We start from the raw sequence: 72,089 nt of genomic DNA on the forward strand, positions 1-72,089 counted from the left end.
CAAATTTATTGTTAACTTGCCTTTATGGCTAACCAAGCATCTACAAACCCCCTTTAGCCCACCAACTTTGACTATAGTTAGCCAATCTTCTTTCTTCTTTTGCAATAAAGAGTTATAATGAGAGATCTCTCCTCCCCATCCAACTAAAATTTCTCAATGATTTCATCAATTATTAAAAAATTATTAATGTATGGGTTCTAAATATTCAAGTAGTGAACCCGGTAACTTTACTAGTAGATTTGGGATAATTAGATAGGGAAGTGCCTCTATATTCATAGGCAAATGGATAGGTCCATAGGAAATACAATAATGCCACATCTCGTTTTCTATCTTAATCTATCTTCCAATCTAGTTGCTACATGTAGCTTCTCCAAAGGTCCATCAATCTCTTGACAGTGTCATCCCTTTTTTTTTTGTTGGTACCTAGAGAAGTTATTTGTCCTCCCAATTGATAGATTCTTGCTGCCCTTTAGGTAACCCCACATCATATGGTACATCTAAAGATGATAGGCCAAGGCTCATTGGTCTCAAGGTGAGGCAAGAGCTTTTAAAATATCATGCTTGCTTTATCTTCAAAATTTTCTAGCCACATTCCCCTACTAGATATGGGAGAAACAATTATAGTAGAGAAGAGGGAGGGTGGCTCGAGCAAAGGAAGAGAAAAGACATTGTGGCATGGACCACCTTCCTTCACGCCACCTTGATCATGTAGTAATTGTGGTTGATTTGGCCATGAAGCTACATATTGCAAAGCTCCGCATAGGCCCCTTGGCCCTAATTTCACCTACTAGTAGTCTACCATCATAATTATGTTAAGAAACCACATAGGCCTCAATCTCGCACACTAACCACGGTTGATTTTGCTATGAATCTACATACTACAAAGCCCCACGTAGACTCCTCGGCCCTATATTACCTATCAATAGTTTAATTGTGGCCATGAAGTTGCATACTCTAGAGCCCCATGTAAGCCCCTTGGCCCTAATTTTACCTATTAGTAAATTAACTGTGGCATGAATTAAGTTAAGCAACCCCCCTTACCCCACAATTAGCATTGTTAGCCCCTCAAAACACATAATGGTCCCACCACAGGCTAAGATTAACCCCTAGGGGATCCCTAGACATTGCATGCCAATTGTTGTGCATTGGCCCAATGACGCCCCTATCCACTTCATTCAGGAATGAGTGGAAGAAAAAAGCATGGATTTGAATAGAGACCCCATTGCTAGTTGGAAAGATGGGTAATTAAGCCATGTTTCCTCGATGTGTCCATAAAAACAAGAGCAAGTTAAGAGAAGCAAAGTTGACTAACACTACTACAATCATGGAGGAAATGCAATCTTCACAAACCTAAATGCCTTGAGACCAACTCTAAGGACCTATTTATTTTAGAAAGACATGTTAAGTGCCACAAAAAACATGCATCTTGTTGTGAAGTAGTGACGGTGGTCTCTCAACTTTGATAGATTTGGATAGTTGGACAAGCTTGTAAGTTACCTATTTGGGTAGTAGTAAATTAGTGCATCAACACTTTGTGGGTTTGAGAAGATGCAAGCTAGATTGTAATCACATTGTAGGTTTTTTTTTTCAAACAGAAAGTAGCTTAAAATCTCATCAAACTCTCGTTTCGGGTTATCTAGCCACTGTAAGCCTCAGGCATAGTGACAACTTCACAATGTTTTGCTAGCTCCAAGTTTCTTGAATCATCTAGCCACTCCTTGTAATTCGAGAAACTTTGAGCTGGCAAAACATCATGAAGTTGCCACTATGCATGAGGCTTACAGTGGCTACGACGTGTACTAGGTTGTTAGTAGAGACAAGTCGATTTGCACCAAATGCTAGAATGTGATAGACTTGCAAAATAGGCCATGTTTATCAACATAGTGATAAGCTTGCAAAACATCAATCGCACCTTGTGATGAGATGCATTGGTGCTTCGATACCTTCCAATGGATTAGTTCTTCACAAGATTGAGGGTTTTATAAGATTGTCCAATATTTGCATTTTTGATACGTCATTGTGTGTTTCAACATTTTGATGTTTTTCTAATTTACTCTTTGGATCAACATTTTTTCTCATTTGTGGGTAGACATATTGTTTAGAGTTTGGGATAGCAAGCACTTAAATGTTTATGCTTCACTGATGCTTATTCATTGAGATTTTTTTTCCTAACATGATGTATTGATGCTCGGGGATGCTCTAAGGATTGATTAGAGATTATTTTGCTCAACCAACCATTGGAAGGTTCTTTGTTGTCATCAATGCAATCTATGCTTTCATGCCATTGGAAGGTTCTTTGTTGTCATTAGTACAATCTATGCTTTGATGCCATCAGGAAATGCTGTTGGATCATATGTATGCTTGACATTGCTGGTCATGTATGGATGTGCTCTTCTTTGAGCCTTGAGCTTTGCTTTTAAGCTATTTTACATTCATATTTAGCAAAGGTTGCATAGTCAGTGATATACTATCTAGGGGTTTGGATACTTATGTTATTTATATACTCCTAGATGAATTATTTGGTATCTTTGGCCTTCCAGCGGTTATCAGATACATTTATTGAGCTTGTTTCGCTCTTGGATGATCTGGTTTGCTTTTAGTGGGAGTACATTTATATTTTATTATAGAGCTTGGATTTTAGAGATCGTGAGATCTCTCATATATGCTCATTGGTTTATTGAGATGTTGTATTTGTAGTTATTAATCACTCTATGTTGATCTCCATTTGATTTTTTTTGTTACGTGATACTTCCTCCTATTAGATGGGTTGTTAGCTATGGATATGTGCTTTGTTATATGTATTGAGCTTCGTTGTTCATGAGCAGTGAGTTGGTTGTAGCTTGGTAGATCTCACTGTGGAAAAACAGAGTTTGCAGCAATGGAATGTGTGCACAAGAGGAAGGAGAGAGCTCAAAGTACAAGAACAACATCTTGCTTACTAAGTTGCTTAGAAGTACAACTTGGGTAAGCTCTCCCTTGATTGATAGTGACCCATAGGATGTTTATATAGCCTCTACGAGGCTAGGGTTAGGGTTTCCCCTGCCCCTAGGGCTATTCACACCCATCTGCCCTCATACTCCCTTGCTTATAGTGGGTTCCTATACCTTGCTTAAAGATGAGAGAGAGAGAGAGACATGGAAAACTCCATATCCATGAGCCTTCACGCTCTCATTGTGTTTTCTTCATTATGCAGAATAACACTAAACCACACAATACAATGTAAAGTAAACTAGACTGACTAGGCTTACTAACTCTATTCAAGTCACTGACTAACTACTAACCCGACTTATTTAATGTAGTCACATGGAGACAACTGTACATAGTAGTTGTCACAGATGTCGGTTACACACCAAGACAAACTGAGGGTGAAGCTTGATTTCTAACACTCCCCCTCAAGCTCAAACCAAAAACTCAAACCATCTGCATCACTCCAAGTAGCTGTCTAAAGTGAATGAACTTATCTTTACCAAGTGATTTGGTAAAGATGTCTGCTACCTGGTCTTTAGTCTTCACATTCTCCAAGTCAATCTGATCTGCTAAAACCATTTCCCTGATGAAATGGTAGTGAACCTCAATGTGTTTCGATATTGCATGATAAATAGGATTACTTGCTAACATGACATTGCTTAAATTATCACAGTACAACCTTACTTTGCTGTCCAAGTGTATTCCCAAGTCATTCAGCAACTTCTGTAACCACATAGCTTCACAGGCCACTAAGGCCGCACCACGATACTCTGCTTCCATACTGGACAGTGCAATTGTAGGCTGTTTCTTACTCTGCCCAACTGATCATGCTACTACCCAATCCAAATGCATAGCCACTGGTTGACCTCCTTTCATAAGTGCAACCAGCCCAACCAGCATCAGTATACCCCATCAAGTCAAGGGGTTTCCCATATGCATAAAACAGCCCATGATCTGTGGTACTCTTTACATATCTCAGAATTCTCCCCACTGCATCCAAGTGTGGTTTGCGAGGCTTCTGCATGAACTGACTGATCAGCCCCACAACATAACTAAAGTTAGGTCTAGTGATCGTGAGATAGATCAAGCTGCCTACCATCTGTCTGTACATGGTAACATTCTCAATCTCTGTTCCAACATCAATCTGCAGCTTGACATTCTGCTCTAAAGGCGTATCCATAGGCTTCCAATCAGCCATACCATATTTCTGTAACATGTCTTGAGCATTCTGCTTCTATAGCAGCCATATGCCTTGAGGTCTAGAGACAACCTCAATCCCCAAAAAATATTTCAGCTCTCCTAGGTCCTTGACCTTAAACTCAGCCTGTAAACATATATTTACTTTAACAATCCCACTTTCATCCTCTCCTGTAATGATTAAGTCATCAACATAGACAACTAGGAATACATAACCACAATCTGTCTTCTTCACAAACAAACTATGATTAGCATCACCCAATCGGAAACCATGTTGCTGCAAATAACTACTGATGCGAGCATTCCATGCTCTGGGTGCCTGTTTCAGCCCATATAATGCGTTTTTCAGCCGACATACATGTGCTGAAAATTCTGGATGCACATAGCCTTCAGGCTGTTCCATGTAAACTTCTTCCTGTAACTCTCCATTCAGAAAGGCATTCTTTACATCCATCTGCCATAGTTTCCAGCCTCTAGTTGCTGTCAAAGCAATCATAGTTCTAACTGTAGCCATCTTTGCTACAGGGCTGAAAGTCTCCTCATAATCAAGACCATACTGTTGTGCATACCCTTTTGCAACTAGCCTGGCCTTGTATCTTTCCAATGATCCATCTGATTTACATTTTACCTTATACACCCACTTGCAGTCAATAGGTGTTTTGCCCTTAAGCAACTGTATCAAATCCCATTTGCCATTTTCAGCCAAAGCTGAATATTTCTCATCCATAGCAGCACACCAATCCTTATCTGCAACTGCCTCATCAAACTTACTTGGTTCTCTAAAACCTATTACTTTCATCATATAAGCTTAATGATGGGTTGAATATCCAGTAAGTGTATCTATCAACAAGTCGTCTGACCCTCTCTGATCTCCTGAGCTATGGCTCACTATGAGCTTGCCTCTCATGAGGCAGCACATAATGACTCTGCCTAGTACCTGGCATCATAACAGATGGGATCCCCGATTCACTGTCTAAGCTGTCACTGCTAGATGACTCATAACCTGCAGTGAGTGAACCTGTTACATCTTCAAAAGCCTTTTCTTTTCCCTTATTTGTTCTCCCCCTCACTGACATATCTGTGTCAGTGGATGCAGTAGTGTGACTACGCAATCGTCTTGTCCAAGGACTCACTGTAGATGATACATCACCTGTTGGACCACTCATGGAAGTACTCTCTGCAGGAGTATTTTCAGCACGACTCATATTGGGTGAGCCATCAGTAGGCACTACAATAGGATTCCCATACTAGGATGCTAACTCATCAAATACCACATCTCTACTTATGAGCGTCTCATGCGTAGAAGGTACATAACAATTATAATCTTTCCATTCCTGTGCATATCCCACAAACACACTCTTCACTGCCTTAGGATCCAATTTCTTCCTCTTTTCATCTGGTATATGCACATATGCAATGCTGCCAAATACCTTCAAGTGCAAAATATCATGTTTATGACCATACAGCCTCTCATATGGAGTGACATCATGAATCCCTACTGTAGGGGTTCGATTCAGTACATAAACAACAGTCATCACTGCTTCAGCCCAATAACCATTTGGCATACATTTCTCATTCAGCATAGCTCTAGCTGATTCCATCAGGACCCTGTTTTTCCTCTCTGCAATACCGTTTTGCTGCGGTGTATAGCTGCAAGTAAGCTGTCTTCTGATCCCATATTTAGCAAGATACCTATCAAAGTAATTAGAGACATATTCACCTCTTCCATCTCATCTCAAATAGGATATGTAGCAGCCCAACTCATTTTCTGCATGCTTCTTGAAGTCTTTGAATGCATCAAACACATTATCTTTATGCTTCAAAACATAAAGCCAAGTGTACTTGCTGAAATCATCAATAAACGAGACATAATACCATGCACCTCCAAATGAAGCATTATGTGAAGGACCCCAAACATCAAAGTGCACCAACTGTAAAGGCCTAGTGCTATTTTTTACATGTCTCATGAAAGGAAACTGTGCCTGCTTCCCAAACTGACATGCAGAGCATACATGACCAAAGTTATTATACTTGAATTTAGGTAATCCAAGTACTACTTCCTTTTGCTACATAGATTTCAGCTTTTGTACATTGACATGTCCAATCCGCTTGTGCCAAATCTCTACATCCCGAATGGCACTCTCATCATGAGCAAACATGGCTGCCTTAAGTCCCAGAATGGTCGCATCCAATGTAAACATCTTGCCATCCCTTCTGCCCTTGGCAATTAACTTGCAGCCATTTCCATACTCCTCAATGAAACATCCATCTTTGTTAAATCTCACTTGTAGATTCTGTTCTGCCATTTGACCCACAGACAAAAGATTCTTTGTTATGGTCGGTACATGTAATACATCATGTAGGCCTTTCTTCTTACCATCAGGCATCATGAGAGGAACAATCCCTTTATGCTTTATGTCATGTTGGGTGTCATCCCCAGTACATACATGACCATGTGTACCTACAACCATCTCATCAAACCACTCTCCATGCGGTGTCATGTGGTTTGACGCTCCAGAATCAATGTACCATCTATCATCTCTATTATGTCTCGATGCATTTTTGGATACATGCTGCATGGCAAAGAGTCTATCAACTTGCTCATCATGAGCACCACTGGAAGATGCATAGTGCCCATGCTGTATGCCCTTTGCCTTCATATCTCCGTGCTTCTTGTAGCAATCCTTTGCAATGTGCCCATACCTGCCACAATAATGGGAATCCTTGTCCCTGTTGGACTGATCAGATGACTGCCATGAACCAGATCCACCACCTCTACCTCGAGGTGATCTCCCCCTGCCTCTAAACCCGCCAAATCCATGCTGGCCTTGTGTATTTGCACCATGCCAATTACCATGCCGCTGCTGTCCATAAGCATTACGAGTGTCACCACGACCTCGAAATGAACCACGACCTCTAAATCCTCTGCCACGCTAGCTAGAGTATAACACATTGTCTCTACTCTGAGATACATTGGAAACTGTATTCAAACCAAGTTTGACCTCCTCATGCAGCAACAAAGCAACTAACTCTTCCCAAGTAGGGGGCTCTTCTCTAACAGAAATGGATGTGTCAAAAGCTTTGTACTCTTTCCCTAATCCATTCAAGGCAACAGCAATCATATCATCTTCTGATACACTTGATCCAATGGTAGCAAGTTTATCAGCTATGGTCTTAATCTCCGTGGTATACACCTAGATGCTCCTGCCATTTCTAGACATGTTGTTGAGCTGCTGTTTCAACTGGATCTTTCGTGCATGTGTCATGGCTCCATAATTTTTCATCAGTATGTCCCAAGCATCCTTATGAGTCTCACATCCAGTGATTTGAATTACCATAGCATCAGATATACATAGAGAAAACCAATGCAGCACCTTGCATGCTCTCTCATTCCATCTCCTATAAGCTCTTTTCTGTTCATTAGTTGGATTCGTTGCAGGCAACTCAGGAGCAGCCTCATCTCCTGTACATAGGTCCCAATAACCCCTACCAACTAGAAAGTTCTTCATTCTAAATTTCCATAATGCAAAGTTCTTGTTGTCTAACTTCTCTCCAACTATCTGAGTGATATTATCAGTCCCATGTGCATTAGCCATGATGCAATAAACTGTCTGTCAGATGTTTAACTACCTGCAAACCAATAAGTATGACTGGCCCACAACAGTTTATGACAGTTTTCTGCAACTAATTGCAATAAAAAACCAGGGTATTTCAGCCCACTAATAACCCAAAAAAGTCCCAAAACAAATGGTCTAACCCGTAGGTAAAACAATCAATACATATGCTATGTATTTGCTTCAGTTTAAACTCCTGCAACCTCGCTACCAGGGACCAAAGATGCAGTCTAAAAACTATAGACTGTGTATAACCAGCAACAATTTCAAGTCCAAAAACAACATGCATACATGTCATACATGTCCCAAAACTTCCCAGATAGCTGCTAGTACATGTGTCAAGCCATACATAGTCATAGAAGCACAAAACAGTGCATAACCAACAAGTACAAGTGTCAACTAATTTGGTTGCAGATTGCAGTCAACCAAAAATCAGCATAACAAGCTTTAAGCAGCTCCAAAATGTCTTCAAATCATGTCATACATTTGCTCCAGTGTGACAGGGTCAATACATGACTATGCAGGTAACTCTAGGCATCCTGCCTTCAATGAGCCAAGTCATACATTGCATTTACAGTCTATATTCAGCCAAGAAGATGAACTTGCATTTGCTGCAGCTCCAAAACTTCAGCCTTTAGTAATATCCAAAGCTCTCTTTGATCCTCTAAGAACTCAGCATACATATGTCACCTCATGTAGATGACGAGTGCCCAAGGTAGCATGTAATGCTTCAGTGGAAAGTGATGCTTGTTGTCCACTATTTAATGATAGTTTCCAGCCTGTCGATGGCTTTCAGATCTGAGTGTTCTGAGCAAAAAATCTCAGCTCCAATACATTAGATCCAATGTATACATGCTTTGACATATTCTTGTGCTTTAATAATGCCTTTTGAGTGTAACACAAGGCTCCTGTATATCAATAATGACCGAATGCACGCTGTCCATTCATTTTCACAACAGTTCAAAACTGATTACAGGTCTGTGTCTGATTACTCCAGCTCATAATAGAGCTCCCACACAAGCATTTGCTTATTGTACTCTTCAAGTACCTTCAAGAGTGAGCATTCATGCTTTATGGGTCTTGTTCATGTGCCCCATTTGATGTTTCACATGTTGCAGTCCATTCTGCCCTACAGGTGCAGTTCACACAGAATGAGCAGGGGTTGCTGCTATGCACGATGACTAATATGAGTCTATACAAGGCTTGCATAGGCTCAATAAGGCCTTTCAAATGCTCCAGCAGGATCACCAATAACCTCTTGATCAGTGGCTAGTCTCCTTCAACAATGCATACCTCTGTGTGACCAAATGGTAAAAATGACAATCAGTCCTCTTCTTTTTCCACCCCTTCAGGTCAGTCTTGAAGTCATCTTCTGCAATGCTCTACTCCACAGAGCCCAGTCTTATGGGTGCTCTGATACCATGTTTAAAGATGAGAGAGAGAGAAGGAAAACTCCATATCCATGATCCTTCAAGCTCTCATTGTGTTTTCTTCATTATGCAGATAACACTAAACCACACAATACAATGTAAAGTAAACTAGACTTACTAGACTTACTAACTCTAGTCAAGTCACTGACTAACTACTAACCCGACTTATTTAATCTAGTCACATGGAGACAGCTGTACACAGTAGTTGTCACAGATGTCGGCTACACACCAAGACAAACTGATGGGTGGAGCTTGATTTCTAACATGCCTATCTTCTAACACCCCCTCTCAATGCCAAGGTGGCATTGGATTACAAGGCATGTAAGATGTCCCCCCTTCTTGGGATGCCTTTATAAATCAGGCTTACAAGAGTGTTTTAGGTAGATGATTTAAAGAGTCAAAACAGTCGATCTTCAGATGGATTGGAGGCATAGTTGGCCACCAATTCTTTGGGTATATCAGGAGTGTTGGGGCATTTACTAGTGATATGCCATGTCTTCTTGCATTTGTTACATTTCATCTTCTCAGAATACTTCTTCCAACTGTTGTTTACAAGATGTCCTTTTTTCTTACAGAAATAACATCTAGTGAGAGCTGTATGTACCAATACTTGATCACGAGAAGTTGAAGATGCCTGATTGTTGCTGCTTTCTTTGTGGTTCCTCTTTTCTTCATCCAAACTGGATTGAATGGTACTTGTCAATGTAGGATCTGGAATGTTGGTGAGAGTGGTTACAAGAGTAGGAAACACCTGTTTTACAGCTTTTAGGAGAATAACAATAGCATCTTCTTCATGTATTGGAGCTTGTACAGAGGCAAGCTGTGTCATAAGTCCCTTCATGTGAGAGATGAATTTTCCCAAATCTTCTTCTGATTTATATTCTAAGCTAAAGAATTCAATTTTAAGGAAGATTTTAGTATTTTTACCAGTGACTCCATAGAGCTTTTCAAGCTCATCCCATTTTTCTTTAGCAGTGTTTAGTTGATCAACATGATGAATCAGGGACTCATCTAAGTGTAACATTATGATTGCTTGAGCACATTGGTCATCCTCTATATCAACCAGATTTGCAAAGTTTACAACTCTAGTGCCTTGAATGAGAGGCCAATACCCTCTCTCCATCATTTTGTATTTTATAAGTACTTGCCATGGGTGGAAATCTTTGCCATCAAACTTTCGAATTTGAGGACACATCAGCATATGTTGTGGTCAGTGGGAAGGTCTTACCACTTGTTAGGACAAGGGCAGTGTCTAGTCCCTTACAAAATTTCCACTGAATGCGGAAGCAAATCAGACAATTTGAAATCAAAGTTGCAATGAAGGGAAAAGCTGAAAATCATACAAATGTAATATTTCAAAGTATGACTATGGTGGTCCTTTCTTATGTGCAATCTTCTTCCAAGGTTTAATAGTCTTTTTAGGTTTTAATGAAGTAAACCTAGACTGGACTTCAGGCTCCTCGTTGTGGTATGGCTTAGTGGATGAAGCTTGTGTTGGACAAGGTTGGTCTATGATCTCAATGCTTGTTACTGATGATTCCGAGGAGAGTACAATGACACTCATCCTTTTGATTTCATTGACTAGTGTACTTGAAACAAAGTCACTCAAGATATGCAATACACTTCTAGTGTATGCTGGTCTGTGTGTTTATAATTGTATACATAACCTTACAACAATATACGAAGAGGAATAACACTCACTAGATTTTAGTAAATACCCAGCAACAAGCAAATGATTAGATGATTAATGATTAGTGTTTAGAAACACTAATGTCAAGCTTAATGAAATGCTTGAATGAAACCCGGTTGGAAGTCGGCTTCCCGATGCACTTAGTGATGTCCATTGAGCATGTCCAAGAGCTTTTAGATTTGGAATAAGCTTCAGAGAATATGCTTCAGTGATTAGAATCACTGTTAATAAAGCTCAGAGTGAAAAAAGTGAAAAATGCCAAGCTTAGAGCTTGATGGCTATGGCTGCCACAAGGTACACAGTTACGGTTTGGCAGAGATCTCTCTCCGTGGAAGGAATTTCCAGAAGCCCTCTTGTGGGAAGATGGCCCACTAGGGGGGCTAACAAAGCCCCAAGGTAGCTGGCATTATTGTACCCTACACCAGACGAGCTTCAACTCGAACCAGTCACTTGCGAAATCTGCGCCGCTAGATCTGGAAAACACGCAATGCCAGCTCCCACGTCGACTAATGTCCGCCTCTGTTGTGCCAGGCTGAGTCACCTAGGGTAGACAAGAAGTCCCTAGAAGAAATCAGAAGGAGATATGGCCTCCTTTGTCCTCCCCAATTCCTCCAATGGAGGTAGGTTGCAGGCAGCTATGGAGGAAAGAAGGATAAGATGAAAGAGATGAAAGCTCATGTGCACTTAGTGATAGCTGAGGCTAAGGGAAGTTGAGGAGATTAGAGATGGCTCTAATACCATGTGGAAAAACAGAGTTGCATCAATGGAATGTGTGCATAAGAGGAAGGAGAGAGCTCAAAGTACAAGAACAATATCATCTTGCTTACTAAGTTGCTTAGAAGTACAACTTGGGTACACTCTCCCTTGATTAATAGTGACCCATAGGCTATTTATATAGCCTCTGCCAGGCTAGGGTTAGGGTTTCCCCTGCCCCTAGGGCTATTCACACCCATCTGCCCTCATACTCCCTTGCTTATAGTGGGTTCCTATGCCTATCTTCTAACACTCACTATTGCTTGGAGATATTTTATGCATAGTTAGCTTATGCACTTGGTTATCTTTTGGTTTGAAATGCATCTACATATGTGATCCTTTTGGTTCTCTAACAATATTTGATACTTAAGAGTTGTATGCTCTTTATTGGTCACTATTAGTTGTATTGTAAGCCCAGTTATTATCCAAACTTTTTTGGTAGTGGGAGCATTTTTATCTTAGATATTTGTCTATAATGAACTTCTTATTAATTGCAAATTTATGGATAACATTGCTATAATTCATATTTGAGTTATTTTATTGAGGTTAGACACTGGTCTTGGGCACTTTAGTACTATTTTGTGAACAATAGTACATTGCTTTGTGCTCCTCCTTTTGCATTTACATTTGACTCAATTTTGGGGTCATTTTACTAAAACTACAATAGCTTGTACTCTTTTTATTTTGCAATCATTATGCCAAGTGCTTCTATGTGCTTTTGGGGATAGCACTATCTTTAGTATGAACAAGTTGGATGGAAATAATTTCAACTATTGAAAGACATAAAATTTGGCAAGTCTTAGTCCAAAAGAACTAGGCTATGCCATTGAAATGCAAAATCATAAAGCCCAAAGACTTTGAGATTGATGTTTGGGAGGAGCTTGATGAGTTAAGTAAGTCCACAACTATTGGTGGTGCATGGTAGTTATGGGAAAGGATATGTGATTGTAATAAGCAAAGCTCGACTTCACAATTATACTAGCTCAAGAAGGTTGTGGATCTTCATATGAAGGAAGGCACTCCTATGTCTACTCATTTGAAGAAGTTCCATTCTATTTGCAGGCAGCTTACATTACAAGTGATTATCTTTGATGACAATATTAAGTCCATGTTCTTGCTTGTCACTCTCCTTCAGTCATGGGATACATTCCGTACTGCCATTAGCACTAATGCTCTTGAGGATGGCTTCAAATGCTCAAATGTAGAGGGAGCTTTACTCATTGAAGAGATTAATAGGAAGAATGGCAATGCATCTTGCAACTCTCACACTCTCACAATCAAAGGTAGGAATATACTAGAGGCAGTTATGACTATCGTAGTAGAGACCCAAAGCATAATAGGTCTAAGTCTAGATATTGTGGGTAGGATCACAATAAATCTCACAATTCTAAGTCTTTACTTACATGTCATTATTACAAGTAGTAGGAACATATACATCCATAATGCAGTAAGATGCACCATGATAGCCGTGAATGCAAACTAATGCTAAATCATCTGATAGTCAATGCATCCCTAAATCCACTATCAAGATTGAAGAGATCAATGTATTGGAGTACACTTCAAATGATCACATATTGGTTGCTTCTTCACTTGGCATGAGAGATGATCATGTATGTGATATTATTGGCTTTAGTGATGTTCGCTTTGTAGTTTTCTATAGGTATTTCTTTTGTTTTTGCATGAGGTATGTCATGTCTCAACTTTGATGAAAAGCCTTATCTTTGTTGGATAGTTGGATGATGTTGATTATTGTGTCTCTTTTGGATTCTAATTGGAAAATGACTCATGGAAATCTCATTTTTAGTAGATATGCCAAGATTGGTAGTCTTTATCCCTTGCTTATTTTTGGATGTACTAATCCCATCACACTGATCTTCCCTGTGTATCTCTATGGTATCATTCGCCATGGACACGCCACTTAAAGGAATAAAAGTTTTGACTCATTTGCAGTATCTCCCACCTTTGGATAATATTGCTTTGATTCTTACAATCATTGCCTATATGGCAAGCACACTAGTAATGCTAATAAGAAGTCTAGCACTATGCACATGCAATATCCATTGGCTCTTAGTCATTTTGATGTTTGTGGTCCCGTGCCTTGTCAGTCTTTGGGTGTTGCCGTGTCACATTTATTGATGAGTTTTCATATAAAGTCTAGGCCTATCCCATGAACCAAAAATCCAATGTTTTAGCTATCCTACAATGTTATGGATTTGTGTCTCTAGATGAAGAAGACATATGATAGTAGCCTTATTATTTTGGTACTCTATGTTGATGATATGTTGATTGCCAAGGGTGCTCATGATGAGCTACATGCTTTAAAAGCTAAACTCAAGAATATCTTTGAGATAAAGGACATAAGGCATGCTTCTCATATACTTGGTATGCATATTACACATAATTACTTTGAGGGACTTCTCTACTTGTTGCAGAAGTACATTCACATGAACCTTGAGTAGTTTCATGTATATGATGGTAAACCCATTAGCACCCCTTTACTTTCTCTTGTGAACGTTAGTTAGGTAGATTATTGCTACTTTGATGATCAGGGAGCCAAGATGGTCAAGAATTTGTATGTATGTGCCATGGGCAACTTGATGTATACCGTGATCACTACTAGACCTAATATAACATTTGTAATGTGAGTTGTGGCCTATTACATGGTGACACGTGGCTAGTGACATTGAGATGCCATGAAGTGTTGAGGTGGCAGGCTCCACATATGCAAATATTAACAATAGACCACCTAGTTAGATAGGTCCACACATCTACACTTAACACTTAGTGGTTATTATGATATATTGACTTACCACTTATTATATTTGGTTAGTATACCTACTTACAGTTGGCATAGTTATAATGCCAGTCGATTAGTATAGTCTATTATGCATTGTTTGACTTAGTAAGGTAACTTTGATTTAGATTGTATTTTATCTATACTTTATGTACATTGTATTGTGTGTGGTACACAGAAGAAAAACCAATAAAGAAATGCTCTTTGATCGGTATGAGATTTAGTGAGCAAACAAAATTGTATATATTCTATAGATGAGCTTGCTTTTTCACTATGTTTTTGGCTATTTGAGATTATTTCGGGTCCCATTTTAGCTTCACAACGTTGTAATCAATAGTTTCAAGGTATACAGTGATTTCGACTATGTCAATTTTCTAGTCCATATGTTACAACTTTTTAATCTATAAGTTTTGAGGTGTTTGTCAATAAGCAAACATAAGATTTATATATAAACGAGTTATAAATTGTTATGTATTATTGAGCAATCAGTGAAAAAGGCAGCTTGATGTATTGTTGTGCATATTTTGTGAAGCATTGCAAAAGCTTTACTTGCTATGTAGTACTTAGTTGTGTCATAATGGTTGAGAACAATGGAAATATAATTATTGAGAAGCTAGACAATAACAACTAACCATCGTGGAAGTTTTGTGTGATAAACTTCCTTATCAGAAAAGGTCTCTTTGAGTTTGTTTTAGGTGAAGAAAAGGGTAGATGGTTCTATTAGGAGCTATAAGGGTAAGCTGGTTGGAGAAGATTATGCACATACATATGGCATAGATTATGAAGACACATTCAATCCAATTGCTAGGATGTCAATCGTCAGCTATGTGATTGCTTTGGTGATAGCCAAAGGTTGGAGTTTATAGCAAATGGATGTGAATACTTCATTCTTGCATTGTGATTTGCAAGAAGAGGTAATGGAGCAACTGACAAGTTATGAAGACTTAGAGTATCCCACATATGTGTGTAGGCTAAAGAAGGCACTTTATGGATTGGAACAAGCACTTGAATTATGGTCTGACAAGATTGGAGAGTATCTTGTTAACATTGGCTTTTATGTTTCAAATACATATCACTCACTTTATATGAGGAAGGATGATACAAGTTTGTCATTGCTAATGTCAAGAGCCTTTTGAAATAAAAGTTTGAGATAAAGGATTTGGGTGAGCTAAGATACTTCTTTTGTATTGATGTAATCACATGTGCTAATGATATATGGTTGTCTCAAAGGTAGTGTGGCTTGGACATGTTAGCCAACTATGGTATGATGGCATCTAAGCCTCTTTGAGTACCATTGGAGCAAAATGTAAAATTGAGTATTGGTGTTGGGGATGAGATAGAAGACCCTACCATGTTCAAGAATATAGTAGGGAGTTTTATATGTATGACTATTATAAGGCTGACTTGAGCTATGCTATTGGACTTGTGACTCAATTTATGCAGGTACCTGGGAAGCCTCGTTTGGATGCAATCAAATGCATATTGACATATGCAAAGCCCACCTTGCATTATGGGATTTTTTATAAGGTAGGTAAGGATGTATAGATGTTTGAGTGCAGAGATGCACATTGGACTAGTAGCAAGTCCAATAGAAGATATACAGTAGTTATTTGGAATAGCAAAAAGCCACCAACAATTGCTTTATCACGTACAGAGGTTGAGTATAGAGGTATTGTTATGGCAATATATGAAGCGGTATGGTTGCAAAGTTATTAGGTGATTTGGATATGCAAGGAGATGGTCCAGTTGTCATTCACTATGGCAACATGAGCAATATATAGTTAGTTGAAAACCCAATGCTCTATGTTAGAACAAAACACATTGAGGTAAATTACCATTTTATGAGAGAGAAGATACTTACAAGAGAGATTTACTTGGTATATGTCAACATACAAGATCAAGTAGTCGACCTTTTCACAAAGGCAATAGTTGTAGAGAAGCTTTGAAAAATTTGAAGCTTGCTTGGAGATACAAATATGCAATTGAGCTTGAGGGGAGCATTGAGATACCAAGCTTAACACGTATAAACATTGATAGTGGACCACTTGGTTGGATAAGTTTGCATGTCTACACTTAGCATGTCAATGGTCATTATGATCCTCACACAACCCCTAACTTACCACGTATTATATTTGGTTAGTTACACCTCCTTATCCGTTGGCATATTTTAGTGCAAATAGGTTATTATAGTCAATTATGCACAATTTGACTTAGTAGGTCACTTTCCTTTATATTGTATATTATCTATACCTTGTGTACATTGCATTGTGTGGAAGAAAGAAGAAAAACTAGCAAGAAAACACTTTAGCATGCATCTCTCTTCTTGTGTTCTTGAGAGAGCTTCCTCTTGAGTGTATTTGTGTGTGTTTGGCATAGTAGCTTAAGCAAGTCCCCCCTACCACACGATTTGTGACATGAAGGATATCATGAGATACCTTGAGGGCACTATGGACTTATGTCTTTGCTACGGTAGCTAGGATACTAGAGTTGTGGGTTATGTTGACTCAAATTATGTAGGACATGGAGATAGTAGAAAGTCCACCTTTAGCTATGTCTTCACCTCTTTTGGGCGTGATGTTTCTTAGATTTCTAGGATGTAAAAATGCATTGCCTTGTCTACTATATCGAGGCTAGGTACATTACAAGGATTGAGGCTTGCAAGGAGAGCTTATGATTAGGTCGTCTTATTGCATACCTTGGTATCACTTGTATGACTTCTACCTTGCCTTTACAATTCGATATTTTGTGCGAAGACCAAGCACATTGAGGTGCATTATTACTTCATCGAAGAGGTGATAAAAAATAAGCACATAATAGTGAGAATCCTACGGATTTTCTCACTAAAAGTCTCCCAATGGAATGTTATGCCTTCCTTACAACAATTATGTGGCCTGGGCATAGAATAAGATGACGTCTTTTCTCATCTAGCTGTACTCATATGTGCATATTGTACTTTTCTCCTTATTCTTGGCACGTTCACATTTAAGTGGGAGGTTGTTGGGGGTTCAGGGTCACGCATGACTAGTTGCTTATATTTACATTGTACTTAGTGTCTGCAAACCTATACAATGTAGGCGGTGACCACCCATCACTATCATCTTTATTTCTTATTCTTTACTGTGATAGAATAATAAAAGGAAGGCATGTCACACATTTCGATAGTTGGAGTTCCCACATGTTGGTCTTGTTCTCTTTAGTTCTGACCTCCATAGCCATTGCTTTTGCTTCCACTTGTGCTCTTCTCTCTCTCTCACTCCTACTCACCCTTTAAACCTTGACTATGTGAAACATACAACAAGGAGAATAGTCCTATATGTGTGTGTATGTGTAATCAAATAAGTGGGAAGACCTCCCATTGTTCCTCCTCCTTCCTCCACCATTAATTGATTGTAATGTAAGCACACACTGTGCTCAAGCTAATAAATAATCATGAGTTTTTGTTGTTGTTTTATAAATGCTCTATATTGATACTAAGTGTCTTATTGTAAAGCTTTGAAGTAAGGCACATGCATGTGCGCGCACGAAGAGCTAAGGTTAGATTAGTTCTCTTTTGTGCATGCACACGCGCGCGCACGCGCACACACACACACACACATGAGCTAAGGTTGATAGAGTTGAACAATAGCACAATGTTTGATTAGTTAAATAAATTGCCCAATTAAAAGTTGTAATTAATCTCTTAGGATCCCAATAAAAAAATGTTTAAGTGCATACCTTTGTAGTGTGAGAAATACAAGCACTATTATAGATCTAACATATCATTTTTACTTTAACATATATAGTAAATAGTGAAAAACACTTATATCATCTATCTGCAAGCATATTTAACAAGTATACCTAACAAATTGTTTGATGTGGGATAATAGAAAATGAGTACTAAAATGGATTGATTATTTAGCTTTAATACATTTTATACACGACTATTTAAGATTCCTTTAGAATATTGAATTATGACTAATGTGTTAGTAATTGTTTTGGCTTTGTTAAGAGAATATACCCTCTTGTTAATGACAAATCTCATAAAATAAAGAGAGAGTGAGAGAGTGAGGGAGGGGGGCAAAAGGGGGAGGAGGGGGAGGGGAAAGGCAAACATAATCTTTCTATAGAGGCCCTAATGACTTGTGCGTGCATGGGTCTTAGCGCGGAGCACTAGTACATAGATATGCATGATCCCTCATGAGCATATCTTTTAGTGCATAACATTTATTCAACCATTTGGTGAGAGAGATTTTTAAAGGTGCGAAGAACACTATACGGGCGAAATTTTATTTCATTGTGCATATTGTTTGTCGAATGATTTTCTATGTTTCTTATTCTTTAGACTTTAGTACATAGATATGCACAATCCCTCATGAGCACACATATTTTAGTATGTAATATTTATTCAATTGTTTAGTGAGAGGGATTTTTAAGGTGCGAAGAAATACCTGAAAAAGTGAAATCTATTCTCCATATTATTTAGAGCTTCACCTTGGGGATCTTGAATCAATGTGAAGGCTTCTAAGCATTTGTGGCACAAGAAGGAGAAGTTTGGTATTCAAGAAATAAACATGTTATTCCTTGAAGGGTGAGTGGGAGTTATATTGATATTCTCCCTATCGACTTGTTTCTCTCTCTCTCTCTCTCAATTGAACATGCACACACACATTTATTCTCTCTCTCTCTCTCTCTCTCTCTCTCTCAATCGAACACACACACACACACACACACACACACACACTCTCTCTCTCTCTCTCTCTCTCTCTCTCTCTCTCTCTCTTTTAATTGAATATGCATACATATAGACACTCTCTCTTTCTTCCTTTTAATTGAAGATAGGATATGACCATGAAAAGGGGAAAGGAGAGTCTTTGAATTTAATGGTTGAATATGTGGATGCAATGTGTACATCTCTAAAAACATCCACAAATGTACATACATTATACAAAAAAGAGTTGAATTTCTTGTTTTATTGAACATATGGGATGAGATAATAATTTCAATGGTTGAGCGTGTTTATGTAATATATACATACTCTAAAGCGAGAGTAAATGCATATATATATATATATATATATATATATATATATATATATATATATATATATAGAGAGAGAGAGAGAGAGAGAGAGAGAGAGAGAGAGAGAGAGAGAGAGAGAGAGAGAGAGAGAGAGAGAGAGAGAGAGCATATACACTTATAAAACACACACTTACAAGAATGTACATATGCACATATGTAGATACACACATCCAAACATGAATATATACATCTAATACGTACACACCTATACATCCAAATATATACACATGTACACATATGAGGTGAAAAAACAAGAGGAAAAAGCAAGGAGAGAAAAAATAAATGATGAGGGAGAGATAGAGGACACACATTATGACACCACATAGAGAGAGAGAGAGAGAGAGAGAGAGAGAGAGAGAGAGAGAGAGAGAGAGAGAGAGAGAGAGAGAGAGAGAGAGAGAGAGAGAGAGAGAGAGAGAGAGAGAGAGAGAGAGAGAGAGAGACACACACACACACACACACAAAGCATAGAAAAAACAAAAACAAAAAATTATGTATGTGTGTGATAATATATATTTACTATTACATTTAATATGTATAATGATGATGATACATATAACATAATTATATGTTAATTCAATAAAACAAGTATTAATATAGTTATTAAAATATTTATGTAATTAAATATATATTCATCATTAGCTATTAAATATTATTATATAAATTATAATTAATCAAATTTATACACACACACAAATACATTAATGCAATTGACTACGTACTTACTATATATAGTATTCATTAATGTATTCTTATTTTAACTAATAATTATTATATTTAATTATTTTTCATGTATTCTTTGTATTAATAATCATTGTAGTGTATGTATTATAATTATTAATATGTATAATGATATCACAATAATATAATTGATTAGGTACTAATCATTACTTATTAACACATCAATTAATTATTAATAAAATATGGATAATATTATTATAATTAATATATTATACGTTTCTAATTATGCAAATATGTTATTAATTATTAATTGAGAGAGAGAGAGAGGGGGGGGGGGGAGGAGAAAGAGGAGGAATTCTCAATATAGTTTATAGGGTATCAAATTTATGTAATATCGTAGGCTTAGTATGTGAGAATAATATGCATGTCACGATAGACCCAGTATGAATAGAAATTACCATTAAATACATTTACTTTTAAGAAACTTTGAAAATTTACCAATGTAAGGGTTCTTTGAAGATATAGTTAGGCTTAATCTTATTAATACTGGACTTCCACTCTATGTACATTAGCAAGTGCCACATTCTCTTATCTTACATTTTAGCGCATTCAATATTATATTAGTCTAAGTTACCAAAGCTTTCGAAGTTTGGATTATGTTTCTTATATCAACTTCTCTATAAACCTTTTTACAGAACGAACATGGGGAAGGAATTAGAGTCCCTAAATTTTATTTCACCTTCCAAATATCCTTAGTTGGTGGATCATTTGTTTTGTTCTTTCTTTCTTCCAGAATCCAGCCTACTCCTGGCTCCTACTTCTTCAGATTTGTGTTTTGGCGCGAACTCATACAATAGATACGCACATGTCGAGCTATTACGATCTGGACGACCTGCTCGCAGAAGAGGAGGTAGGCAGGTAGGTAGGTTGTAGCTGGCTTTTTGCAAAACAGATCTTCTGTTAAAATCCTGCGTTTGCTGTTTTTTTAGACCGTATCGGTCTTATTTCGTGTAGCAGCTGCTGGAGTGGGCATACTGGACCCGAGTTCCGAGGACAACAATGTAAGCGTTCTCATTTTTTTACAGTTCAACAGCTGATTGAGGCATCCAGGCAAGTGGTTAGAGAGTTACCGTGCGCGCACACACACTCAAGTAGAATGACACAGTCTTTTCATGTTCACGCGTGTTTTGCGTGCATCCACAGACAGACAGACAGACAGACATACATTCACCTCAAAAAGTCGAAGGTTTATGAGACTGTTGACGATTATACTTAGTAGCTTAACTGATCGTGAAGCTAAAAACTGCTAAACAAAGTAAACTCTAAAAAATTGCTCTGCTTTCAATACAGCCTTGCTACACCTATGCATAATGGAGCCGATGGTGGCTCCAATCAGTCCCAATCTGAATCAGCAGAGGGTCATATTCCCAAGGACAAGAGTATTTCTAATAAGTGAGTGGCCTTTAGCTACTGCCATTGGTGATTATCCAGCTAGGTGCTGTTGTATTGCCACCCAGGTTTCATGAGGTCTTGTCTCAGATCCTTGCTCAAGCCATGGTCCCCGGGTGCTGAGTGCTCATGTCATGTCTTGAACATGCATTAGAAGCCAACTTGCATGGTATGCAAGGTAGGTGTCTTCATGACACAGCTCACACCTTCTACATCACATTGTACATTTTAGGCCCTCACTCAGATGTCCCTCCCATGTCATGACTTGCTCATAGCACATGGTTTTTGTTTGTTTAACTTGCGCACGGGTAGACTTGGCGCTTGGAGTTGCAAATCACATCATGGGGTTACCTTGGACTCACTCCAACACATCTTGAACTATCTTTGATCTTGGTGACATGACGCATCATGGGTCCATATTCCAATTGTTGTCATGTGCCTCAACTCCTAGGAGTTCTCTTGGCTCACACTTGGAGCAAGGGGTTTGGTTGTTGTGGCTAGGTAGAGAACCTTGCCATGTCAAGGGCAAAGATGGTTGTTGGGGGGGGGGGGGGGGGATGAAGTGCAGGCACAAGTGTCACTCCTCTCATACCTATCTCCCCTTGATCAAATTCAAGTTCGCTTGAATTGAGCTGGTGAGTACTTTGAAGCCGAGGCAACGATTTAAAGAGCCCATTTGCAATATGGACTTCCCTCCCTTGCAAGATTCCCAACTACCATGTAATAGGAAGAGCTTGCCAAGTTAGCTAGATCTTAGCTTGTTAACATTACACATTAAATCTTCATTAGCTCATTAAAAACAACCTCAAAACTTGAGTATTACCAAAGTTACTATGTTCCATAAGCAAACAACCTAACTTTGGGAGGATCCACATCTATATATAGGAGTTTGCTTGGCCATGTAGTTTGTCCCTCTTGTATGGGTTTTCAACCATCATCTCTCCTTTTATTGATTGTCCAACCCATAACGATTGTTGCCATATCATCACTAGCTCTTGACATCCTGTCCATTGTTTTTGCCTACTACCTCCAATTGTTGGCAACCTGATCTAGAGCCACTTGAAAGTTGTGTTTACAGTTTGTGCACACCTCCTTGCTGTCCAACCTCTTCTTGAGCTTCATATAGCTTGTGTTTATTGCAATGTAGGCCCAATCTACATTAGGTTTACTGTTTAGATATTCTCTGACCTCCTACTGTTTTTGGTGATTAGTTACCATTATCATCTACATTAGATTCACCATTAGATGTTACTTGACCTCTTATTGTTTCTAGTGATTAGCTGCCATTATTCTTCATGCGACCTCAGACTAGGAGCCAATCCCACTCTTTGTCAAGAAACAACCCATCATGGATTGGGATGCCAATCCTAGCTCCAAGATTTCAAAACTTGCTAGACTTCGATTGATGTGTCATGTAATACCCCTCTTTGGGTTTTGTGCATGTATACACTTGCATAGATGAGGTTCACTTGCTCCATCTCACCACCCTTTTGTAAGAGTGCAGTGAATGTGGAAGCATATGACCGGATTGAAAGAAAATTCACATGAGAGAGGAGGGAGAGAGAAAAGAGATAGTAGAATGAAGAATTTGCAGTAAACAAATGTTGAAATGAAGAAGGTAGATGTATACATGGGTTGTTGAATGTATCTTTGTGAGCCGATCTCTCACCACCTAAAGAGATAAGTGAAGAATGATTTGGGTAGGTTGCCTATAAATAGGTAAGAGAAATAGCAATATTATAATCAAGTTGGCCAATAAAAATTGGTTGATTGTTGCACAATAGCAATCGCTGAATTAAATAATGCCTATAATGTTGTGCACCAATGTGGGGCTGCTACGTGGCAACCTATGCAACCTACCTAGCGTACTTGATCCTATAAAGTTGGAAATGACATGTAGATTGTCTTGAGTTGCTCCACTTGATAAATAGGAGATGTGCAACTGTGCTAGAGAGTGCTAATTGTACAACAATAACTTGCCAATGCCTATTTACGGGATGAATAAATCTCTAACACCTTTAAGGCTCAGGGAGCTAGAGTGCTGTCGGAGAACGGTTTGAAGAAGAGCCTTGGTAAACAAATTTTCCAACTTGTTCTTTGTCTTGCAGCAAACCCGAATCAATGATCTCATCTAGGATTTCTCCCAAGTGAAATGATACTGTATCTTAATGTGTCTTGACCTAGCATGGAATGCAGGATTTCATGCCAAAGCTATGCAACTCTCATTGTTGCAATGGAGTGTAGTAGGACCTGATTGAGGATAGTTTCTAACAATTGCTGAAGCCACATTGTTTCACATGTGGTAGAAGATGCCGCTCTCTACTTTGCCTTTGTAGATGATAGGGCAATATTGGGTTGCTTCTTGTTACTCCAAGAGATAGTCCTACACCCAAAGTCCAGCAATATCTTGTTGTTGGTCAACATCTCCAACCCAATCTAAATCCATTTAGCCCTGTAGAACCAAGGTTGAATCTCCTATAGCTGCTAGATAATACCTAGGTTGGGGGTCTCCTGTAGAAATGACAAAATCCTCATAGTAGTCTACCAATGAACTAGCTTGGGGTCACTTGTGAACCTTGTGAGAAAGCCTACAAGAAAACACAAATGAATCCAAGTGTTAAGGAGTTATATCGACGACCCAATCAATTGCGTATAGTGGGTAGCATCTGCTGGCAATGAATTTGTATGGGTTGTAGTCTTCTAGTTTGGATTTATGGAAGTAGAAAGAGCCTTACACTCCATCTCAAACATAGTCAGAAGCTCCTACATATACTATTGTTGGGAGATGAAAATCCCCCTTGGAGTTTGCCAAATCTCATGACCTAGAGAGAAGTGGAGAAGGCCCATATCTGTCATCTCGAACATCTTGTGTAGTGTCTCCTTTGTTTGCTTGACCTTTTAGACATGGCCACTTGTCAAGATGAGATCATCCACATAAAGCACGAACAATGCGTATCCTGCAACGGTGGTATGGACATATAATTGGGGAATCGGAAGAGGAATGCCGATATCCTAACTTTCCTTGGAGGAACAAGTCTATCTTCTTGTTCCAAGTGTGGGGAGATTGTTTGAGTAAAGGGCCTTCTTCAACCTGTACACATTGCTGTTTGACGAGGAAAATCTAGGAGGTTGCTCAACATAGATATGCTTTTTCAAATCTCCATTATTCTTCAAATCTCCATTAAGGAATGAAGACTTTATATCAAGTTGATAAGCCGGCCATCTCCTATGGTTGGCTAAGCAAAAAATACAAAACGCTAAATGCTAAACTCATATCTTCATGCTTCAAAAAGTTGTATGGCATTGTTGTGTCTTCAAGAACATGTCAAACAAGTGACTTGGAGACTAGAGAGATAGTAGTAGGGTTTGCGGAGAGAAACATTGTGTGTGAATGGCAAACATTGAATGAGAAGAAAAACTCAAAAACACAAGAACATGATGATGATACATTGAATCATGCTATGAGAAACAAAGTTGATATAGTGGAGCCAAAGCTCAGAAGATGATTGCGTTGTCTTATTTAACTTAGGTGTTAGCACTTGTGGTCTTGTGGGGAATTTACACAGTGAAGGGAGTGAAATGCAATCCTTCGAGTAGTGGGCTATTGAAGTAATCATTGGAAGTTGAAGGATAGTTATCGAGGGAGTGAATCACAATCCTTTGATGCCGTCAGAGATGAGGAAAATGATCACCAGTTGTCGAAGGAGTGAACTACAGTCCTCAAATAGCGAGGAGATGGCCGAGGTAGCAAACACAAATTCGAGTGTGTTGGAACTATCAAATGCATGGAGAGCAGCCTAGATACTGATGCCAGGTGGAATGTGATGATGCCAGATGTGGAGGATCTCCTAGATTGCAAAACACAAATACATGGGGCTAAAGGAGTTGATGCCAGGGAGAGAAAGTTGACGCCAAGTGGAGGAGAACGATCGAGGCTGAAAATGCCAATGTAGACAACACTAGAGATGACGGTAGCAGCCTGATGAGTGACGCTAGGGCGAGAATCCCAAAATGCAGGCATTGTGACGGCCGCTAGGTGGGGAGATGATTTCACTAGTTGTTAGATGGCGCTAGCAAGATGGAGCCTCCAAATGTAGCTACCAAGATATGAGATAGTACAAAACCAATGCAAGTCACTGGTTGTGAAGGCATTGGCACCTGCTCCTCTCCTTCCACTAGAACTAGTTAGGTGATGAATGATCATAATGATGAATGTGGAGGAGAAGCTTGAATAAATAGACAAAAATAATGCCATAAATCATGTTAGGTTGACTAGCATTTAATGTTGGTCAGCCAGTAGTAAATGCTAAAATGACCATCATAAAATGCCAAGAAAAATGCCTAAATAATTAGGACAATATCTTGGTGCCCTAGCCCATCGAATCACATGCACAGACTCAACCATGAATTGACATATTTGCTAACACTCTCTCTCAAATCATGGAGGGTCTGATACAATACAAGATACAATGACAATGTTCCATTGTAGTACATATAACAAGGCTTAGCAGAATAGAACCATGGATACCCAAGCAGTGGGTGTGCAAGCCACCACCAAGGTGCCTCAAAGAGAACCCCTGATGTCGATGTCGATTGTATCAGCACTTGAAAATAGAGAAAAATCATAGCAGCTCTCAATATCTATTAACAATGTCTCACTTTAGCATACAAGACCAGCCTGTAAAAAATGCCTTTGAACATATGTTGACCATGGAGGCCTTTGGCCAGACTACCAAAGTGTCCCCACATGTGAGCTCAAGGCTAGGAGCGAAGCCTACTCTTTGTCAAATAACCAGCTCATCATGAATTGGGAAGTCAATCCTAGCTTTAGGATTTGAACCTGCTAGCTTCGGTCAGTGTGTTAAGGAAAGATCTTTGGAACTTGTGCACTTGTATACTTGTAGAGATGAGGTTCACCTACCCCATGTCACCACCCTCTCATACTCCCTCTCTGGCATTGGAGAGTTGTGAGGGATGATCCCATCACTTGTACTAGCAACTTGGAAGGGAGGCCCCTGCAGCCATCACTCGGGCAACATAGATGGAGCCTAAACGTGGACTTGGGGAAGAGGAAGAATCGCCAAGAGAGTTGTCACCCATCGTCACTGTTCGTGCTTGTTTTTGTTGTAAAGTTGCTAATGTCTTGCAATCGTGTTGGAGGTGTCCCTTCTTGCCACAATAATAGCATTAAGACTTCTGCTTTTGCCGTATGGCACCCCTCTCTAAAATTGGAACATTTGAAGCAACAAGAGAGAGCATCATCACAGAAACTTGAAGTTGAACTCAGCAAGTCTTTAGCATAACATTTGTAGATGAGTAAAGAATAGTTGCATGTTGACCATTAGGAGGAGATTCTGGAGGAGCCATCATGAGGGAGATATAGAGAAGATGAAGAAAGGGAAGGGATCTTTAGAGAGAAAAGCATGCCAAAAATACACTCACAAGGATTGCACGAGTTCCAAGTAGTAAAGAAGCACATAGAGAAAAGATCAATAGTAACTAGAGTGTTGTGATGAAAACACAATTGAATGCACATGAACCCTCTCTAAAGCTGAGCAATGTACCACAAAGTGAGAAGATGGACCAAAAACAACCAGAACCAGCTTGAAAATATAGTTGCCCAGCCATGCACAGTAGCAAACAATCAAAACGCAGGTGCTGATTAGTAAAATGCAGGTAGCAGACACCAAAACATAGGTTTGGAAGGGCCAAGAACAAGTCCTCAGCTCTGAAACAGTGTAAAACAAGAGTAGGAACAATGATCTTGCAAATTGATACCATGTTAGGAGTGGATGCAGTGATGGAAGCGCAAAAATTGCTATAGTAGATTTGTGAACACGAGACAAAGGAAAGTGTTAGAAGACCCCAAGGAAAACGATGAAGCCAGAAGAAGAATAGTTCTCCTCTGTGAGCACGAGTGATCCGTTTCTCCTCCCAACCTCGCCTAGATAAGTGCTGGCCCCTCTCTCCCCGTTTCCTCTGCTAGCCGTCCACTTTTGGTGAGTCCTACTATTCTTGGACTCTCTTACTCTCTAGGTTCCCCTTAACCCCGTTCGGGCGCCCAAGAGCCCGGACGGTCATCCTTGTGCGTGTTCCCCTAGATTTACCTTAATGTCACATTAAATATTTGTGACCTTAACGTAACATTAAATATCACTTTTAATGTCACATTACTGTCACATTGCCTTCCCCTTAAGAATCGGTTTCGTCCTCGAAAACAATACTTGGAAGTCTAACTGTAAATCGGGAAACCTTTTCTTTAAAGTACTTACTCGCTCCCATGTTGAGCTTTCTTCTGAACAATCTTTCCACTTAACCAAACATTCTTGATAAATAGTATTCCTCGTTCGTCTATTACGAACATTTAATATTCTTTTTGGTTCATGTGGATTAGATTGGTCATTGAATAGCTCCTCAATGTCATCGTTTAAGATTAAATTATCCAAATCACCCAGCTTCTTTCTTAATTTATTTACATGAAAAACTGGATGTATTTTACTACCAGCAGGTAGTTGGAGCTTGTAAGCCAATTCTCCCACCTTTTTAAGTATTATGAAAGGACCACAATACCTTGGTGAAAGCTTTGGACATTGTCCCTTTTGCATAGTTTTAGTTTGTTCAAGCACCTTAAGATAGACCAATTCTCCTTCTTCAAAGGAGATGTCTCTTCGGTGAGGATTTGCATATGCTCTAGCTCGATTTTGAGCTTTTTTAATATTTTCTTGAGCAAATTTTAACATACTATTCATATCCTCCAAAAAGTCTTTAGCTACTTGAACCTTTTCCTTATGCAGTCCTACTGCAAAAGGAGCTTTGGGCTGAAACCCATACATTAACATAAATGGACTACATCCAGTGGAAGAGTGCTTGGCACTGTTATATGCAAACTCTGCTATCGGTAAATACTCTTCCCAATTAGTTTGCCTTTTACTTACATATGCCCTAAGCATATCTTCAAGGATTTGGTTAACCCTTTCAGTTTGCCCATTTGTTTGCGGATGATCCGCTGTACTCATGCTAAGTTTAGTATCCAATTTCCTAAATACCGCACGTCAAAAATGGCTATCAAATTTTCTATCCCGATCAGAAACTATATTTACCGGAAAGCCATACAATCGGTATATGTTCTCTACAAACAATCTAGCCAATTCTGGTGTTTTAACATCAGTTGAAGTTGGAATAAACCTAGCCATTTTGGTTAACCTATCCACAATCACCCACACAGAGTCGTGCCCCCTCTGTGTTCTAGGTAAAGCAACAATAAAGTCCATGGAGATACTCTCCCATTTTCCCGAAGGAATCTCTAGTGGATGGAGAAGTCCTCCCATTTTCAATCTTTCAGCTTTATTAACCTGGCATTTATTACATTTGACCACATAGTCAAGGACGTCCTTATTCATTCCAGGCCAATAGAACTGCCTTTTAATAAGACTATAAGTCTTATTAACTCCTGGATGTCCCGCACTAGGGGTATCATGACACTCAAAGAGTATCTGGCGCCTTATTTTTGTATCTTTCGGGACACATACCCTACCTTTGTAGAGTAAATAACCATTATCAATGGTAAAATTCTTCCACTTGAATCGAGTTTGAGCAACCCTTGATGCTCCATTTCCTTCTTGAACATCCTCAGATATTCCTTTCTCAGTAGAAGCACTTTCATTTGGATCCCCATTTTTTATTGCTTCCCATATATTGGAATATGCCGGATCAACCTGACATTTCCCTTTTAAAGATTCAAGCAAGTTGGAAGTAAACTGAGTAAAACTCAATTCATTAATGATGGGCATTCTGCTGAGTGTATCAGCTACCATATTATACTTTCCTTTTCTATATCTTATCTCATAGTCGAACTCTTGGAGGAGTTCGGCTCATCTGGCTTTACGCCCGTGTAAATCCGGTTGATCATTAAGCAACTTAATGCTTTCATGATCCGATAAAATCAAAAGTTTGGCACCGTACAGATAGTGCCTCCATTTCTTCATTGCATGTACAATTGCATACAGCTCCCTCTCATAAACAGAATAATTCTGTTTTGCACGGTCTAATTTCTTGCTTTCAAAAGCAACTGGCCGACCTTCTTGTAATAAGACCGCGCCTATTGCCTTATCACTGGCATCAGCTTCAACCACAAATGGTTTATTGGGATCCACTATTAATAGTACTGGAGCTGTAGCAATAGCTACCTTAAGGTTTTGAAAACTTTCATTTTGGTCTGTTCCCCAATTAAAACTTTTTCCTTTCCCTTTAAGTTGGTCTGTCATTGGAACAGCTATTTTGGCATAATCTCGAATGAATCTACGATAAAATCCAGATAAACCTAGGAAGATCTGCAGCTCTTCCAGGTTCCTTGGAGGTGGCCATTCAATAATTGCCCTTACTTTTTCTGGATCCATGTTGATTCCCTCTTTCGAGATAATATGCCCCAAGTATTTGACCTCTTGTGCAAAGAATTCACATTTAATTTTCTTCGCATAAAGAGAATGTGTTTTTAACAGTTGGAATACTAATTGTAAGTGTTCCAAATGTTCTTCTCTTGATTTACTAAAGATCAAGATATCATCCAAGAAGACTACTATAAAATGTTCTAGATAGGGCCGTAAAACACTATTCATTAGCTTCATAAAGGTAGTTGGTGCATTAGTGAGGCCAAAAGGCATCACCAAAAAATCATAATGCTCGTATCTAGTACGAAATGCTGACTTGGAAACATCTTGTGCCTTAATTCTTACTTGGTGATAGCCTGATCTTAAATCTATCTTTGTGAAGAATTTTGCCCCTTGTAATTGATCAAAAAGATCTTCCATTCTGGGCATAGAAAATTTATTCTTCACGGTTATTTTATTAAGTACTCTATAGTCAACACAAAGTCGCATAGAACCATCTTTTTTCTTTACCAATAAAATTGGTGAAGCCCAAGGTGAATTACTGGGTTGAATAAATCCTTTATTCAGGTAATCCTTAATTTGTCTTTTAACTTCTTGATGCTGTGTTTCACTTAACCTATACGGTGGTTTTGAAATAGGGTGTGTACCCTTATTTATATCAATTGGGTGATTTATATCACCCCTATCTGGTGGAAGACCACTTGGTAAATCAGAAGGAAACACATCTTTAAAATCATCTAACAAACTACTTAATTCATTATTAACATTCAACTCACAAACATAAGAAAATTGTTGCTTTATGTTACAGAAAGTAAAAGTGTTCTGTACAGGAAGAGACCATGACATATATACCTCACGAACTTCTTTCTTTATCAGCTTCTGAACTTCAGTAGAACACAGCAAAGGATTATCAGATACTTCATGTTCACCTTGAATGACAAAAGTTTTACCATCCCTTTCAAGTTTCAGTGTATTATGGTGATAACTACGTTTTAAGGATGGTTCCAATCCCCATAGCCACTCCCTTCCTAGAGCAATATTAGCTCTTTCCATGTTCATAATTTGGAAATCAAGTTTATCTTTATATCCTTGAATCTCAATTTTCAAATTGGATACCATTGTATCCCATATTTTATTATCTTGGCCTTGCATCATAGGAACAACATATTGATGCCCACTCTTTTGTTGGGGAAGTTTCAATTTTTTGACAAGTGCATAATTTATAAAATTATGTGTGGCAGAGTCATCAATCATGACTCTAACCCTCTTTCCAGCTATCAATCCATGTACTCTAAGTAATTCTGCCACATAGAAGTTGACATACAACACTTATGTTGTACATACATGTGCAAGACCTCTAAAGATTTGTACTTTTCATGCCCCTTTAATTCTAAGGTCTGCACTACATGGATTTGTTTTTCTTTTTCCTTGTCCTTATCCTTATCCTTTCCTTTATCTTTCCCCTTTTTCTTTTGAGGGAAATTCCAAGCAGCATGGTTAGGGGATAGGCAATTGAAACACAACTTTTCTTTTTTGGCCTTATCAAAGTCATCAGGACTTAACTTTGGTCTCACATATGGTTTCTTTTCAAAAGGTTGTTTTTTACCCTTAAAGAATGGCATTTTCCTTTTAAATTTGCCCACAAATTTTGAGGTTTCCAATTCCTTAGACTTGGGCTCCGTATCAGTGAGACTAGTGAGTGTACCTGGACACATACTATCTTCATGAATTAATGCAAATTTAATTGTCTCTTCCAGCATCTTAGGTGAACTCCTTTTTACTTCCTTTTTACAAGCTTTATCTAGTCCCCTAATGAATCCTCTTGTTTTTTGGAATTCATCTATTCCTTCCAATTTGAGGATTATCTCACGATATTCCTCTAGATATGTCAGCAGGGGTCTTCCTTTTTGTCTGACATAATCCCAATCTTCCCAATTTCTTTCCATTTCATTTTCAGGAAGGAATTCTTTTAAAAAGACGGATTCAAATTGAGCCCAAGTTTCAGGTATTTTATTTGCCTCCTTTAAAGTTCGCCACCACTTATATGCTTTGGGCCCCAAAGTTAAACTAGCCTCCAATGCTTGGAGATGTGGTGGGGTATTTTTAAGTTTATGTAAATCTTCCCATTTTTGGAGGAAATTAAAGATTGTGTCTTTATTCCTATCTTTTTCCTCCCCGTGAAATTGAGGTGGTTTCATATCCTTTAGAACTGGATTATCCCTCAATTTATGGTAGGGTTGGGGTTCCTTAGGATCTCGCATAGTCACATCTAAATCTTTCGATGAAGATGGGACATCCGAGGTTTCTATCTTATTTTTATCTCTTTCTAACAATAAAGTTAATTGAGATTTTGTTTCAGTGAGTGTTTGGGTTAAAAATTCCATTTGAACCCCCTGAGCTTGCACACGAGCAGTAAGATCATCGAATTGCTCTCGTGTAGCAAAAAATTCTTCCCACTGTTCTTCTTGTATTTTTGATTCATGGGGATCTACCATAGGTTGGTCCCCAGAACTAGAACTTTCCATTACTCTTTCTTTCCTTTTTTCTGCCATTAATACACTGGAATTGGAAAGCAAAGATAAGAAATTTGCATGCAAAGTAAAGTACTTCCCTGATTTTAATGGCAGGCAGTTGTTGCTAGTTTGGAAATAAACTCGAAGAGTAAGGAACAAATTTTATCGCCCGAACAAAGTCAGTCACGTAGGAAATGGAGCTTCTTTGTAGAAACGACTAGTATTCAGCCCCCTTCTTTAATAATCACGCAGGCCATCAATGCCCCTTTCTTGAATTTGCTCTCTGCTGAGCTTGTACTTGTGATATAAATACAGTCGAGGCTGAAAAGAAGAATTCCGAACACGCAGTCGACTGATCAAACACGCATCATAAAAATGACTTCAGCTTCAGCCCGTGAAAAGGAGAAGAATGTGTGTTTCGTTGATGTGTTCACGGATAGGCGTGACCAAGATTCGGTGGCCCACGATTCAGCCTACGACGTTCTGTGAAAAAGTGGCTGCCCTCTCGATAAGTTACGTGACAAAGATACACGTCACGTCAAGTTTTATGTGACGTGTCACCTGACGTTTGACCAGCGGCTTTACGGGTCCGTCGACTGACTTAATCAGCGACTTCACGGCGAGACCCGTCGACTGTTGACTGAATGGATAGCGGGACCTGAAAATCCGTCATTGCCCTTTCGTTGAAGATCCCCAAGAATCCACACGGCTAAACCTGTAAGCTCTGATACCAATGTCAGAAGACCCCAAAGAAAACAATGAAGCCAGAAGAAGAATAGTTCTCCTCTGTGAGCACGAGTGATCGGTTTCTCCTCCCAACCTCGCCTAGATAAGTGTATGCCCCTCTCTCCCCGTTTTCTCTGCCAACCGTTCACTTTTGGTGAGTCCTACTATTCTTGGACTCTCTTACTCTCTAGGCTCCCCTTAACCCCGTTCGGGCGCCCAAGAGCCGGGACGGTCATCCTCGTGCGTGTTCCCCTAGATTTACCTTAATGTCACATTAAATATTTGTGACCTTAACGTTACATTAAATATCACTTTTAATGTCACAGAAAGAGAAAGAGAAACATTGCAAAAGAAAAGAACATTGCATAAGGAACTTAGAAGCAAAGTGATACTCGAGAAATGGAATCCATATACCAAGATATGAGATAGTATAGACCCAATGTGAGTCACTAGTTGTGAAGGCATTGGCACTTGCTTCTCTCCCTCCACCAAAACCAATCAGGTGATGAATGATCATAATGATGAATGCGGAGAAGAAGCTTGAATAAATAGGCAAAATTAATGTCATAAATCATGTTAGGTTGACCAACATTTAATGCTGGTTGGCCAGCTATAAATGCTAAAATGACCATCATAAAATGCCAAGAAAAATGCCTAGATCCAGCAATAAATGCCAAAATGATCATCATAAAATGTCAAGAAAAATGCCTAAATAATTGGGATAATATCTTGGTGCCCTAGCCCATTGAATCACATGCATAGACTTAGCCATGAGATGACCTATCTGCTAATAGCGCCCACTAAAGAAGCGACGAGAATGTGGACACCAACCCTTCTTGGGGTTGTTAGTGTGAAACCTTGATTAAAGTATGTGAACTAAAGAAATGGTTTCTTAATACACCCTGCTAGGCCCAAAAAAGGGATGAAAGAGGAGCAAAGAGAGAGATGAAGATGTAGAGGATCTCGGAGATCCAAGATTTCCACTTGAAAGGTAACCCATAGTAAGGAACAGTATATGGGATGAATTGTAGAACATGACTCCACCTCAAGAGAGAAGCCAATAGCTCCATAACTCCATGTTGGAAGGAATGTGAAGGCTTCATTACCAAGTTGCGGCTGACCCTCTAGGGCCCTAATCTAGGTAGTATGTGAAGAATGTTGGTATCAATAGGAGAAATGATTGCTCGAATATAGCCATCCCCCAAAGAGTAAGGGGGTCCTCCCTCAGAGGGTGGTGAGGCCTCCTTTGAAGTCGAAGAAGTAGGAGCCCCCTTTGAGGGCAAGGAGAGTGCATCCCCTTTGAATCCCTCTTTGCGATAGAGAGAGAATCTAAAAACTCATGGATCACAGACTTTGGATCATCTGATGACAAAATAAGTGTCGTTGGTCGTGTTGAAGAATGTATCTGGGGTATTGAATATGTCGACGAACTCCTAGAGGTGGCCTCTCGAAATTGAGTATTCAAGGGTGGGGAAAGGTGAGGCTCATGTTGAGCCAAGGGTGGGCAACAATCGATGTCTCTCAATGGAGTGGATTGTAGAGCCTAAGTAATGGAACAAGTCAAATAGCCATTGTCTCTTGAAGAAGTGGATTGTGAATATATGCTAGGGTTTGCATTGAGGAAACACAACATGTATGATCAAGATTGAAACATTAAGACTTAGACACAGACAAGCAAAACTCAAACCCTAAACGCAAAATGCAAAACACAAAAACTTGAAACTCGAACACAGAGACAAATACAAAGAGAAGAAATTGTGAAGTGAATGAATGCTGTAAATGGATGTAAGAGTGTACAGAATGCCCAAGGGCAAAGCAATGTAGTGTCGGAGAGTGACATTCATCAGAGATGGATCCGAAGTGCATTAACCACCAATCAAAGATGAGAGAGTGCTGAATAATGAAGAATAATAGGTTGGTCACTAGAACACAGTAGTCGAAGGCTTAAATCTAGTAAGTGCGATAGTGTACCACTAGAGAAAAGCTAAAAACTGATCACCCAAGGCAAAGAACTGTAAGGCGACAACAAGAGAGGTGTTTGCTGATGTAGACGGCCTACTAGATAGTAAAAACACAAGTATTGCAGTAGTCACCAGGTGGGAGAGATGGTAGTGGCTTGTTGCTTGGCGCCAAATGTTGAAAACACAAGCTGATTAGGTGCTATGATGATGTAGCTAATGGAGACCTCCAAACAATAGGGAGATGGTTGAAAACATGCCACCTATAGTGATGGGTTGGAGTCGGTGATGGTTAGAGAGTAGATGGCAAGTGGCTAATGGCTGAAATCTGCATGGTAGAGTGAGAAACCTGCACAAAAGAATGAGGTTGAATGGTGGGTAGCTTGTCTACTTCTTCTAAGGTTTCAAGAATGCCACCTAGACAAACCATGGTTCTGCAGTCCGCTCAATGATTGTTGGATACCCTCCCCTTAGCAATCTGTGTTGAGCTTAAACACGCTTTACAGCTTATTAGCATTTTTAAACAACCCCAAAACAAACACGTAATTAAATAAAAACATAAATTGGTACGTGATTCAAGAGAGTTTTAGTGGCCCCCCAAAAGCCTAATTTTTGGGCCACCCTTCAACATAGGTTGTGGTGCTTGGCTATCCTCCTTGTGCTTGAAAGGTTTCAGTGTGCATCGGATGTGTCTTATGGCCATGAGCATAAATATTTGAAAGCCTATGCGGAATAAAGTCTGTGGCCTAGAAGGGAGAGGTGGCACGAGTGCCTGGGGGTAGACGAATATACTCTAGTGGTATAGGGAGCAAAGGTCCATGTCGGCAAGCATTGGTGGGATGTTCAATGATACCGGAAGAGGAGCATCTGGTGGTTTGTCCATCTACCTGTGGAGAAGTCATAGCATTGGAGTGTCAACTTGGAAAGGGGAGGGTGGGTGGGAGAGGAAGAGAAGGGTATTGCAACTTGTCTTTACCTTCTTGGATGCAAAGGACCTTTGTGGCTCACTGGGTGTCTCTAGCTTTGACACAATGTCAAAAAAATGACTAAGAGACTAGAGAGATAGTAGGGTTTGCAAGGAGAAACACAGTGTGTATGGCAAACACTAAGAAACATTCAGAAACACAAGAACACGATGATGAATTGAATCATGCTATGAGAAGAAAAGCTGATATAGCAGAGCCGAAGCTTGGAAGATGAGTGCACTGTCTTGTTTGACTCAAGTGGCTGCATGTGTGGGGAATTCGCATAGTGAAGGGAGTAAAATGCAGTCCTAGGGCAGTGGGCTATTGAAGTAATCATTGGAAGGTGAAGGATAGTTGTTGAGTGAGCAAACCACAATCCTCTAATGTTAGCAGAGATGAGAAAGATGATCACAAGCTGTGGAGGGACCAAAACGCAGCCCTCAAATGCTGGGGAGATGGCATGGGCAGCAAATGAAAATCCTAGAGTGTGTCGGAGCTGTCAAATGTGGGGAGAGCAGCCTAGATGTTGACACCAGGTGGAATATGATGATACTAGATGTGGAGGATCTCCCAGGCTACAAAGCACACATACTTGGGGTTGAAGGAGCTGATGCTAGGCAGAGAAAGTTGATGCCAGGTGGAGTAGAAGGATCTAGACTGAAAACGCAAATGTGGACAACAATGGAGATGATGCCAGTAGCTTGATGAGTGATGCTAGGTGGAGAATCCCAACGTAGGCAATGTGATGGATGCCAGGCGGGAGATAATGTCATTGGTTGTTAGATGATAATGCCAATAGGATGGAGTCTCCAAACATAGCCTGAAAGGTGATAAGAATAGGGCACCTGAAGGAAAAGAGGAAGGGTGGCCATGAACTGCGATGTCCTCTAGTAGGGGTATGGGTAGCAGTGGAGTGGAGAGGGAAGAGTGTTGGAGTGACGAGGAAAGAGGGGTGAAGAATGAATGAAGTGACAACCTATTTATAGACAAAAGTTGTCTAGGCTGGCGCACCACTGAGTGGGTGCCCATTGAAAAAGTGATCAAAATGTGGACATCGTTTTTGGGGCTATTAGTGTGAAACCATAACTAAAGTGTTTGAATTGAAGAAGCGGTTTCTCAATAGAATGGCCCTAATGATAGCCATCTGAGCTATAGGTGCAAAGGTGTGATGGAAATCCACCCTTGGCCATTGTGCGAATCCCCTTGCAATGAGCGGTGCCTTGTGCTTATCCAGAGTGCCTTCACTATGATACTTGGTCTTAAAGACCCATTTGACTCCAAGAACCTTCCTGTGAACAGGTCGAGGCACAAAAGCCCAAGTGCCATTCTATTTAAGCGTATTCAACTCTTGCTCCATAGCTTTTTTCCAATGTCGTGATTGTAGAGCCTCCTTCATGGAGGTGCATTCCCTATCTTGCATGGCATGAGACATGAAACAATAGTTAGCATAAATAAGCTTGGAGTGTGCTTGATTTCTTTGAGATCACTGTGGGCCGCTCTATGACAATTGCCACTCGTTAGGATCTCTCTCAACCCTTGCATCATAGAGTATATCACGTGTTCAATGAGGAGACCGATACTTCCCTCACTGCTTTGCCTTTGCTGAAGTCTCTAGAATGTCCATTGGGGCTAGCTCAACAGGTGAATCTGGTGGTGAAGCAATCTCCTCCTCCAATGATGGAGGAGCATTAAGAGGCATAATCTCTAAAGGCATTGGATCAGGTTCCCCAATGCCACTTGGATCTCCAAGTATGGAATACTCAACAACCCCCTCTGCGATTGGAAACTCTACAAATTGAACATCTCGACTTGTATGTACCTCTTTTGAAGCAAGATTATAAAGCTTGTATCCTTGGGATTGCAAGCTATAACCCATGAATATGTGTCGTTTGGAAGTTGGCTTAAACTTTTCCCTTTGTTTCTTCGGAATGTGAACATAAGCATTACACTTGAACAGCTTGAGATAAGGCACATTTGGCTTTTGACCAAAGTAAGCCTCAAAAGGTGTCATACCATCATACCAACCATGGTTGATGTAGGGTTGGATTAGGGATGTGGATAGCAGTAGCTACCATTGCTTCGGCCCGTAGACATTGAGATGTTTGTCATAGTCTGTGCCATGTTGATCACATTGTGATTCTTCAGCTCCAATATTACATTTTCTTGAGGTGTTTTTGTGTTGGTGGCAAACTCTTGGTGAATGTTACAAGCTGCACAAAACTTGGCTAACTCGTTGGAGACAAACGTCCCTCCTTTGTCGGAACCTAGGGCCTTGAGTTTCTTGCCAAACTTGTTCTCCTCGAAGATTAACCATTCCTTAAGGTGCGAGAAAGATTCAAACTTTAGCTCCAAGAAATATGCCCAAGATTAACAATTAGCATCAAGTATAAACTTCCCTTAAGGGACTTGGTTTGTAGTGGTCCATAGAAGTTCTTCGAAACAAGCTCCAGGGGTTGCTTAGCCCTATGCAAAGCCTTGTTGGGAATTGCATCTCATTGTTGCTTGCCATGAATGCAAGATACACATGGCGGGTGGCTCACCCCAATCTCTGGCAATCCATGCACAACTTGATCGCGAGTTGCCTTTCAAAGGTACTTGTAGTTGAGGTGGGCAAACCGAGCATGTGATAACTTGGTTTGAGTTTGAGAAGAGAGAAGAAGAGAAGCAAAGGTTGATGAAGTCCCATCTTGTAGACTCCATTCTCCTCATTATTTGCACAAAGAACCTGTCAAGAATCTCCATCAAGAATTGGAACAAGTCCTCGTCAAACTCAACTATAAGACCAAGGGCACAAATCTTGCTCACTTAAAGAAGATCGTATCCAAAACCTGGCACATAGAGAACTTCTTATGTGTGGGTTACAGCTTGCCCATTCGAAATTAGCTGTATATCACCTTTGCCTTCAATAGGAACTGAAGAGTTGTCACTTATGAGAATTTGCCCATGCATCGGATGCATACAAGCAATACCATTTGAATAAGTCATGTGACAAGAAACTCCATATCCACAATCCACTCACGAGAGTGGGGGCCAATATTGTTGCGCTAGTGGCTATTCGAGGAGCATCCTCAATCACCTTCAAATGGAGGAAGGTGGCAGATGAAGGAGCAACCATCACTCTTGATTTTTTTCTAGTTTTCTTCCTCTTGGTGTCCTTATCCTTGTCGGGGCAATCCTTCTTCCAAGGACTTGTCTTGCCACAAATATGACAAGTAGACTCGACTTTATCTTGCTTGGTCCTCTTGTTCTTGTTCTTGTTCTTCTTGTTCTTTCGCTTTTGTTGGGAAGATTGTCTTGTCAATAGCTCCTACTTGAGAGCGTTCTGATCTTTGAGTTGTTCTTGTAGTGATCGGGAGGCACGAAGATCGAGGCCGTCATTGTTCGTTATGCACAACGAGACAGAGAGAGAGAGAGCAGAGTAGAGAGTGTGCACAATTAGTGGGTACATTGATGAGTGTACCTCTTTAGGTTTTTAGATAGATATATATGTGTAAGTACAAGTGCTAAGAAAGGGTGTGTTCGTTGAGCACATTAAAAGGCACGAGGGCCTTTATTCCCAACAACCTCCCACCTCAAGACAATGTACCTTAAGAGGAGAAAAGAATTAGCTAAGTCTAGGTAGGTACAAAGCTGAAATAAATATATCTGTCCAACTCCCATCATGTGTCGGCAATGAGCAAACCGCTTTGCTGGAAGACCCTTTGTGAGAAGGTCTGCAGGATTATCATCTGTATGCACTTTGACAAGCTCAATGCTCTTGCTGTCAAGTACATCTCTAATGAAGTGGTACTTCACTTGTATGTGCTTGGTCTTCGCATGAAAGACGGAATTCCGTGCTAGCATGATAGCACTCTGACTGTCACAATGGAGAACAGGTATCTTTGTAATGCCAAGCTCTCCCACTAGACATGAAAGCCATAAAGCCTCCTTGCATGCCTGAGTGGCAGCCACATACTCTGTCTTTGTAGTGGACAATGCAACATACTTTTGTAGGCTGGAGATCCAAGAGACTGCTTCTCCTGTGAAGGTAAACACATACCTAGAAGTGGACTTTTTGCAATCTGCATGACCAGCATAGTCTGCATCCATAAAGCCAACAATAGATGCCTTTTGCTTTCCAAAGTAGATGCACAACTCCTTTGTGCCTTTGAGGTCTCTCATACCTTTCACTGCTTTCCAATGCTTTTTTCCAAGGTTTGTTATGTTTCTGCTAACCACTCCCACTGCAAAGGCAATGTCAGGACGTGTAGCAACAATAGCATACATCAAACTGCCAACAACTGAAGCATATGGTATCTTGGCCATTTCAGCCTTCTCATCATCAGATGTAGGGCTGTCCTCTGCATTGAGTTTCACATATGGAGGCAATGGAATCCCAATTGTTTTTTTGCCCTCCATATTGAAATGTTGCAAAACCTTGGAGAAAGACTTCTGTTGAGATAGATAGAGCAATCCTTTGGACCTATCTCTGAGTATTCGCATACCGAGAATGTGATTTGCATTACCAAGATCCTTCATGTCAAAGCTGCCATGAAGACTTTGCTTTAGTGAGTCCAAGGCATGAGTATCCTTGCCAGCAATCAGCATGTCATCAACATACAGAACCAAGATAATCAGGTTGCCATCCGTTGCCTTCTTAGTGTATAAGCGGTGATCCACTCGATTTCTATGGAAACCTTGAGATTGCATAAATGTATCAAATTTATGATACCATTCTCTTGGTGGTTGTTTCAGCTAGCCCATACAAACTCCTTTTGAGTTTACATACCATATTTTCTTTTTCTTTTTCAACAAACCCTTTAGGCTGCTGTATATATATGTCTTCATGCAGATCACCATATAAGAACGCAGTCTTTACATCCATCTGTATGACCTCCATATCTTCAGCTACAACCAAGCCCAAAATGGTTCTCAATGTAGTCATCTTGACTATAGGAGATAAAATCTCATCAAAGTCAATTCCCTCTTCCTGCTTGTATCCCTTTGTAACCAATCTTGCTTTGTACTTTGGTGAGGTACCAGAAGTGATCTTCATCTTGTAAACCCATTTGCACGGAAGTGTTTTTGGCCCTTCGGGCAATTGCACCAAGTCCCAAGTGTCATTTTTCTCAAGAGATTCCATTTCTGACAACATGGCTTTATATAATTTCTTATTGTCCTATTCGTCCATTGCTTCCTTGAAGCAAGGTGATTCACCATAGTCTGTCAACATGACATAATTAACCACATTGTTTGCACCAGGAACAAATCTATCAGGTTGTCTAGTAGCCCTAGACAATCTCCTAACCCAATGATCATTGTTTGCTGGCTGTTTCTACAAATTTCCATTTTCAGTATGTTGTCCTGACATTTCAGCCTGCAAATCAGCATTAATAGCTTGCTGTCTTGGTTGTTCTTGCACATGTAGTGGCTCATTATCATGGGCAATAGTTGGTCGATCATTTCCAATATTATTTTCTGCATTTACAGGTTCATTTACAGCACGTATTTGTTGCTGTATAGCGGGTACATTTTGCTGTCCAAAAGGTATTTCTTCCCAGAATTCAACCCTACGGACCTCCTCAGTCTTTTCGGGTTGTTTATGCATGCGATCTTCTTGGAAGATAACATCATTGCTGCGTACTACTTTCCTTTTCTCGGGATCCCATAATCTATACCCCATTTCACCCTTGTCACCATATCTTAGGAAAATGCATTCACAGGACTTTGGCTCAAGTTTGCTGTGCTTTTTTTTTACGAATGTGCACAATAGCCTTGCAGCCAAACACTTTCAGGTGAGCATATGAAGGTGGTTTGCCTACTATGCTTCTTGGGGAACTTTCCCCTCCCCAAAGACCTATTTGGTGATCGATTAATCAAGTGTACGGCTGTCATAACAGCCTCTACCCAAAAACCATGGGGCAATGCAGCATGAGACATCGTCGTACGGACCTTATCCTGTATGGTCCGATTCATGTACTCTGCAACTCCATTTTGGGGTGGATTATGAGGGGCAGTGAGCTTCCTCTTTATCCCTTTGTTGTCACAAAATGCCTAAAAGGCCTTGGACACATATTCCCCACCATTATCAGAGCGAAGACAATTGAGTGTCTTATCAATTTGATTTTCAACCAATGCCAATAATTTTTTAAACTTGTCAAGCATTTCATCCTTGCTACGAATAGGATAAACCTATACCTTTCGTGTAGCATCATTAACAAAGGTGACAATATATTTCTTTTTCCCTAAAGATAATCCTGGCATTTGACATACACCTGAATGTACTAACTCTTGAGGAGAAGATTTCAGCGAAAGAGACTTTTTATAAGACTTCTATGTATGTTTACCATAAATTCAATGATCACAATGCTCAAAATTAGCATAACGAAGACAAGGCAAGTAACCCAAACGAGAAAGCATTTTCATTTCTATTTGACTCATGTGTCCCAACTGGCCATGCCACAAAGAAACACTTGGTTGCTCGGTTACGGCAACAACATGATCACTCACACTAGATACATGGAGAGGATACAAAGCATCACTTTTATAACCTTTGGCAATCACTCTAGATCCCTTATAGATCTTCCATTTTTCATCACCAAAGGTGTAATAAAAACCATCATAATCTAGTTGCCCTGTGCTAATTAAGCTCTTTTTGAGCTGAGGTACATGGTATACATGCTGAAGTGTGAAGATAGAGCCATGTTGAAACTACAACTGCACACTGCCAATACTTGCAATGTCACATGCATAGTTGTTTCCAAGATGGACAACACCATATTGACCCCATATATAGGTAGAGAACCACTCACGATGAGGGGTGACATGAAAGGAAGCGCTTGAATCAAGAATCTAGGTATGCATGTCATCATCTGTATTTGCAAGTAAAGCATGTGCACCAAAGTGTGAAGAGACCAAAAGGACGTAATTCCCACTGTCACTGTCATGAGTGACTACATTCACCTCTTCAATTTTGACACTGCTCTTCTTGGGTTGACCTCTTTCTTCTCTTCCTTGCTATCATTTGTCTTCTTGCCCTTTCCTCTTTCTTTCTTCTATTTGTAGCAATCACGTTTAAAGTGACCCTTCTTATCACAATGATGGCATTCAACACCTTTGCCACGTGATTTACTGCGTCCCTTGCTATCGGATTTGCTTTTCTGCTGTGATCTACCCCTAGTATGCAAAGCACTAGAAGACTTACTGGATGCATTGTTTTGCCGATTCATTTCTTCCATGAGTAGAGCACTCTCTATATTAGCATACAAAAGAATCGCATTGGAATTGCTCACAGTAGTCTTGAATATATCCCAACTCTCTAGAAGAGTGCAAAGCAAGAACGCAGCCTTAAATTCTTAATCAATCAAGAACTTCAAGGCAACCAGCTGGTTGAAAATGGAGTTAAACTCACTCAGGTGAGTAGACATTGCTGTACCCTCTTTCATACGCAAATCCATAAGCTTTTTCAACCAATACACTTTGCTTGCAGCACTCTTCTGTGCATACAGTTCTTCGAGTCGAGTCCATATAGCATATGCAGAATCCAAACCTTCAATGTTAAACAACAAGGTATTAGAAATCGATAGCTCGATGGTTGAGCGTGCAAGCTCATTTAACTCATCCCAATCTTTCCGTTCCATGTTTGCGAGCTTTGCTCCTTTGGTTTTAACTGGCTTTGTCTGCTTCTTTTGCAACAGGATATTGTAACACTATTTTTGCCAAACTGCAAAGTTATGTGCTCCTTCAAGCCTCTTTATGCGCATGAGATTATTGCTGTCATTGTTGCCAGCCATGATTTTCAGCCCAAATGTGACAAAAAAATTCAGCAAATGCAAGCCCAAACTGTCACACAAGTGACCAAGGTACAAACATGGAATTGATGTCCAAATTGCATGGAATTGAACCTACATGTACATAAAATGACCAAATGGTGCACAAATTTTACCCAAATTGCAAAAGCCCCAAATTGCACGGGGTCCAATGTGCATCAATGTCGAGAAATTGGGTAAATTTCAGCCCAATTTGTGCATGTACATGAAAAGCCCCAAATGTTGGAGGCAAGATGCCATAAAATTCTTGCAATTTTTGAGATAAATTGTCTTGTCGTGCATCACAATCTCCAAATCCGGAAAAAGCCCCAAATTTTCGGGCCAAGATTGCACAGATTTCAGTGAAGTTCACTCATCCAAGAAAAAAATCTCACTTGCATTTGAGAATCCCCAAAAAAATTTTGAGGCCTGCGCATTCAATGTGTCTGCAAATTTTTTGATTTAGAGAACATTGCAATGTGTGTCAGGCACAAATTTGGGAAAACCCCCAATTTTTAAGACACAGATTTGCAGTCTTTGCTTGTAGGTGTGAACACTTGGTAACAGAAAGCGGGGGCAAAGGGAGTTTCAAGAAAAAATTGATTTTAAAAGAAAATTGTGACGGGGTCTATTGACCCGCTCGACCATGCCGCCTCGCGTCCGTCGTCAGCGTCGTTCAGCTCACCTCCAGTCCTGTGTCTTGTCAGTTTCCGTGAAGCCCGATGTCCGTTACGCTTGCTGTCCTGTCGCGTGGCCGCCCGTCAGCGTAGCCTGCTCGCCTGCTAGTCGTCTGTCAACTAGTCCTGTCACGCCTGCTGTTGCCCGTCGCGCTTCTGCACCAGTTGACTGCTGTTGCCCGTCACGCTTTTGCACCATTCGACTGTTTCCTTTGCTCACGGGCTTGCCTGCAACTCCCCTGCACCTGTTGACCGTCGATTGCTCTTGCTCGCTCTGGTACCAATTTGTAGTGATTGGGAGGTACGAAGATCGAGGCAGTCAGTGTTCACTACGCGCAGCGAGACAGAGAGTAGAGTAGAGAGTATGCACGATTAGTGGGTACAATGACGAGTGTATCTCTTTAGGTTTTTAGATAGATATATATGTGTAAGCACAAGTGCTAAGGAATGGCGTGTTCACACCCGAGCACATTAAAAGGCACGAGGGCCTTTATTCCCAACAGTTCTAGTTGGTCCATGACCATCGGAACCAACTCCTCCCACTTAAGGGTATTTGTCCATCCGAAAGCAATCAAGGTGGAATAGAAAGCACTAAATCGGGGTGGTAAATGTGAAAGAAGAGTTATTGCCATGTTCTTTGAGGTAATCACCTTTCTTGTGTTTTGGACCTACATCTGCAATTGTTGAAGCTTATTGACATGCTCCCACGTGGGAGTAGACTTGGATGGGTTCAATATTTGCATTTGTACCTCTAGAGACACCCGCTTCATAATGGTCATCTGATTGCACAACCGGTCTAATTCTAGCCATATCTCTAGAGCAACATTGATATGAGCTATAATGGTTGGAGTGCAAGAGAGAAAGAGGAAAGAGTGGATGCAGGCATTTAGATTATCCCAATGTACTTGTACCTTGACCAATTGAGCTTTCTCATTAACAAAAAGCTTAGAGGCATCACAAGTTGTAGGATGGTCTATAGCCTCGGTTACGAGCTCCACCAAATCATACGATTCCAAGATGGCAAGCATCATTACCCGCGAAATGTGATAATTCTCCCCATTGAGCTTTTGAGCGAAAGGAAGAGTTAGTAACACGGGAACCTTACAGTCCATAATAGCCCGAAACGCCACGTGAATCTCGAAAGACATTGTCTCTTGAATAACTTGCACAAAAACAAGGGCAGTCTCCTTTGACTCCGCAAATGGTGCTTGCCAGTGCTTCCTCCACTCATCCCAAGCCAGTTTCAACTGCGAGAGGTGATCAAAACTCAAAATTTTCTTCAAAGGGCTGAAGAGACAGCGTTTTCTCCTTCATGGGGACAACAAAAACCTGCAAAAAACAGCAACTCTGCTTCTTTCTTGCACTGCACCTATTCGTCTCAACCTTCTAACATTGAAAACATAAACTTTTGTTGTGCTGAAATCTCATGTTCAAGTCTAACAATCAATCAGCCCTTCAACATTGCTATGATACCATGTCGGAGTGCAGCAAATTTGGAAGCGTATGATCAAACTGAAAGAAAATGCAGAGGAGAAAAAAGGAGAGAGAAATGATATAGTAGAATGCAGAAATCTCCAATAGACAAATGCTGAAATGAAGAAGGCAGATGCATACATGGGCTTTCAAATGTATCTCTGCAAGCTGATCTCTTTCACCACTTGAAGAGACAAGGGAAGAATGATAGGGGCAGGCTGCCTATAAATAGGCAAGAAAAATAACACAAAAAAATCAGGACAGCGAGAAAAAACTGGTTGACTATTACACAATAGCAATTGCTGAATAAAATAATGCCTAAAATGTTGCACACTAATGTGGGGCTGCCTCATGGCAACTTGCATAGCCTTCTTAGATTGCCGATTGTTTGCCAAAGTTGGGAATGACTTGTAGATTGCATGGAGTTGTTCGACTTGATAAATAGGAAATGTGTAAGTGTGCTCGAGAGTGCTAACTATATAATAGTAACCTACCAATGCGTGTTCAAGGGATGAATAAATCTCTAACACCTCTTAGTCTCCCTCCTTGTCATTGGAGAGTTGTGAGGGATGACCACATTACCAACACTAGAAAGTAGTAGGAGGGGCAGCCATGCTTGTCCCCTTTGTTGAAGAAGGCGACCCTTTGGAGACTTGGTGGGAAGATCTGAATCAAAGCCAGAGGAGGATGAGGAAGACGGCTTGTCAGAAGAGTCCATATCCAGCTACTTCTTCTCCTTTTTCCTTGATGCTACTTGCTCCTTGTTTTGCAATCCTTACGTAGGTGTCCCTTCTAACCATAGTGATAACACTAGGCCTTTTTTTGACTTCTTCTTATCACCCCTCTTTGAAGCTGGTAATGCATCATCATGGCCGCCATGTCGAGATGGAAACCTCCCTTGTAAACTCAAGGATGCCTCATGCTCAAGCAGCGTGGAAGACATATGAGTAAAGCTCATCGGTATTGATGATGCCTATAAAAAATAATAGGTATGCTTTGATACCATGTCAAAATAAGCGATAGTGTAGAGAGATAGTAGGGTTTGTGGGAAGTAACACAAAGTGTATACGGCAAACATTGAGAGAGAAGAGAAACTAAAAAACACAAGAACACTGTGATGATGCAATGAATTATTTTATTAGAAGAAAAGCTGAAACAATGGAGTTGAAGCTCAAAAGATAATTGCACTGTTTTATGTGAATTAGGCGGTAGTACCTGTGGGGATCTGCACAGTAAAGGGGGCAAAATGCAGTCCTTCGGGTAGTGGGCTATTGAAGTAATCATTGGAAGGTGAAGAACAACTATCGAGGGAGCGGATCACAGTCCTTTGATGCTGTTGGAGATGTGGAAGATGATCATCAGCTGTCAAGGGAGCAATCTGTAGTCCTTTGATGTTGAGAGTGACTTAGGCAACAAAATACAAATCCTAGAATGTCAGAGCTGTCAAATGTAGGGAGAGTAGCCTAGATGTTGATGCCAGGTGGATAATGATGACGCTAGATGGAGGATGAGTTTGCAAAAACGCAAGTCTCAATAGCCTCTATGACAGACAAGTGACACTAGGTGATGGAGGAGAAGCTAGGCTGCAAAAACGCAGGTCCTCGCAGTCCCAGTGATAGATCATTGATGCCAGGTGATGGAGGAGGAGCCAAGCTGTATAAATGCAGGTCCCAAGAATCCCTATGATAGACGAGTGATGAAATCATTGACGCTTGATGATGTAGACTGTTGCGAGAGGCTAGGATGTTGACGTCCGTTTGGGGCACATGTCTATTAAGGGAATGAATATGCTTTCTGGTTTGTAGTACTTACCGCCCTTTGACTATTCTCATTTGATTCTTGTGATCATTGTCTTTATGGCAGGTAGACTAGGTCTACGCATAAGAAGTCTAGTATGCTGCATATGAGTGAGTCCTTAGCTTTGGTTCATTTTGATGTTTGTGGGCTTATGCCCTGTCAATCTATGGGTGGTGCGAAGTATTTTGTTACTTTCATAGATGGTTTTTCACATAAAGTATGGGCTTATCCCATAAAGTAGAAGCTGATGTATTGGTAGTTTTTTACAGATGGCTTGCTTTGGCAGAAAACTAGTTTGGGCATAGGTTGAAATGCCTAAGGACAGATAATGGAGGTGAGTATGTCTCACGTGCTTTTAAGCAGTTATGTGATGAGAGGGATATTAAGCGTCAGTTGACCGCTCTCTACACCACTTCCCAAAATGGTAGAGTTGAGCGGATGAATAGGACCATCCAGGAGAGGGTTCGCAGTATGCTTAGCCATGCAGGCCTACCCCAACACTTTTGGGTTGAGGTAGTTACAATTGCCGTGGATATCATTAATGGATGGCCATGTAGTGCTATTGATTTCCAAGTTGCAAAGGAGGTATGGATAGGAAAGCCTCCCTCTTATGCGCATTTACGTGTCTTTGGATGTGAGGCATTTTGCCATGTGCTTAAGGACAAGTGTAACAAGTTGGATCCTAAGAGTGTTAAATGCATATTCCTTGGCTATGGAGATGTAAGAGAGATGGGTTACCGTCTATGGGATCCGCAGGCGTAGAAAGTCATCCACAGCCATGATGTAGTCTTCCATGAAGACAAGATGCATAGGCAGCTTGAGAAGATAGTGAAGATACGTAGGGTTATATTTCAGGAGGAGCCATGAGCTCCCGTACAACCAGTTGGACAGCCTGCAGCAGCAAGAACAGGTACTCATGGCCAGGGTGTTGGATAGAATGTTAGGCAGGCAGTAGAGCCTGCAGTGCGGCGATCTACTAGAGATAGATGCTCCCCTTGACAGATTTCAGCCCTCAATGCATTATGTCTTGGTTACAGATGCAGGAGAGCCTTTCACTTATGAAGAGGCTATATGCAGGGATGACAGTCACACTTGGGAGAGGGCTATGCAGTCTGAGATAGGCTCCTTACATAATAATGAGACTTGGGGTTTGGTTTCCTTGCTTAGTGGCAAGAAGACTCTGCCATACAAATGGATGTACAAGTTGAAGAGTGCCCTTGGACACCCCAGGTTGGCTTATAAGACAAGACTTGTTGCCAAGGTTTTAAACAGGAGCATGGAGTTGACTTTGATGAAGTCTTTTCTCTTGTGGTTAAGATGATCACTCTTTGCTTAGTTTTGGCTTTAGTTACGCAACTTGACTTGGACTTGCATTAGATGGATATCAAGACGACATTTTTACATGGGGATTTGCATGATGAGATTTACATGGAGTAGCCTAAGGGCTTTGCAGATCCTGGCAGGGAGCACCTAGTGTATAGGTTGATTGCCTTCTTATGTAAAGGTATCACAGGTCGATTGTCTGTAGATAGATGAGCAGAGGGCCGAGATGGCCAAGATTCTCTATGCATCCGCAGCAAGTCTTATGTATGCCATGATAGCCACTCGTCTAGATATTGCCTTTGCAGTTAGTGTTGTGGCATGCTATATGGCTACACCTGGCAAGAAGCGTTGGAATGCCGTGAAGGGTATCATGAGGTATTTGAAGGGCATTGCAGATGTGTGTATATGCTATGGTAGCCAGGATATGAGTCGTGGGGTACATTGACTTTGATTATGCAAGACATGCAGATAGTAGGAAGTCCATTTCTCATTATGTGTTCACCTATGTTGGAGGTGCTGTCTCTTGGATATCCAGGGTGCAGAAGTGTATGGCTCTTTTCACCACTGAGGTCGAGTATGTTGCAGCCACTGAGGCTTGCAAGGAGGCCATATGGTTAGGCCGTTTGATTCATGACCTTGTTATTAAATCTATTCCTACACTGCATTTGGATTCTATGAGTGCTATTAAGTTAGCCAAGAATCCGATCTTCCATACGAAGACGAAACACATTGAGGTGAGGTATCACTTCATACGTGGGGTCGTTCAGGACAAGTTTGCTGACCTTGTCAAGATCTCAACTGATCAGAATCCTGCAGATGTGCTCATCAAAAGCCTCTCTACGGAGCGCATTGCCTTTCTCAGGAGATTGATGGGCGTGCGATGAGATGACGTATTTCCTCATCTTGTTATACATGTGTACATGTGTACATGTTGTACGGTCTTTTCTTTTTCTTTTTCACTCCTCACTGCGGCAGATTCGTCTTTAAGTGGGAGGTTGTTGGAGGTAAAGGTGCCTCCACCTAGCCGCGTGTGTATTACTACACTGATATTACTTGCGCCTGCACAGTGCAGGTGGCGGGCATTTGTCACCGTCACTTTATTTTTTATTCTTTTAGTGACAGATGAATAAAGGGAAGATCGGTCACACATTGACTGTTAGAGTTTCCACATTGTGAGTCTCTCTCTCCCTTGCTCTTGCTCTCTCGCCATAGCTCTCTTGTGCAAGCTTCGATTCTTCTCACCTTTCAATACAAGGGTACATATTGTATAATATCCTTTTTAAGAATATTTTAAGATGTGTATACTAGAAAGCTTTATTTATAATATTTTAAGTTGAAGCTTGAAAGATAGAAATCTAAGAATCAGAATACCATTTTGAATTAATAATGGAGGCAAGATCAAACTTATAAATATCAAAGATCCAAAGGTTGCATTCAAATTTGAAGGACAAAATGGAAAATACAAATTGTACAAGTAAAAGTACTAAGAAGATAGAAAACATCAAATATCTGTCTTATTCAGAATTTCTTCATCTTCATTATCTTCATAGTGCTCTTGATCCATGCTAGTGCTCCAAAGTCCTTGAATAAATTATTAAGACAATGGGCCATACATGAACTCCATGTAATATGGGGATATTGTTACTCCAACAGAGCACCTGTAGTCCTATTTGTTGCCTCCCCATCTGAGATAAATTGAATTACATTTTTCGGTCACACATATTCAACTGCTTCTACCCATATCTCACATAAGATAGGAGTTGTCTTTTGCCGAGCACCGCACTTTGTGGATTTTATGTAGAGAGCCTTGTCACAACATGCAGCAATGACACCTTCCAAGGAGTGGTTTGATTGGTGTGGTGGTGGCCTTTATGTTGGTCACTTCCTCTTGCAAAAATTTCTCATGTAAAGCATCATAGGTGGGAGGTTGATAAGATGAGCCAAATTGCGCAATTTTGGAAATCATCTCCTTGAAGAAAGGTGATCGTGCCGCATTGAAGGGAATTTCGCATGAGTAAGAAAAGCGTGCTACAGTTGCATCTACTTGAGCTTTTCTCTGTGGGTGCTTAAAGCAAGGCCTAGTTGGTCTAGTGAGTAGCTCACTTATGATTAATGATCAAGTCACTTATTAGCTCTTAATGAAAAATGGGATTGGATTAAGGAGTAATTGGTTATTGATTTAGAAAACTGATCTTGGCTATTTGAGGTTGTTTTCTCTCTAATTTAAGAAGCCCAAGTTTGGAGATATCCATTTTTCTTTTCTTTGCTATAGAAATTGCAGTTTTCAGCCATGGAACGTGAGTTGATGGCGCACGAGTCAGGATAATAGTCAATCCTCTCTTCTTGGCATGGGGAATCCATTGGGTAGTTTTGTAACGCCATTTATAATGAGGTGTGTTGCTATTTTTGACCTAATTTAAAAAAAAGTTATTATAGTGGTAGGGGTTGAGATTCTCTTCTTCTTTGAGCTCTCAAGCCTAATGCACTTTTGGGACAACTTTCTTGCAAAGAATGTGATTTTTTTACAATCTCATCGTGAGAAATCCCTTTGTTTGTGAGAGGAACAATGTGGGATTTCATGGAGACTATGTAGGATGGTTTTCAAAGGAAATGCTTTGTAAGATTGGGCTCAAATACTTAGGTGTCATTTTAAGGGTTTGACAGATTGTAAGTGTTCATGTGCTTTTTTGAATACTCCACAGTTGATTGGAGGCCAACATTGAAGGTGACAAGGTCATTGTGTACCTCTAGATCAATTGTGTTGTGTGGAATTGCTGAAATGTAGCCATTGTATTGCGGAAAATGCACGGAATAATTTGGGAAATGTAAGGCAATATCTAATAGAATGCATATTGTAGGAATCAGAGCAATTACCCTTTGTTTTCGGGCATGAATTAAATGCTGGTTTGCTATGGCAGTAATGTAGATCTGAAGTGTAGGTATGAATTTACTCAGTTTGATAGTGAAATGGGTGTGTAAAGGTTAGAGCAAAGCATTAGGACTCTTGCATGAACAAGGTAGAAGCTTCATAAAGCAGATTGGATCAGTTTAGAATTTAGATTTGCATGTATTACACATTATTTGCAGCGGGCAGCAACATGGGGCCAAACTTGCACCTTCGATGCCACTTTTGAGAGCCAATTGGATTGAGGACAACATGTATTGAAATGCATTACACTTGAGATGGTAAATGGATAGATTTGTTACGCATTTGGTCAAGGTTGGTGAGAGCAAGTGAGAACACTATGTTGGAGATAAGTCAAGACTGATTCAAGTGTAAGGCACATGGGAATTATTGGCATCAAGAGAGTGTTGGTTTGTGACAGCAAGTCACTTGTGATTTGTGCAAGCTTTGAATTATAATAAAGAAATACTAAAAGGGGAACCAACATTTGGGGCCTATCATGCATCGTCTACTGTGAAAGATTATTTTAGCTTTTTTGCTCAGTGAGTCTTTTGTTTATTTGCTGATTTATTTCACGAGTGCAAGCAGTGGGAAAAACCTCATCTCTAGGAAGGCTACCTAGTGTGCCCAATTGCTATTATCTCTTTGCTATGGTGTCCCAATTTACCTGTGATTTTGGCTTTATAGGCCAAGCAGGAGGTGAGGAAGGGTGCCCCTGTGTCTAGATGCATGTTGCCCAATCCAGTGTCAGGTCATTGGAGGGGTCTTCAAGACTACTTTGACAGATGAGGGGGATGTTTCTAGAGGATGACTCCTTTTGGTTGGTGGCAGATAGGTGGTATGCATTGGTAGCTTGGCTGACCCACTTGGGCCATTCACCAAAAAGCTGTAGGTATGAGTAATCCCCAAAAGATTACCTATGAGATTGCTTAGAGGTATACTCAATATGGTTGTGGACAAACACCTCTTCTTTCTACAGAAAACAGTAGAGTCATGATCTAGGGTAGGAGTGTCTCAGGTGCAGGTCAGGTACTGGGGATCATTGATACCAACACTTTACAATACATACAGGACAGCTTTATGTAGATAGGTCAAAGGTGGGCAAAATCTCTGCTCGAGACTGGCTGAAACTATTTAAAGACTTTTGAGTTCACATCATTTACATTTGACAAGGTTAGTGGGATCGCATAATGCATTCAAGGCAACTCAGATTGCACAGTATAATTCTCTGATTGGTGTAGCTTTCTGACAAGGTTAGCAGGATCACATGATGCCTGTGTGGAAACCTGGATCCTTCTTTGGGGAAGGCAGGGCTGCAAGCTAGTCCCTCAGTTCCAGGCTACGCTAACTGGGTGAGGTATACAGCCATGATGGCTTTTTGTTGTGTACGCAAGGTGACTGCTGTCTTTTTGTTTTATTTCTCCTGCCGATGCGATGAGTTTTGTTAGTTCTCTCTCTCTTCTCTCTCTGGTGCTTATTATTTTTAATTAGTATGTTGTTTTCTGCTTTTGAAGAACGAATTTCTTATTTAAACAATAGGTATTCTGTTGTGAGATAGAATCCTTCCCTACACGATGCTGATGTTTTTTGTGATGCAGGTTGAGCAGGCCTCTAAGGTTGATCTGCCACTTTGGCTTGCTCAAGATCTCTTTCATAGGCAGGCTGTCTTAATCAATGTTCCAGGTTTTTTAAATCAAAGGTAAAGACTTTTTCTAACTGAACTTGACTTAAATTGTGAAGTACATAATGAAACTGTGGACTTTTTAAAAGCTGTGATGTTCTATGCTTAGAAAAATCCTATCAGAAAATATTGAACAAAAGAATCATGGAAGAAGGAAGATGATCCAAGACACTAGGAGAAGAACTATCACTTTCACTCTTTTAGTTTTTCTTCCTGTCCACCACATTCTCATGATTCCAACAAATAGTTCCATGATCTCAAGTATAAGACCTATACGTCTGTTGAATCTTAAACTTAGCTGCCATTATATGTCAGTGCGTGCCTGTAGCATCTTCAGAAAAACGCTGTTTGTGCTCTATGTTTTTTTTCATGTTGAAATATCTTAACTTTGGCCTGAACAGATCACAATAGTATATGCCTACAATATAATGCAAAGGGCGCTTGAAAATTGTAGGGACTGACTTAAGTGTGCTTAAACAGGTTAAGGAAGGAGGTACAAGCAGACCCTGCCTGTGTGGACATTTGGAGTAGGTGTCCTTATTTCTACAAGGTCGGTTGCAAGCTTGCTCCCATGTGAGTATGACATAACAAACATCCCATTTAAAAGCTCTTGCTGTTCTAATGTATGCCTACTGTATAGCAAGTTGACCAAAAGCAAATGACTTGTAATGCGATCTATTTTATCAACTTGTACCGAGAAGTGGCTTTTGTGCTCTTGCATGAAAAAGGATAAATGATGCCACTCTTGGGTCGTTCTTGTTGTTCACCCTCCGCGGTCGATATAAAGATATTCTCTGCAAGTCCCATAGTGCTGCAGTTTCCACTACATCCAAAGTTCTGCAGATTCTGTCGAGAGAAGAAAGTTTGTGTAAGCTTTCCACTCAGAGCCTCTTTAGAAGTTCTTTGGAGATGATGCCTTGGTTTCATGTCATCACAAGTATCTTTTTTGGGTCACTGTAGATAGTATCTTTTTTGAGCCTGGACTTAAGATACAAGTTGGTTGTTGGTTTCATGTGATCACAAGTATGCTTATTTTGTTCACTTTGCATTCCAGTGTTCCAAGCTGGACGCGATTCGATGTCTGCCTTCAAGAAATGGCGTGTTGAAGGAACGAGGCTGGAGAGAGCGGCTGTGCTTGGGAAGAAAAGGAAGCCACCACCGTCCTCAGCTGTAGATCTGTAATTTTGTGTTTGAAAAGAGTGTAGTTTGATGTCTAATGTCATCATCATACCCTTCATTCTCGTGCACATGTATGGATTGATACTACACGAGAACTGAGCTGGAGCTTCTGATACAATGTAGTTTTAAACATTCAAGAAACAGTTCTTGTATAGGACAATACTCCCAAGTGAAGCTTTGAATGCCCAGGATAGGTCGATTTAAGTATGGTTTGTAATCTGAACTCAACAGTACTTTGCTATGATGTAATAGTAACCTACCTAAACAAGACTGTTAATTGCTCAAGCTGCCCTTGTATTGGTGTCCATTCCATTTGAACATGTTGATCTACAACAATAAAAACACTAATATTTTAACCAAATAGACAACTGAACATGGCTTTAGTTTTTGATAGAATATATATCTACATCTGAGTTATGGGATGATGTAGTCCTGTCATCCTAGTCTACATTGCTCTAGCTTCTAGTTAGATGGTAGCCTCAAGGGTGTTTTGACTTTTTTAGTGATGGAGAGGAAATCAAGTCAAGGAGCTAAAAGCATTGTCAATGATCATGGACTCTTCTAGCTAGCCCTATTGTAAAGGCTTGTTAATATAATGCAAAGAAGGTAGGAGTGACCAAAGCAATTCGCTAGCAATGAGTGTTGTTTTTCATCCGACTTTTATAGGCTGAGTATATTTTGGAAAAGACATAAAAACATAAAAACACAAAAATGTGAAAATTTCTATGCCACATTGAGGTGCTAGATTGCATGTGAAAAATGTAACTTGGAGGCAACTTACATTTGGAGAGTGGTCACTTGAAGAGATTGTGCAATAAGCCTAGAACTTAGGATGAATTTTGAGTAAGGGTCCTTTCAAGATCGAACTATGGTGCCTCCTCTATGGACATTTTATATTGTTAGAGAATTCCCTCTCAAATTAGTAGGATGATGTGCTTTGCTCAATCTAAATGTGGGTTTGCAATTAAGCGCAATAATTGAATCTAGCAAATAGAGGTGGCCCTTCAAGATAATGGTCTACATTTGTAGAAAACTTGTATAGAACTGGATAGAAAATGAGCTATTGTGGACCTTAAACCACCAACATTATAGACAATTGACAAATGTGAGTGACAAATGCATTAAGATATATATTGTGCATTAAGATGTAAACTATGTAATGTGATGTTTGTAAAACTAAGCCTTACCAAAGTGCATGACATGCACTAATATGCAAAAAAATAGTACATGCTGACCATGCAACATTTGTACTGCACAATATGGGCCACTTATATGTGAAGCTTTTTAACCACTTTAGTGGTTGAAAAATGTGGCAAACTTAATGTTTTCAAATGCATGATCATGTGATTTGGTTATTTGTAAGTGGCCTCCAAATATATATATATATATATATATATATATATATATATATATATATATATATATATATATATATATATATATATATATATATATATAGGTGTAGCAACTTTAGATGTGACATCTAGAAGATGCATTTGATTTGAGAAATCATTCAAACCATCATGTTTTGATGTATAAACTATTAGCCCTTGAAGCACATCGGAGGTCATGATCAATGCACGTGTTTGAGTGAATATGGGTGCGTTTGCTTCCATGTATCTTAGGAGACTTTGATTGTATTGAGCAATATTCAATCTATGATCTAAATCCTCAAATGATCTCCTAGTGCTATTAAAAAAGTCTCTAATTCTCCCTTATGGATGATTTGGAAGTTTCTCTTATGGTGCTCTCCTTATTTTTATTGATGAAGGTTTGGTTAATCTTTGTTCACGAACAAAAATTAAAAGAGAATCTCTCCAATTCTAGGTTTATTATGTGACTCACATTAGTCAACAAATTCTTTGCTAAATGTTTGGCTAAAAGATTTTCATCTTTGTTGAATGTTTGGTCAAAAGATTAACATCTTTACTAAATGTTTGGCTAAAATATTTATGTGTCAATCGAATTCTTGGATTAGTTTAGAACAAAAAGGATTTGTCAAGGGCATGGGTATTCTTGATGCCATAATTGCTCTATTGGAGGGCTCAAACAACACCTAAAGACCAATGAAGCCTATATTTCCTTTAAGATTAATGTTGATAGAGCATACAATTAACTTGATTGAGATTTGTGTCCAATCTCTCAATGATATGGGTTTAGCTAGGAGATTCATCGAATTTGTTTCACCCCTTTTAGAAATGCCATGGTCAAAATGTCCATTAAGGTGAGCTTATTCCTCCCTCCCCCCTCAAATGAAATACAAGTGGCATTGCCCTCCTAGACTTTAATTGTGCTAAGTCCTTGCATTCGTTTGCAAATGATATATATTCCACAATTAGGAATGATGGAAAATATCTTGCTATTTTATAGGATTGTTTATAGGTCTTCTATTTGACTCTAGGTTCAAAAGCAAAGCATGGACAAATTGGCATCAAAACTCTCAATAAAGATCCCCTAGCACGGCTTATGGAGAGTGACTATCGGACTATTTAGCAATATTTTTAGACTTTTGGTATATCAATGGGCTTGGGAGTTACTCAATATTAGACATGGAAATGGGTCATTGATAAACTAAAGTAATATTAGACTATTTAGGAAGGCAATATTTTTAGACTTTTGGTATATCAACGGGCTTGGGAGTTACTCAATATTAGACATGGATAGTTTGAATGGCCTTCAACAAGGCTTTGCAACTATGCAACCACTATTGGTTATTAATCATGTATTCATTTCCTCTCGTATTTACTTGGCATGTTGGAGGCCTCCTTAATTTGGTCTTAGTTAGCTAGAGTTGAGTTGTAGGAATTTCCTTTAGGAAGGAGACTCTAACAAGTTAAGATTCCCAAAGTTGCTTATCATAATTTACTCCTAGGATAGGCCAAGTAGGATTAGGCATCCTAACCTTATATATTTGGTTAACAAGATGGTAGTTAAACGAATTCTTAGGTATGCGGATAACTCCAATGAAGTTTGGACCATCCTTTAATTAAAAAATATCATGGTTCACACTAGCTAGTCTTCATAAGTAGCAAATAAAAGAACAAGGCTCTACAGAGACTTGTTGGACTTAATTGCTAAATATTAGGAGGGGATTCTAAAGAGAAACTATGTCCCAATGCAGTTTGCATTAGGGAGATTTGGACTCAAGTTTAGGCATTTTAGTTTGAGAGAGAGAGAGAGAGAGAGAGAGAGAGAGAGAGAGAGAGAGAGAGAGAGAGAGAGAGAGAGAGAGAGAGAGAGAGAGAGAGAGAGAGAGAGAGAGAGAGAGAGAGAGAGAGAGAGAGAGAGAGAGAGAGAGAGAGAGAGAGAGAGTCTCAACCAATACTGGGAGAGCAACCGTTATGGTAGAAATGAGATTTTTTAATTTTAAAAATATTTTATCTCATTTAAAAAAAATTTAAAAATTTTTAAAGGTATTTTTGGAGCACAAAAAACAAGAGGTACTAGTACTGCTAAATACATTATATGGAGACATTTTTAGATATTTAGATATTTTAAAAATAAATATTCTTAGGTATTTTTGGAGCACAAATTCATGGAGGCACAAAAACAATAGGTATTGGTACTGCTAAATACATTATATGGAGACATTTCTTGACAATCCCACATAACATTTGCAGTTTCCTAGTCGTTTTCTCAAAAAATTTAAATAATAGAACCAAGTGTTTTCCCTCAATGAAGTATCCCTCTCCTTTTTCTCAAAAATCTCAAATAGTTCAACAAAGTGCATTTCATCTCTTCATTTTGGTAGGATTTGCTATTTTGTCTTCACTCAACATCTTCTTCTATTTCTTCTATTTTAATGGAAGCTTCATGTCCTTGGTGTTCTTCCACTTCTATCAAAACAATCAAAATATACAACAAATTTAATCTTGACAATAATAGGTGAATTTCTATAGGCATATTTCTTGGTTCTTAGGTTATGTTACAGACAAAGGAGAGGAAAAGATGTGGAAATGAACTCATTGACACTTACAAGGGGCAAATTAAGGATTTCAGGCTTGAAAGACTAGGAAAATAAAATCAAGGAGGTACTTATACAACATGCATATATACACTAAAAACTACGCTTATAGAACTAGCCCATGGTCATGCCATGCCATACATTAAACTCTAAGTTTTATATATTTCAATAGGTTTTAAACTAGATTTTATGTTTCAAGAATTTACCGAAGTTTGTCTATGTTTGTAGATATATATCCATCAAACCTCAAAGATTGGCAACTTATCAAAAGTATAGTTGGAATCTCTCATGCATGTCATGACTCTATTGGCAAGCATTAGTAAAAAATGACCTTAAACATGTCATTGGCTCTGAGAATGGATTATTTAAATATGAACAATTATATAATGCACTATCAAGCATAACAACATTTGGATATCTCAGCCCTCTTCCACTCCTAGCTCTAGATAGTGTAAAGTGACCAATTTCAAAAATGGAAATAGATGAAATTTTTAGATTAAATATTTATACATAAATTTAAAGATATTTTTGACCTAATATAGCGAGTTGATATGTGAAGATCATAATCTTCATGCCATTACATGTTTTTGTGGACTCATTTTATGATGAGGAAGTTTGGAAAATATCATCAAGATTCATATGCAAATTGGAGAAATGCATGGACTTCCCAGGTCAAAGCTAGGATACAAAAGTAGGTCAAAGATGTGATACAAAATAAGTGTGTGGGATTATGTCCAAAATGCAATGCAAATCTGTTCTTTGTAAATATGTAATTGCATCACAAAATTTTATTCTGACTTTTTATTACATGAGATGGCATTATATGGATGGAAAGAGTGTAGCAATTGATTAAGACTTACAGGATGACATTGATAATTCTATGATAATGTTAGAGGTTTGGTTAGAGGATGAGCTTTTAATGATGCTCAACAGTGTGAATGCAAACGTCTCTTTGCATCAAGTGTGAATGGATCTAGCAAGCGATGACCTAAATATCTCTATTGTGTATTCATTTGAGTGCAATGGTTATAAGGTAAATAGAATATGTATTCCAAAATTGTGTTACATTATTTGAGATACATGTTTTTTGATTTCTTAACAATATTAATCATGGTGAACCTTATGTGCATGTGCCTTAGATAAAATAGAGAAATACTTTATGTAGAGACATTCTCACAAAACAAGTTTTTCTCTTGCCATAACTTATCCAATAGAAATACCAATACAATAGTTATAAAAATGACAAAAATTAATACAAAATAATTTGAAATCTATTGCCAATGATTTCAATTTGATTACAAAGCTATGTTTTGTATACAACAAGGTAATTTGTGATTTGAATACATCTTTTGGCATCTTTATAATCTTCACATAAAAGTTTAAATTGCTAGACTATGACCTTTGGACTACAAAGATTTCTTCTCAAGGTTAGAAGTTGAATGTTATTTGTCTTCCTTGCTTTCTGACATAGATTGATATATCTTTTGTCTGCAAATACTCACTTGAATGATAAATTTGGGATAAGTGGCCTTTTGTCTTTGACAGATAAGGTCTGTATCTGAGCTGTATTTTTAAATCTCCTATACTTTTCTAGAGTGGGTTCTTGCACGATGAATCGCTCAAATCTCAAATAGATGGTGCTTATTGCTCCAATCATTGGTGGCTCTGTTGATCTCTTTTAATTGGGGTACTAGGGGGATAGCATGAGGCTGAAGTTTGTGCCAGCTGAGTTTTCATTTGCAATCTCTAACGAGTTCATTTGTAAAAAAATAAACATGTTTTCATTTTTGAGGGAATATTTTGATCAAACTCCCTTGCAAGGTTATTTTTTGACCTTAAATTTCCCTAGTGGGCCATGTCACCATGCTTTGGTACTTTGTAATTGATTATTCATATACTCTTTGGCATTTTGTGGTCTCAAATGACAGCCTCAAAGCCCTTGATGAGTTTTTCAACAAATTTATTTTGATAAAGGAAAATGATGTTAGTGTCTCTATCTCTTTCTCCCCCTCCACCTCTCCATCTCCATCTCATGGACTTAACAAAATAATTGCTTCACATTATCATGGTACCTGCGTATTGAATTGGAAAGAAAACATCTATGATGAACCTTATCTTAATGGCTAAAATGAAGATTTATAAAAAAAAAGTGACAAAAGAAAATAAACAATAAGTTGAAAGCTATTTGCTTACAACAAAATCATGTAAATTTTTTGAAATATTATGATTTAACAATATACCTTAATATGGCATTCATTACATGATCATTGACCTCCTTATGAAGGTTAGCAACTAGGACTAAAATATCCTTCTCACTAAAGTAAAGGGTACTCATTGATACTATTGCGAGTGTGGCCTTCTTAGAGATATCACAACATCAAAGCATGGGCCAAGCATCTCAAGGGGCTCATTGTTATGCTCTTGCATGCTAACATGCATTTCATTAATATTCTCGGCCTCTATCTCACGTTTCTCCCTTTCTTCTTGGGTTACCCTCTTTGAGCATTTACCCTTGTTTTGTGAAAATGTGAGGGTCCATCTGAGACATTAGTCACCTTTCACTTTCTTGCTCTTTTTGAGGGGAGGGATCTCTAAAATTTCCTTCATTTTTTTGTTATTAGTGATGCCATCTAGGCTTAGCAATTTATTGTATTTGAAAATGAGAAGCCTAAGGGATGTGAAGTACCTTGGCATAATTATGACCTTGTGCATATGAGCTACCAAAATGTATGGGTCTTGGAAGAATTCGACCATAAAATCTTATGTAGCTTCATTCGACCATAAAATCTTATTTAGTGCTGAGGAATGCCAATAGAAGCTTAGATTGCTTCTTTCGCATGTCTTTCATAACTCTAGTAAATGGGAACTTGGCAATGGTATGCTTATGGTGCTATAAATCTATTTAGCTACTTTATAATGGAGTTGCATTTTGGAAAACAACACGGGAGCCTTGAGATTGGAATCCCCCCTTAGGTTGTGGGGATCCTAGGGGGTGAATTTGGACCCGAATAACATGAGGGGATGGAGGTCCAAATTGTCAAATGGCCCCTCTCACGTTGTGCAAGGCTTCGACTAGCACAATGCAAGGACCAGGCTTCTAGATTTTGTGTTGGCCCATCCTTGCATTGTACAAGATCTAAATTGACACAATGTGAGGAGAGGGTGCTCTTTGAGCTTGCACAAGTGTTATCACGTCATGTGAGCTTCGTGTGGGTGGGAGAAATTGACTATAGAAGAGCATTGAAAATATCCAAGGTGAGAAGGCTATGAATCTCTGAGAGGCATGTAATGTGTGAAATGAAAATTCGGCTTTCAAATATGAGCTATAGAAGGGGATTGCATGTGCTGACGTCACTTGATGTCACATCAGCACAAATGTGCATGCACACATGCAAGGATTAATGACACATGTTCTTGCTATATATCTAGCATTGAGGTATTTTCTCATGTATATACATGATTGTGTATGTACTTGCCATGTGTTCAATACTCGAGGCTATAAGGGCCCAAGCAAGCGGTAGATCTACCCCCCTTTTTTATGCTTTCTCTCTCTATATCATTCTACTCTTTCTCACATTGTGTGTGTGTGTGTGTGTGCGCGCGCGCGCGCGCGCGTGTGGTGCGTGCGTGTGTGTGTCCCCTTTGGGTAATGGTGCGTACCCACGTGCACACTCTCTCTTGCAATTGAAGGTCCTCCTTCTCTCTTAAGGTGCAATCCTTGTTCTAAGTTGTTTTTTTCACACTTGGGTGAGCATGCTACCACAACCCAATGGTAGCGGTGACCGTCTCAGAGGTCCCCCTCTCATGTTGTGTGGATATTGGCTTGGCATCACCCTTGATTCTTGTTGTAGGGGATTCCAAACCTACATAATGTGAGTGAGTATCCTCCAAAACAATCTTTTAAAGAACTAGAGCAACAATTGCATGATGAAATTGGGCTATCTTCAAAGAGGCCATGAGTAGAAAAGTGAACTTTGAGCATTGTTTTATTCCAAAGTACACAATGTGAGCAAGTATCCTCCAAAATAATCTTTTAAAGAACTAGAGCAACAATTGCATGATGAAGTTGGGCTGTCTTCAAAGAGGCCATGAGTAGAAAAGTGAGCTTTGAGCATTCTGTTATTACTTTACTAAGAAAGAATGTTTTTAAAAAAAGAGATATATTTTATTATATAAAGATCATTACAAAAATTGATAAGTGTCCCTTTTATGTCAAGATTTCTCCAAAACTCCTCAATTATTTATTTCATTGTATATGGGCTTATGAAGAAGTGTTGTTTATGGATATCCAAGCATTTCCTTCTTGTGCATGTCTAGTTTATCACCACATAGTATGCTTCATTACTACATTAGAATTCTTCCACGAATACTTTCTTATTTTGTTTTATACATTTTTCATTACTTTATAAACTTTAGATGTTCATAGTGCTTCTTTTCAATTAGCTCTATGAATAAGCTTTCTATAGGTCCATTGGTGTAATGCTTATAAATTGTTAACTTTCTCTAATCCTCCAATGTGTCATGAATGGCTAAAATAGCTAGTGCAAGCTTGATAATGGGTTTTCTTCATACCTTGAGTTAACCACATTAATAGACTATCATATTTCTTGGCAAACCAAGGGGTGTGATTATATATAATGTGTTGTCAAAGGATAAGAAATGATGATAGATTAGTACAGTCCTTTTAATTAATTGATTATACTTTATCAAATATTATAAAGACAATGTACCATATAGTAAGTAATGTATTGATCTATCCATGCACTAACCATTGACTTTTTAAACTCATCGAATGTTGTTTCAAAGGCTTGATAATGGTGTGAGTTTCATACCTGGATGTCACAAAACTTAAAGATTAAATCTAAGGACTTTCAAACAATTACCTTGCATGATCGTACTCCACCAATGTTTGTGTGGTCCACAACTACATTATGGACGCAGTTCCACTTGTTGAGTTAAATTCTTTGAGTGAATTATATTACTCAATAATGATTATCTAAGGATGGTGCGCATAAAAATCTTCGTGCTTTTATGCCTGCAATGAAAAGTTTCTTTGTCATGTCTTGACCATCCTTTGACATTTTCTCATTCTTTTCAATCTTCATGTTTCCACTATGCAAACCAATGTTTGACAATGCCTTCTCAAGGGTTGCAATTACCTTAACATGTGCAGACCTAGGTTGCATTGTCTAAGCAGCAAAGCATATATACAAGAAAAGTAATTTCCCAATGATTCTATACAAACCATGCATTGTGCAAATATGGACTCTAGACAAGGGAATACCTAAAATTGCTCTAAAATTTGGAACTTTGAGGTTTCTATCAAGTGTCTTGTGCCAATTCTTTTTATCAAGCTCCTTTGTAGCACACATGTAATATATGTATGGATACTTCAAAATTTTCCCCTTTTTGAGACATTGTACATGCACTTTAGGATATTTAGACCACTTGCTAGATGTAACTCTACTTTGAATTTTTCAAACCCGTCCATGTCTAAGGTTCTCCCATTCCTTTACTCACTAATGATTTGGGGTATATTTGTATTATGAAAAATTCTTAGACATAACTTGAAATACATACATATCATAAGCATGTGGCATGAAAACATTATTAGCATAAGTAAACTTCATATATAAATATATTGATAACCTCAAAGGACCTTGTGAGAATATATCATTCTTAGATTGGGCATTAAACCATTTTGGATTTTTATTGAAATTGTTGGGTCAAGTGCCGTGTTCGTTAGGGTGATGTTGACTCGTTCTAGCTTTGTATCCTTCACAATTCGACACTCACATAGAGCTTGAGTACAAATTTTAGGATACCATCACATTCATTTACGATCACCTCAAATAATTGAACAAAGTATGACTACAAGGCCTCCAATTTGCAAAACATATTATTGTATTTGTTATAAACCATTGAATCCCCTATTGCTCCATAGTTCATATCTTCGATATGAAATGGAGACTATGGGACCTGTAGAACTTGATCATTCACTTTCTTTCACATTCTTGTGAATGATGTTGGGTTTGGAAATATGGATATGTGCAACCTAGATTTTTTCATCTTTGATTGAGGAGATTTGTAAATAGCTATGTATTTGAGTTAAGTTGGTTCCCTTTCGAGAATATCTCAATCTCTTGTTTTGTAAGCTTTTGATACTTTGGATCCTTGAAGATCTCTTTAATATCTTCCTTATTCAGAAGCATTTTAATGTGTGCAATTGTTGCTCCATCCTTGAATCCTTTTCTTCATCGGGTTGTAGGACATCTCTATATTTAGAATCAAAATGTTTAGTTATCATAGAACACTTTGCAAGTACTTTATGAGATGGAGAAAGAAGTAACAAAGAGTGAGCTTGCTTCACTATGGGTATCCTTTTCTTAATGTTGCTACTTTGTAACTTCATATTTTGAATACTTTGAAGTTTCCTACACTATTTTTGTAAAACCCCATTACCATATCTTTAAGCATTAATTGATCTCTTTGTTTTCTTTAGCTCTAAAATAGTCTCCTTGCTTTGTAGTAGTTTGTGCTTACATTGCTCTAATATTAGTCTCAAAGAGGCATTCTTCTTCTCTAACAAATCTCTTTCTAACTTATGCACATTGCTAATGGCATCCAAATGTTATGCATATGCTAAGATGCCATCATGACCATCTTCAACAAAGCTTACTAAAGGATTCGCTATCCTTGAATGGAGGTGAGGAGTTATGTAAAGGATCTTTTGGATATAGTTTTCCATTAGTCCATAGATCTATATTTCTCTTTCCTTGTGACCTACACAATTCTTTAGATGTAGAAGACACGAGACATGGTTTGTTTTTCTTACATAATCACTCACACTCATGATCAAGCTCAATATGGAGGTGGCATGCCTTTGTTGGGAAAAAAACCTATGTATTTCTTAGTGTGTTTGTACATCATTGCCATTTTGTATTCTTTGAATCCCTTAGGGGGTGAAGATAAGACAAGGTCTTCTCAACGATGATATTACATAAACTACCAAGATGAAAGAAAAACGTGCTAATGGACACTCTTTTTAACAACCTACTTGGTTACAATAACAAAAAGAATGCGATGAGGGACCATATGGATGGAATAGAGTATAATCATGTGTTTTATATATCAAACCTTACCAATGGTTTGAACTTGGGAAATGCATAAACCTACTCACATGTGATACTACTGACTATACATCTAGCTTAGTGTGGTAGACATAAAGAAGACAACCAACAACCTATTGATATGAGCATGGTTCAATTGGATCACATGGATCTTAAAGATTGAGGTGTCCTAGGTTTTGCAAGAGTAGCCACTTGCTTACATGCATAACGATGCAAGTTACAAATGTAGTTTGCCTACAGAAGATAAGATTATTTTATTGTGTAAATTGAATGCTCAAGCACAAGTGCAACAATTCCAATATTGAACTCTCAAATGTGGAGTACAATTTAGATATGAAGACTAAAATTGCAATCTCATTTGAAGCAAAGAATACCTACTCAAGAGATAGATCCTCAAGAGGGTGTCTAGGAGAAGACACACAATTGGACACAATAGAGGCCAAAGCATACCTACCCAAGAGGAGGAAAGTCCTCAATAGGTTGCAAGGCTAGGAGAAGACATAGAACAAGATAAAATAAAGGCCTACATGATACCTACCTAGGAAGCACAAGCATTAATTATTCCAAGTACAATGCTCTCACTTATTAGGGTAAGAAGTCAAAAAAGCCTTAAGACGGAAACTTTGGGAAGGTAAACAACATGCCTATTTTGCCCATGCAAGGGTAAAATCAAATAGTCCATCCAAGGTGCCTATGCTTTGTTGAAGATCAGAGTTGGAAGCATGAGAGAGTGTGCACAAGAGGGAGAGAGAGAGCTCAAGTACAAGAATAAGATCTTGCTTAGTTAGTTGTTCAAGGTACAACTAGTACACTCTCCTCATCATTGAGTGTGTACTTTAGGCTATTTATATAGCCTCTGGAGGATTTAGGGTTAGGTTTTCCCTTTGTTCCCATGTCCTCCAGTCCATTTGCACCTAGCTACCCTTATCCTCTCCAATATAAGGAGAGTTCCCATGCTTACTTCTCAACACACCCCCTCAATGCCAGGTGGCATTGGATAAAGCATGATAGGATGCTCCCCCTTAATCCACAATGAGATGCCTTTATAAATCAGGCTCTAAAAGAAGGTTATAGGTAGAGAGTGTTACAAGACTCAAAAGAGTCGGTCATTTGTGGATTGGGAGGCAAAGTTGGCCTCCGATTCCTTAGGTACTTTTGGAACACTGGGACACTTATTGGTGATATACCTAGTCTTTTTGCATTTATTGCACTTCATCTTTTCAGGATATTTCTTCCAGCAATTGCTTACAATATGCCCTTTTTTGTCACAGAAGGAGCACTTAGTAGAAGTTGTATGGACTAACACTTGCTCACAGGAAGTAAATGCTGAAGTCCCTTCAGTATGGTTTCTCTTCTCTTCATCCAGGCATGACTGGATGGTACTTGCCAAGGTTGGATTTGGGATATTAGTTAGGGTAGTCACAAGGGTTGGAAAGGCCTTCTTCACAGACTTCAGAAGGATGGCAATGGCATCTATATCATGAATGGGTGCTTGAACAGAGGCCCCAACTGTGCTATAAGCCCCTTCATATGTGAAATAAACTTGTTGAGATCTTCTCCCTGTTTATACTCCAAGCTAAAAAACTCAATCTTTAGAAAGATCTTGGAGTTTTTCCCTGTAGCACCGTAGAGCCTTTTAAGTTCATCCCACTTCTCCTTGACAGTGGAGAGTTGGTCAATATGATGAATTGAAGATTCATCTAAATGAAGCATGATGATGGCTTGAGCTATTTCATCTGCTACATCAAGGGGATTGAACAGGTTAATCACTTTGGTCCCTTTTATGAAGGGCCAGTAGCCTTGTTCCATTTTTATATATTACCAGAACTTGCCACGGATGGAAATCTTTTCCATTGAACTTGCGAATTTGAGGCCTTACATCTGCATAGGCTATGCCCATTATAGGAAGGTCTTACCTATTGCCTTAAGCAATGGCAATGTGTAGTCCTTTACAGGTGTCCAAGTACAACCAAATGGCAGAACTGATAGCCTTACTAATTATAACCAACTTTTAAAGTTGTAGAGTTTAAAAAGGTTGGAAATTATAGAAATGCAATATCTCAAGATAGGATTTAGGAGGTCTTGTTATTTGAACAACCCTTGATTTAAGCTTTATTGTTTTCCTAGGTTTCAATGAGGTGAGCTTTGACTGGACTTTAGGCTCCTTCTGATAATGTGGCCTATTAGAGGAGTTCTTGGTGGAGCATGACCTATCAATCAACTCTATGCTATGGGATGAATTAGAGGAGAGTACAATAACACTCATATCTCTGATTTACTAGTAGCAAACAGTATGGAGCATCAGTTGAATGCATCAATAGTGTTAAGAAGCACTCTTACCAACATCCATTCTAGTACTCATAATGTAGGTTGATCTTTGCAAGCTTAATATTGCCCATGGATTGAGAAGGACTCTGCATTTAAGCTCCATAGGGCACGAACAAATCTTGACAAGTGTTTTTTAGTGATTAAAATCACTCTTGATAATGGCCGGTCATATCTCTGATTTACTGGTAGCAAATAGTATGGAGCATCAGTTGAATGCATCAATAGTGCTAAGAAGCACTCATACCAACATCCATTTTAGTACTCATAATGTAGGTTGATCTTTACAAGCTTAATATTGCCCATGGATTGAGAAGTACTCTGCATTTAAGCTCCATAGGGTAGGAACAAATCTTGACAAGTGTTTTTCAGTGATTAAAATCATTGTTGATAATGCCTAGGTTGAGAAAAGTTGAAAGTGAGTGAGCTTGAAGCTCCCTAGCCATGGCCGCTAGAAACCCACAGTTCAGGTTTGGCTCATAGCCATAGCCCAGGTGGAATTTCTTCAAACCCTCTTAGAAGGAGATGGCCCACTGGGGGGCTTTGAAAACCCTATGGTGCCCCCCATGATTGCACCTTCTATAGGTTGTGCTTCAACTCGTATTAGGCCACCTGCAAATCTGCGCGAGATTTCACGATTTGTACAATGCTGCCCTCCACGACGACGCCTTATGTCGGCCTCTGATGTGCAATGCCAAGTCATCCTGAGTTGAGGAGAATATAGCTAGAAGAAGTTAGGAGTTGAAATGCTCTCCTTTGCTCTCCCCAGGTCCTCCAATAGAGGTGGGTCAAGCTGGCTATGGTGGAAATGAGGACAAATAAGAAGATAAGATTTCTTCTTGTGCACTTAGGTGTGTAGAAAGGCTTAGGGAAGCTGAGGGATCAGAGATGGCTATGATACCATGTTGAAGATTAGAGTTGGAAGCATGAGAGAGTGTGCACAAGAGGGAGAGAGAGAGCTTAAGTACAAGAATAAGATCTTGGTTAGTCAGTTGTTCAAGGTACAACTAGTACACTCTCCTCATCATTGAGCGTGTACTTTAGGTTGTTTATATAGCCTCTAGAGGAGTTAGGGTTAGGGTTTCCCTTTGTTCCCCTATCCTCCAGTCCATTTACACCTAGCTACCCTTATCCTCTCCAGTATAAGAAGAGTTCCCATGCTTACTTCTCAACATAATTAACAATGGATATTTCAAGGCCCAAAAGTTTATCATTAGGAGGATAAATTAGGAACTAGAACTAAATGGCCTAAGAAAAATAACAAATTCATAGAAGGCCATCCACATGCATAAACAAAACTCCATTTTTTAGGCTAATCATACATATTCGCAACAAATACCAACTCAATGCTTGGTAGCAAACAAGTGTATTGGCTTGCTTTCAAGAGTCAGTAGAGAACTTCTTAATAGAATTTCTACAAGCGAGCTACATTTGTGTTATTCTTGCTCACATGGTAACATTGATAGACAAATATATGCACATTGGAAAGCTCCTTAGATATATGTTTGATAAGTTTCTTGTGCCAAAACACACAAGAGACAAGCAGGCCTATGCAATGATGAATATTCCAAGCACAAAGGCCCAATGAGTTCATAGTCTAGATTGAAGATAACAATGGATAGGATATAAAGATAAGAAAATGGAAAAAGGAGAAAGACAAGAAAAAAGGGGGAGAGAGAGAACTTATGAGTAAAGAAATAAGAATTTGATGCAACACATGTTATACACTCTCTCCCCTCCTCTCTATACAAAATCTAAATATATTTGCATCACATTCTCTCTACATCTCTCCCCCTCTCTCGCCTACCACGTCAATTCCCTAGCATTGTCTACATCTCTTCGATCACTGGCTACCCTCTTTATAATCTGGACACATGTCCTTTAGAGCTCTTTTGTGTGTGTGTGTGTGTGTGTGTGTGGCCTATTATTTTAGCTCACCATAATTTATTTAAAAGTTTCGTTGCCCTAGCCCAAGTTAGAACCAAGCACATTGGGGCTCATATCATCATGTTCATGTCTAGCACATCACATTAACTACCCTCAAATTGGAGCCCAAATTCTAAATGCTAGGCCATGGCCCTTAGTACTAAGTAATAAGTAATCTCAATATATCAATATATTTATTAAGCATAATATCAAAATATTTTTGACATTCATACTAATTAATAAACCATAAATACTACTTAATAAGACAATTTCATACTATTATTGTTAATACTGAAATTATTATTAATAAAAGTACATAATATAAATAATAGTATTAATTTATTTACACTAATAATATAAGTTAAAAATAATTAATTAACCCTAAAGACTAGTTGATAAGATTACTTAACACTAATATTAATAATATCAAAATTATTACTAATTAAAATAAGTAATATGATAATATTAATAATTAATAATAATATGAATATTTATTAATACTATTTAATAATACTATGTAATACTATTACTTTTACTAATAAAATTCATACTAACAAAAGTTAGTATTCAATAGTAATCATAATAATAAGTAATTCTAATTTACACTATTAATATTAAAATCAAAATAATAATTAATAATATTTAAATCAATAATTAATTATATTGATACTATTTGATTAATTCATTAGTTGACAACTAAATAATCATGAATAGTAATACTAGTTAATATGATCAAAAATTAGTTTTAGTATTAATATTATTAACTAATAACATTTAATATTACATATTAGTAATTAATATTAATATTATTTATAAGTAGTAATAAATTTTCTATTTTAAATTCACACTAGTAGTGCTCTTTTAATACTTTCAAAATAATTAATTACATAAATACTATTCCAATTCATTAATATTAAACACTAATTCTATACTATTAGTTATAAATGTAGCTATATAAAAAAATTTAATTATCATTTTTCTTGTTAATTTTAATAAAAACATCAAAACAAAGTAATAAAAGGTGCCACCTATACACTGACATCAAAATAAAGTGCCATCAGTAATTCAGAGAAATTCAAAAGATTCATTCACAACAAAAAGTGGCGTGCAAAAATAGAGGGCAAGATAGTATCTTGATTCATAGAGATAGGACGAGACATCAAAAAGTGGCCTGCAACAAAACAATCTTGATTGCTTGCAACACATGGTAGGATTACATTGATGAAAAGCTATATCAATTAGTGCATGTTAGCATGTGCCCGAGTGTAAAGGCATCCTCCTATCAAAATTTGGATTAGGAAATGGGGAAGAAAGGTGCAGGACCGAAGGAGGATGCATGTTGCAAGAAATTGGGAAGGAAGGTGGAGGTTGAAGGAGGATGCAAGTCGAGGAAGGCATCCATGACTCCTTCTTCTTATCCTTCCTTTTACCTCACTAACTAGCCCTTTGCATTGTACGCTCACCTATCTTCTTGTGCCTCTGACTAATCTCAAAATATTCCATTTTTCACCATAGTGACCACCATTCAGACCTTTTAGGAAAGCCAAAACAAAACAAAAGAACATTTAAAAGCTTTTAGACTTTTCAGAAAAGCCTTAAGAGCTTAATAAAAACCTTTAAATGCCTTAAAAGCTTAATGAAAAGATCTGAGCATTGGTAAGGATTAAGCCTATATAAAGGGAGGATAGTTAAGTATTATGGACCATTCCCTTGATTACAAAATTTGTCTCTTATGTGAGG

The 72,089-nt window shown here is 39.0% G+C and overlaps 1 protein-coding gene across 1 annotated transcript; it reads left to right on the forward strand.

Moving 5' to 3' along the window:
* Positions 1 to 20,876: 20,876 nt before the first annotated feature.
* On the forward strand, positions 20,877 to 55,313 carry LOC148027387 (DNA replication complex GINS protein PSF3-like). Its single transcript, XM_087691967.1, has 6 exons — positions 20,877 to 21,094; positions 21,174 to 21,245; positions 53,743 to 53,843; positions 54,306 to 54,398; positions 54,554 to 54,693; positions 54,880 to 55,313. Exons 1-6 carry the CDS (start codon positions 21,050 to 21,052, stop codon positions 55,005 to 55,007), a joined length of 579 nt encoding a protein of 192 aa, XP_087548093.1. The 5' UTR covers positions 20,877 to 21,049; the 3' UTR covers positions 55,008 to 55,313.
* The last annotated feature ends 16,776 nt before the right edge of the window (positions 55,314 to 72,089 follow it).

The sequence above is a fragment of the Lygodium microphyllum genome, chromosome 13, assembly GCF_053477565.2.
Source record: "Lygodium microphyllum isolate KBCC chromosome 13, Lygodium_microphyllum_v1.1.10, whole genome shotgun sequence".
Lineage (NCBI taxonomy): Eukaryota > Viridiplantae > Streptophyta > Polypodiopsida > Schizaeales > Lygodiaceae > Lygodium > Lygodium microphyllum.

Bases quoted from the DNA above. Each gene is read 5' to 3' on its own strand.
- LOC148027387 (XM_087691967.1), top strand. From the start codon at position 21,050: ATGTCGAGCTATTACGATCTGGACGACCTGCTCGCAGAAGAGGAG. The intron at 53,844-54,305 runs GTAAAGACTTTT...GTGCTTAAACAG, and splicing joins CCAGGTTTTTTAAATCAAAG to GTTAAGGAAGGAGGTACAAG. The intron at 54,694-54,879 runs GTAAGCTTTCCA...TTTGCATTCCAG, and splicing joins GTCGAGAGAAGAAAGTTTGT to TGTTCCAAGCTGGACGCGAT.